Source organism: Zingiber officinale, chromosome 8A (genome assembly GCF_018446385.1).
Source record: "Zingiber officinale cultivar Zhangliang chromosome 8A, Zo_v1.1, whole genome shotgun sequence".
Classification (NCBI taxonomy): Eukaryota; Viridiplantae; Streptophyta; class Magnoliopsida; order Zingiberales; family Zingiberaceae; genus Zingiber; species Zingiber officinale.
Genome location: NC_056000.1, coordinates 40,966,407 through 41,038,495, shown reverse-complemented (window position 1 = coordinate 41,038,495; position 72,089 = coordinate 40,966,407). Strand labels below are relative to the sequence as shown.

At 37.3% G+C, this 72,089-nt stretch overlaps 3 protein-coding genes across 4 annotated transcripts; 2 read left to right on the top strand and 1 right to left on the bottom strand.

The window, feature by feature from the left end:
- The first annotated feature begins 8,821 nt into the window (after positions 1-8,821).
- On the top strand, positions 8,822-17,731 carry LOC122008601 (autophagy-related protein 18a-like). The gene is made up of 4 exons (XM_042564385.1): positions 8,822-9,943; positions 14,992-15,193; positions 17,025-17,151; positions 17,357-17,731. Exons 1-4 carry the CDS (start codon positions 8,936-8,938, stop codon positions 17,442-17,444), a joined length of 1,425 nt encoding a protein of 474 aa, XP_042420319.1. The 5' UTR covers positions 8,822-8,935; the 3' UTR covers positions 17,445-17,731.
- A 14,079-nt stretch (positions 17,732-31,810) lies between these two features.
- LOC122008599 (secretory carrier-associated membrane protein 2-like) lies at positions 31,811-37,897 on the top strand. 2 transcript variants are annotated; one of them, XM_042564384.1, is made up of 13 exons: positions 31,811-32,134; positions 32,881-32,943; positions 33,107-33,217; positions 33,508-33,570; positions 33,810-33,843; positions 33,958-34,080; positions 34,330-34,392; positions 34,486-34,579; positions 35,563-35,608; positions 35,706-35,773; positions 36,691-36,739; positions 37,310-37,375; positions 37,517-37,897. In XM_042564384.1, exons 1-13 carry the CDS (start codon positions 32,075-32,077, stop codon positions 37,601-37,603), a joined length of 927 nt encoding a protein of 308 aa, XP_042420318.1. In that variant the 5' UTR covers positions 31,811-32,074; the 3' UTR covers positions 37,604-37,897. The 2 variants fall into 2 exon arrangements, with proteins under 2 accessions (XP_042420318.1, XP_042420317.1); XM_042564383.1 differs by having other exon boundaries at positions 31,813-32,134; positions 32,878-32,943.
- A 6,815-nt stretch (positions 37,898-44,712) lies between these two features.
- Positions 44,713-71,686, bottom strand: LOC122011632 (PLASTID TRANSCRIPTIONALLY ACTIVE protein 6, chloroplastic-like; the record flags this gene model as incomplete). The annotated part of the gene is made up of 4 exons (XM_042568011.1): positions 44,713-44,772; positions 70,781-70,885; positions 71,013-71,081; positions 71,177-71,686. Coding segments are annotated over 4 exons (732 nt in total), but the record flags the coding sequence as incomplete, so codon positions are not given.
- Between the last annotated feature and the right edge of the window lie 403 nt (positions 71,687-72,089).

The following is a 72,089-nucleotide window of genomic DNA, read 5'->3' as shown; positions in this document are numbered from 1 at the left end:
ATTAAGGTAGACTGTCCTCTTAGAATTAAGAACAAGATAGGTGTATTTTATTCATTAGTTGATATATGTTTAGTGGCATTATCTACCGATACCTGATGTGTAGATACAGAAGCCACTGATCATGTCTGCAAATCATTGCAGGGGTTCCAGGAAACTCGATAACTATATGAAAGGTAAATCACCGTCCACATGGGCACTACTGTAAAAGTGGTAGCTGTTGCAGTGGGAGATGTTTATCCTTTGATAAGAATAAAATATGGATTTTAAGTAATTGTCTTTACGTACCAAGTTTAGAAAGAACTAGTTTTCAGTTTCTAAACTATTCAAAGAACTTGATATTCTGCCTCTTTTAATAACAAAGTTGTTATTAAGAAAAAGAGGGAAGTTATCTGTTCTGGTATGTTGGTTGGCAATTTATAAATCCAATAACTCCCACGATGCAACAAATGGAAATTAGTAACACATCTTCTAACTTTAAGAGAAAGGTACCTTCGGAAATGAACCAATTATATCTTTGGCATCTAAGGCTAGGTTATATTAACTTGAGTAGGATTCATTGGTAGCTGATGAACTTTTGAGTTCATTAATAGTGGAAATCTTTCCAACCTGCTAGTCTTACTTGGAAGAAAAAATAACCAAGAAGCTTTTAAGACTAAGGGGTATGGAGCCAAAGATATGTTGGAATTGGTTCATTCTGATTTGTGTGATCCTATGACTATCCAGACAAGAGGTAGTATCGAATATTTCGTCTATTTTATAGACAACTATTCAAGATACAAATACATTTACTTAATGTGCCGCAAGACTAAGTGCTTTGATTAGTTCAAAGAGTACAAGGTTGATGCGGAGAAATGTTAAAGTAAAAAGTCACTATAGAAGATCGTAGTGGCAAGTACCTCTTGGGAGATTTTAGGAGTCACTTATCAGAAGTTGGGATTCAATCTGCACCTGGTACACCCCAACAGAATGGTGTAGTAGAAAGAAGGTATAGGACTCTTATGGAATAATTAGATAGATGATGAGTTATTCAGAAAATTACCAAATTTGTTTTAAGGATATACTCTGAAAATGAAAGTGAACATAGTACCTTCCAAGTTAGAACTCTCTACTCATATAGAATTGCTGAATAGGTGTAAACCTATTTTAAAGCATATTCGGATTCGGGTAGTCCAGTACATATGTGAAAGAGAGACAATGATAAGTTGGATAGGAATTCACTTATTTGTAAATTATCCTAGATAAACAAAAGTAGGTTTATAGTCTTAAAAATCAGAAGGTCATTGTTAGCATCAATGACTGATTTTTAGAAAAGGACTATATAATGAACCACAAGCTCATAAGTAAATTTGTTCTTACGGAAATAATAAAAGACATGTCTAATCTAGTACCAACTGTACAAGATGAGATACCACAAGGAAACTGCAACACGTATCACAAATGATACACAATTACAGAAAGTGCCTCGTCGTAGTGGGAGGGTTGTTAGGCAACCTAAAAAGATTCATGTTTTGGGAGAGTTTTTGGACTCGATCCCTGGAGGACATGAACCTGATCCCCGGACATATGACGAAGCACTCCAAGATAAAGATGCAGCATCTTGGCAAAGAGTAATGAATAATAGAATAAAATCTGGAAACTTGTAGAACCACCAAATGGTGTAAAAGCCTTTGGGTGTAAAAAGGTCTATAATAGGAAAAGAGAGATAGACAGGAAGGTAGAAACTTTCAAAGCAAGGCTTGATGAAAAAGGAAATTTTTTCACTGGTAGCCATGCTTAAGTCTATCCGGATTCTTTTATCTATTTGGCAAGTGGATGTCAAGACAGCATTCTTTAATGGAAGTCTTGAAGAAAGCATCCATATAAAGCAACCAGAAGGGTTCATTGCAAAGGGCTAAGAGCATCTTGTGTGCAAGCTCAATCAGTCTATGGACTGAGGCAAAGCTTCAAGGTCTTGGAACATCCAGTTTATCAAAGGAATCTAGACCTATGGATTTATTTAGTAACCAGATAAGTCTTGTGTATACAAAAGGTGTGATGGAAATGTGGTGATATTTCTTGTACTATACGTAGATAACATTTTTGGTAGTTGGAAACAATATCAAAATGTTGTCAGAAGTAAGGGTATGGTTGTCCAAACAATTCGATATAAAGGACTTGGGAGAATGTATATATTCTTGAGATCAAAGTAATAAGGGATCACAAGAAAAGAATATTTTACTTATCCCAAACTTCATATATCGGAAAAATCCTTGCTCGTTTTAAGCATGCAGAACTCTAAGAAAGGTTTCTTACCTTTTAAACATGGAGTGTCTTTATCTAAAGAGATGTCTCCGATGACATCAAAGGAGATTGAGGACATGTAGGCAGTTCTTTATGCTTCGGCAGTTAGACAACCTAATGTATGCTATGCACGAGATCAGAAATCTGTTTTGCCAAGGGCATAGTTAGCAGATATCAAAGTAACCCTAGACAAGGACATTAGACTGCAGTAAAGCATATATTAAAGTACCTTAGAGGCACTAGAGATTATATGCTAGCTTACAAGGCAGTTAATTTGGTTCCTGTGGGTTGCACGGATTTTGACTTCCAATCGGATAGGGACAATAATAAGTCGACCTCGGGGTTTTGTGTTTACTTTAGGAGGTAAAGTCATAACTATGGAAGAGTGATAAGCATAGGTATTTTTCTGGACTCCACCATAGAAGCTTAGTATATGGCAAGCCTCTGAGGTAGCCATAAAAGCTGAATGACTCAATAACCTCAAGATAGACTTAGATATGATTTCTAGTTTGTCCAAAGATTATTACAATTTATTGTAATAATATTGGTGCAGTAGCAAACTTGAAAAAACCATAAGTCTATAAGGCAAGTAAACACAATAGAGCGCAAGTACCACCCAATACGAGAAATCGTATAAACGAGGAGAAGTTGTTGCTGCCTAGATTGCATCAGATGATCACCTATAGATCTTTTCACTAAGGTCCTAAAGGCAAGAGCTTTTGATGGGCATGTTGAAGGGTTGGGAATCAGATGTATGGTAGCAGATATGGCAGCTTAGTCTTTTAGTATAAGTGGGAGATTGTTAGGATGTATACTAAAAGTCTAGCTTTTTGTATAAACATTTATCTAGAAATAAGAATCACATTGGTCAAATGTCTACATTTAAGATAAATATAGTTGTTCAATTAATTTATATTATAGATAACATGGTGTGTGGTGTCACACACAGAAGATCATGTTATCAGTACCTTATAAATTATAAACAGTAGCTCACGACCAAAATGGAAAGGAACAAACCATTGGAAGGTTGTAGTGTAATTAGGAATTAGTTTATCTTAACTATATAATTACACTAGTACACTTAGAGTGTATTGAGTAGGACCATTAGAAGTAGTTTCTTTTATACTGACTTTATAAAGAAACAAAGACCTCAGTTATTATGCAAGTGTGTGCTCTTAATCCTAATATAATAACAAGCACATGTATTTGATATTTATTTCTTTAATTTATCAAAGGGTGAGATTTAGTTCGATGAATCAATAAGCCCGATAAGTTGGGAAATGATATCACTTATAGTGTGTGTTGTTGATTATAGAAGGAAGCTGTGTCCTAGAGATACTAGGTTGATAATGTCCCCAAGAGGAGCTCATAAGGATTGTCATGTTAAACCCTGCAGGTGGACTTAGTCCGACATGATGATAAGGTTGAGTGGTACTACTCTTGGACTAAGACATTAATTAAATGAGTTGTCAGTAACTCACTTAATTAGTGGACATTCGATATCTTAAACACAGGGAGACTAACACACTCATAATAAGAAGGAGCCCAAAAATGTAATTTGGGATTGGTGCGGTAGTTCAATAATAGTTCTCTAGTGGAATGAATTATTATTGATAAAATTAAGTTGTGTGTTCGGGGCGAACACGGGATGCTTAATTTTATCGGGAGACCAAAACCAATTCCTCCTCTCGGTTCCTATCGTAGCCTCTTATTTATAGAGTACTATACCCACCTATACCCACCTTCATACCCATAATAAGGGGGCCGGCCATGCTAGCTTGTGGTTCAAGCTAGGGCCGGCCAAGCCTTGATTCATGGGTGGCCGGCCCTAGCTTGAACCCAAGCTTAGGTGGCCGGCGGGCCCCATTAAATTAAAAAGAATTTTAATTTTTAATTTTTATTATGTGGAAGATATAATTTATTAAAGAGAATTAAAATTAAAATATCTCTCTTAAAAGGATCTACAAAAGATTAAACAAAGAGATTATATCTCTTTCCTTATTTGTAGATTGGAAAAATATTTTATTTTTTCTCTTTGAAAATTATTCACATGTTGAAAAATTAAAATTATAGAAATTTCTTTTTATCAACCATGAAGGGATTTTAAAGGAAAATTTTATTTTTTTTAATTTTCAAAGACAAATAAGGAAGTTTTAATTGTTGATTAAAAATTATCTTATTTGCTCTATATGAGGTGGTCGGCCACATACAATTAATTAGGAAATTTTATTTAATTTTTCTTAATTAATTGTTGTCAAGGAAAGTAAAGGAAATTTTATTATAAATAAATTTCCTTATTTGCCAAAGCCAAGGAATATAAAAGAAGGGGTTGGGGTGCCTTCATGGGTTACAACTTCTATTGTTTTCTCCCTCTTTTTTCCTTGGTGTTGTGGCCGGCCATCTTCCCTCCCTCTCTTCCTCTTTGTGGTGGCTGAAACCTATCTCTTGTTTGGAGCTCTTGTGGTGGCCGGATACTACTTGGAGAAGAAGAAGAAGGAGGAGAGAAAGCTTACATCCCTTGGAGCTTGGTTGGTGTTATTCTTCATCCTTGGTGAAGCTTTTGTTTTGGCCGAACCTAGCAAGGAGGAGAAGAATGTGCTTAGGTGGTTTCTCATCTTGGAAGATCGTTGCCCACACAACGTCCGAAGTTAGAAGAGGAATACGGTAGAAGATCAAGAGGTCTTTCTAAAAGGTATAACTAGTAATTTTTCTTTCCGCATCATACTAGTTATTTTTGGAAATAATACCAAATACAAGAGGCTTACGATTCTAGTATTTCGAATTTATTTTCGATGTAGTGTTCTTATGTTTTCTTCTTTTCCTTGTGATTTGATTGTTCCTTTCGGTTAACCTAAAGTTATTTTAGGAAATTAAATATTAGTTTTCCTTAAAAGGTTTTGTCTAGTCGGTGGTGGTTGTTCCCATATCCAAGAAGGCCATGTGCGTCGCCACGTCAGTACTGGGAACCAATTATGGAAATTAATATTTAATGGAATTAATAACTTAGGTGATTTGGATCAAACGTGTTAAGTTCCGCAGGAGATCCAAGTCTAAACCTAAAAGAACAAATAGATTAAGTTTTGGATCAAACGTGTTAAGTTCCGCAGGCGATCCAAAATTTAATTTAAAAGAACACATGGTAGCTAGGAAAAGGTTCAGACCTTTGTACAAAATTTTTGTACAATGGAACCTCTAGGTTTTCCGAGTAGCAACCAACACCATCGTTGTGTCGATCCAAATAAAGTGGTAAGGAAGACTTGGCATTACACCCCGTCTATATACTAGTGAAAGATGGTCGCATTGTCAAACTTGGCCAAATGGTCGTCAGGATCGGTTGCTCCATTGTACTCCCCGATCATCAGCGGGGTGTAATGCTTCGGTAGAGAATCATTCAGGATTCCCTCCAAAGATTGTTGATTGACCCGCTCGGGCGAGTCGTCTTCCCTCGGCGCTTTTCCCTTTCGTACATCCCGCACGGGAGCCTCATCCGAAGAAAATCCCCGGTCTCTATCCGCTCGGCCTCTTTCTTCTAAGGGAGCCCATAATAGCGATTAGTTGAAGGGGATTGACGCATTACGGGCGTCCCCATAGGAGTCGATCGGTCTCCTATTTGGCTCCCGAGCGGAAAGTTGATCCGCTCGATCTTCCCTTTCTCTTTCAGCCTGTCGACCTGTTGCAAAGGCAGCAGGCTCATGCGTTGGCCAATCGGCCAACACCTATTGTTGTTGCTCCAATGTCTTCGTTACTCGAGCTTGTATTAGTGCATCGAGATCCTCTTCCATCAGCGTCACTGTTGTGAGTCATCCAACGTCTTCCATTTTCTTATTCGGATATAGGCGACGCTCCCACAGACGGCGCCAAATTGATCATGTCCGAATGAAGGAAGCTAGAAAGCAGAGGATGGGGTGACTACTGATGGGATGAAGACCTCAATCCTACAAAACAAAACCAAACCAATGAAGGGGTCTTTAGCGTTGGCCCTCCGACGCTCAAGTTAGAATCAGGAAAAGAAAATGAGTATTTGAGAAATAGATCAATCTTGCCTTTCATCATACCTGGCGTACCTTTTTATACCTTTCTTTGTGATCATTCATCTTCCCTTATTTAATGATATTAATTGCCAGAGGAAGGCTTCTTTGTCTTAACTTCTGTGCATTAATGATAAATGGAGTGTTCTTCTTGGTCTTGGCTTCTTCATCTTTAATGATGGTAGACGGAGTATTCTTTTTTATTTTCTCATCTCCTCCTGTGTAGTGTCATTCTTGGTCTTGGCTTCTGTTTCAATTCGTTGATGATTTATTACGGCGGAAACGTGAAACACAATGCTAACTCGTTGGATTTTACTTGCTCTCCACCTCCTTAAGGTGATTAATCTAAGGATCCACTCTTCTCACTCACAGATGCATTATGAAATCTCCTTCTTGGAGATAGAGAAACCTTGTACAAACTCGAATACAAGAAATACAACAAGAAATGAAACCTAGGTTACTTAAAAAATTAAAAACGTACAATAATGAACCTTTATGTACTTCTCTTTTCTTGCTTGGAATAATCTCTTGATGCTTGGAAAATACAACAATATTTCTCTTCCAAACCCATAAAAACCGGCTCGAACGGTGATTTCGAGACGTGCCTTCAAACCTTTGCAAAAACCCTTTTCTAAAAAGGTAGATCCGCTACCTTAGCGGCCCTCCTAGTGCAGGCCCCACGGATATGGAGGGAGGTTCATGCAGGTACACAGGCCATAGGCTGCAAAAAAAAAAAAAAAACCTTTTCTAGGGTTCACTCGACGTTGCCAATCGATTCAGCTTTTGCCTAATCGATTGTCACGTCAGTCGACCATTGGAATACCTGCAGAACGATTCTTTTTCAAATCTCAGCTCGATTAGTGAGTCATACCAATCAATTAAGCACATTCTAATTGATTGACTAATTGATTTAGAAGTCTACTGGTCATTCGTTGATGATTTATTACGGCGGAAACTTGAAACACAATGCTAACTCGTTGGATTTTACTTGCTCTCTACCTCCTTAAGGTGACTAATCTAAGGATCCACTCTTCTCACTCACAGATGCATTATGAAATCTCCTTCTTGGAGATAGAGAAACCTTGTACAAACTCGAATACAAGAAATACAACAAGAAATGAAACATAGGTTACTTAAAAAATTAAAAACGTACAATAATGAACCTTTATGTACTTCTCTTTTCTTGCTTGGAATAATCTCTTGATGCTTGGAAAATACAACAATATTTCTCTTCCAAACCCATAAGAACCGGCTCGAACGGTGATTTCGAGACGTGCCTTCAAACCTTTGCAAAAACCCTTTTCTAAAAAGGTAGATCCGCTACCTTAGCGGCCCCCCTAGTGCCGGCCCCACGGATATGGAGGGATGTTCATGCAGGTACACAGGCCATAGGCTGCAAAAAAAAAAAAAAACCTTTTCTAGGGTTTACTCGACGTTGCCAATCGATTCAGCTTTTGCCTAATCGATTGTCACGTCAGTCGACCATTGGAATACCTGCAGAACGATTCTTTTTCAAATCTCAGCTTGATTAGTGAGTCATACCAATCAATTAAACACATTCTAATTGATTGACTAATTGATTTAGAAGTCTACTGGTCATTCGTGAAATCTCCCAATTGATTATGCCATAACCGTAATCGATTAAGCAACTTCTTAATTGATCAACTGATCGATCAAGAGTGCTTCTATTCATGAAGAAGGAACTTCCTAATCGATTACCCAATCGATTGGCTTCAAGTTAGATTGATTACCTAATCGATCTAGAGCCCCTCTGTTTCACAAGAATATCTCTCAATCGATTACTTAATCGATTGGTTTTGCACCAATCGATTGCCCTGCCCTAATCCCCTAAACTTGGATTTAGGGTTCCTTTGCCCAACCCGAAGTCCTCCATGATTTGTTGGGACTTTCTGTTGCCTAGCATACAATCAACCTTGATCTGTTATTACTTCTTTATTAAGTGTCCGATCAATACTTGGCCAACTTAGATTTTTCCTTACCTAGTTCTCAATTATAACTTCTCTCATTCCAAGTGTTTAGCTCCCAGCTAACTAACCTTACACTTAACCTTCCCAACTAGATTTGTCTAATCTTCAACTCCCAGCTAACTCATCTAGGATTTAACCTAGTTGCCAACTAGATTTATTTAGTCCCACTAGGATTTCTGTTTATCTAATCTTCAGTTATGATTTCTCATTTATTTAACTTTCAGTTCAGATTTTATGAGTGAAATGTTCGATCAACCTTTATTCACTTGACTTTCCATTCACATGTATATATTATTCAAATATCAAAATTCTAAGTTTAAACTAATCTGAACTTAATTAAGCTTATCAATTTTAATTCAAAAATTACACTAACATAACCGCCACAGCCCCCACACGACCCTACGTCGATGAAAAAAAGACTCATCAATAGCACGTATGGTAAATGCATAAATAACGAACCTGTCCACTATAAACAACCTACTGTACGCTTACTGTGCCCACTGCAAACAAACTACTCGTCCCCGCCAGCCCGACAATCTCGCGAAACAAGTGAACTAGGGAGGGAGGTCCAAAATAGCACGAGACCCCTTTTACCTTTCAATCCCGTAAAATCCTCCCTCTTCTAGTCTTCCCCTGTCCATGGCTGCATTCTCCAATCCGCCTCTCTCTTCTCCTTCGTCCCCCTCCCCGTCCCCCTCTTCTGTTTCCCATCCTCTGCTACGGTCGAGTTCCGACCGCGCTGCCGATTCTTCGTCTCTGCTTGCCTCGCCTCCTATCGTGGATCCTCACCCGTCGCCACCCCAATCGATCGATCCCGGAGAAGAGCATGTCGAAATCGCCAATTCCCTGCAGGAGTCTGAATCCTACGAGGGTTTGCCCTCCCCTGCTGCCTTGCGTTCGATCCTCGACTCCGCTGCCGCAGCCACTTCGCTTCCTTCGCCGCCTCCGGTCCTCGCTGTCCCGTCCTCCTCCCCGCCTAGGGTAGTTACATACGACGACGACGACGACGCAGTGCCGCTGTCGCTGCTACACCTATCTTTCAACCAGGACCACGGCTGCTTTACCGCCGGCACCAATAGGGGATTCCGAATCTACAACTGCGATCCGTTTCGTGAGATATTCCGCCGAGATTTTGATGGAGGGGGTATCGGCGTAGTTGAGATGCTGTTCCGATGCAACATTCTGGCTCTCGTTGGCGGCGGGCCGAATCCGTGCTTCCCGCCCAATAAGGTGATGATCTGGGATGATCACCAGAGCCAGTGCATTGGGGAGCTCTCCTTTCGGTCGGAGGTCCTCTCTGTCCGGCTACGGAGGGACAGGATCGTCGTCGTGCTCGACCAAAACATATTCGTCTACAATTTTACTGACCTTAAGTTGGTGCATCAGATTGAGACAGTGCCAAATCCCAAGGGTCTATGCGCCGTTTCACAGCATCAGGGATCGCTGGTGCTGGTCTGTCCTGGTGGTCAGAAGGGGCAGGTCAGGATTGAACAATATGGGGCGAGGCAGACTAAGTTCATTATGGCACACGATTCAAGGATTGCTTGTTTGGCACTGTCACAGGATGGGCGATTGATTGCAACTGCAAGTTCCAAGGGCACTCTTATTAGGATATTTAGCTCAGTGGATGGGGAGCTTCTTCAAGAAGTAAGACCTTTCATTTTATTAACTTCTTTTTTTTGTCCTATAGAATTCTATCAGTTTCTGTGTCTACATTTAGTAACAATCATTTACATCAATTTAGTAATTTTTTGAATGAAAACTGTTGACCCTTTATCTGAATGATTGTGATGAAACTAAAGATTTTGTATAATTTTTTTTTATGGCCAAGCACAATTGAAATATATGAAACTATTGTAATGACTATGTTTGTTGAATTCTAAAATTTATACTCAATTTGTTGGACCTGTTCCTTTAGTTCAAAAGAAAAAAGACCATAAATCCTTTAAAACCAAATACATTATTTTCGAGATTGCTCCAAGTGGGAATATAAGGAGATGTCTCGTTTCATATTTGAAGAATTATGACAACTAATTGCGTGTCTATTGGTGAATTTTTTGTATCAAACAAAAACCCATAACTGTGGCACTTCATGGGTTCTTAATTGTGACATATCACTTAAATCAGTAAAGATTAAAGTGTCATCACTTTATTTATATTTCACATTATTGGAATATATGAAACCATCTTAATACTGAATTCTATACATTGTTTGATTGCTCTGAGTAGGAGTTATCTTATTCTAAGAATTATGCCATCAAATTGTGTATATTGGTTAAGCTTTTTGTATCAAACAAAACGACTATAACTGAGGCACATGATTGATTCTCAATTTTGGCATATCACTTGTACATTAAATCAGTGAAAATTGAAGTGTCATCTCATCATTCATATTTTATTCTTGTTGATTCACATGGTTGAGGTTGAATCAAATTATCTACCTAGAATGGCCTTCGAAGTTTGCACATGTCAAGTCAGTTTGCTCCAATTAAATGATTCACAATGAGCTTCTATTCTTCATTGGTCTTCTTGAACATGATAAACTATGCCACTCATTGTACTCTTGGGCAACCAATATGAAATTGTTCATCCGATCTCATGTAGCATAGTTATACAAGAAAAAAAAAATTTCTATATGTAAAAAATTAATGCTGTAGCAACGTGTAATCCATTGAAGAAAAAAATATTGTTTTTTATGGTTAGGATTCTAAATATCTATAAACTAATATCTTGTGAATAAAGATTTTTTTTTTTACACTGACGGAGGTTATCAAAATCAAGATCCTAAATTTGATGATCTAAGCATAGGATTGTGATTTTTTTTACTTATAAAAATACAATTTTTTTAAATTCATATATTATACTTATGATATATCATATAATTTTATTGGGCAAAGATCAAAATAGTGCCTTTTTATAAAATATCAAGGGGGCACTCCTTTTTAGTTTATCATCAAAATGTGCCTTAAGATGCTATACCAGATCCGATGCACCTTTAATGCCTCTTAAAAAACTACATTGACCATTTAATCGCTGTGACATGTGGCCTAAACAAACTCATGTGGCATATATATATATGATTTTTTAAAAAACTATTATATGAATTATTAATTGACAAAAATATTTAAAAAGTAGGTTTTTTAAAAAATAAATTTAAAAACTATAGAAAGTAGCAATGCCAAAACTACATGGTCATGTTCTGTTCAAATTTTGAAATTCAATATGTAAATGTACTCTTGGAGGTCATGAAGTTCATTTATGTGGTCAAAGTGATTAAATGACTTAATCACCATGCAGGAGATTTGACCAAAACGTACATGTTTATTTCAATTTAAAATTTGAATCATAGATAGATATGCCTTTTAAGCGGCCATTAGAGTTCATCTATGCTTTCAAAGTAAACAAACGACTCAAAAATGATCATATAGCAGGGATAACCATCTGTGTAACACTTTTAACTAGTCAAAATGATTACACAGATGTACTTAGACACAGAGCTAGTAGGTTTGACTCGTTAAAAATCCTAGATGTCCAAAACTATTGCACAGATACAATAGTATTTCCCGGACAAAACTCTTAAACTTAAGAAGCAGTTTTGTTTATGTAACAAATTTGGTGAATAGTTTTAGTCAGAACTGTGATTTAGATGGTTAAAATTACTACTTGTTTATTTTTAAGTCATTTGGTACTTTAAAAGCATAGTTGAACTTTAATGCCCTGCTATAGTGCATTTATATATTCAGATTCACAATTTGATTAAGAAATGAATGTGTCACAGTTTGACCAAAAGTAGTATATGGTAATTTTAAAATTATTTGGTTAATTTCAAGTCATAAATGGACTATAATAACCTTTTAAATTGCATCTATATATTCAGATTTAAAATTTTATCAGGTTTAGATAAAAATTGCTACATATCATTTTTTAGTTGTTTAGTTACTTTGAAAGCATGGTGGGTTCTAATGGCCATTTAGAGTGCATCTATAGATTCAGGTTCAAATTTTAAATAGAAAATTATTGTTTGGAGGTTTTGGTCTGAAGTTTTGAACCAAATTACCACGTGAATCTGTATATTCAAATTTAAAATTTAAGCAGAAAATAGCATATAATAATTTTGGACTAAAAGTGCTATAGGGTCATTTTTATGTTGTTTGTTCACTCTGAAAGCATTGATGAATTCAGATGGTCTTCTATATAAATCACTTTGGCCAAAACTAATATATGACTTTTTTTGAGTTGTGTTGTCACAAATAGAAACATAAAAGAACTCTAATGATCCACTAGAGTGCATCTATATATCTAGTTTTAAAATTGAGCCTAAAATGACTGTAACAATTTCAACCAGAGTTATTACATCACTATTTTATATATATTTTTTTATTTTTTAAATTATATTTTTAATAATTGTAATTTATAATTCGTATGATGGTTTTTAAAAATTTATATTAATCTGTTCTCTATTATTCAGATAAACAATTTATACTTTTTTGTTTTTTAATTTACAACTTATACAACAAATTTGAGTTTGCTTAGATGGGTGTGACACTGTTCATCCAGTTGGATGACGATCTGGTTATTTTAAGTGGATATGTGAAGGTGCAATGCATTTAGAAAGGTGAATTTGGCAAAAACCACATCAGATGGGTCATCCTAGGGCACTCCTTTGACGATAAATTAAAAAGGGGCACTCCTTTGATGAATTTGTAAAAGGGAGCGTTACTTTGAATTTTTTGTTCTCCCAAGTTTATTTTCAAGTACTTTTGTGTACATTTCAAAATTAACATTATAGTAATTGATGCATAATTAGAATTGATCATATTGTAAATATATGAACCAGGCAATATAGTTGATATTGTTTCAATACTTTTTTATAGCAAAGACAAACAAAGATGAATGACAATGGCAAAAGGCAAACAAACTTTCAACAATTGAAAGTCATCTTAGATGGTACAATATTAATGATGATATATTTCTATATCAATATGTAAAATATCTGTTGGAATATAGGTGCATTTTGTTTATGTTGCGTTTATTTAGAAAAAAGTAGGCGGGAACAAAAAAAAGAAAAGAAATTATCATTTCCTCTTGTTTACTTGGAAGGAAGAAAATAAAGGAAATAGTTTAAACTACATCCATTTTATATCTGCCAAATTTTGGTTGTCGAAAGGAAACGAAGTTTATTCATCTAATAAGCATAAATAAGTGATATCATTTTTTTACTTTTAGTTTCCACTAATTCAAAAGATAAATGAGATAAGACTGGAAGTAGCCACACATTAAGGTTACTATGATGGAAATGCTATCTAAGAATAATTATGTTTCTGTAGGATCAAGTTGTAGGCTAATAAGATCTTGACCGGATCCTTTGCCTAGTTGGAATTTGAACTATAGGTCTATTTGAGTTGTTTGAGGATTGGAAGATCCTACAGTCAAAATTCAAGTATTGGCAGGCCATGAACCAATGGTTTATAAATGTGCTATTTAGGGGATGTTTTGTTCATGGAAATTTTTCACTTTTTCATTCTATTTAAGTGGAGAATTTGAAGAGTGAAAATGAATCTCTTTTCAAGAATTTAAAATTATGAAAACTTGTTTGGTACTAAAATTGAACTGGTATCTATGGCGAGAAAAACAATGAAAAACTTATTTGGTTGATTATTAATGATGTGATATAATACAATTTAAGAAATATAACATAAATAGGATATAATATAATGTAATATACAAAATTTCAAATGCTATTATATTTAATGATATGATGCAATGCTAATATATTTTATAGATCTTTAAATTAATAATATAAATGGTATACAACATTGCATACTTAATAAGAAGTATTTTATGATATTATCATACATTTATTGTATGATATATTATTATATTTTTATTAAAAGATCAAAAAGAAAAAAGATCAATGTCAACCTTAAGAATAAATACAGTTATAAATATTATATAATATAATTTTTAAATAATAAAAATAAATTATATTTAAATATATAGTATTATAGGTGGCATTATTTTTTAAAATAACATACAATAATTACAAACTATAAAGATATTAATGAATAATATTATCTAATATTACAAAAATTATAATGTAATACTATATTGTATTATCTTGACGTGTGTCAAAGCATAGTGTGTGAAAGTATGCTGTGTGTCATAATGATAGATACAACATAGTAAAACAGGATTAAAGATGATAGTTGCTATTGAGTTTTGGCAGTTTATCATTATAGTATATTTTGGTCATGCCACAAGTCAACACAACATTTTAATCCTTATTAACAACACTAAATATGAACTACTATGCTGATTTTGGAGAATGACACATGGGATGTCATTAGTCAGAGAGTTGGTGTATGACTGTTGTGATTGTTCTTCTTTAATTTTCTTTGTTTAATGGATTGATGGCAAGAATATGTTTGATTAAGGGCTGCTGCAATTTGGTTGTTGCTATGTTAGGAATCCTGGACAGTTTAAGTTTCTGCTACTAGAGATTGTTTGCAGGAGTGGATGAGTGGTATTTTCATAACAGATAAAACTCTTCTTCTAGTGGAATGCAAATTGTTGCAATTTGGATCACACAAGTTTCAAATTTTCATTCTACTTCTTTTTGGTAGCTTTCCTTGTTCCTTCATAATTTTTCTAGAACTTTGTTCTCCACTTGATGCCCTTTTTCCTTCTTCAATTAGGTAAGAAGAGGTGCTGATAGAGCAGAGATATATAGTTTGGCTTTCTGTTCTGATATGCACTGGCTAGCAGTCTCTAGCGACAAGGGAACTGTTCATGTTTTCAGTCTCAAGATTAATTTAGGATTGACAGTAAATGATAAACCTCGCCCCGCACCAGTTCCAAATGCTTCAATTTCAAATTCACATCTTTCTTTCATCAAAGGTTAGCTTCATTAACTTGCAGAGTCGCATGTAGTTGTTATTCCATAAATATTTAACCATTTATTGCCATATTATATCTAATGGTTGGTGGCTCCTATAATTTGGAAGTGATCTCCATTTTCAATAATGCAATAGGTGTTTTCTTTAGTTTTGGCGTGGTAGTTCTGATTCTGTAATTTCAAAAATATTTGCATGAAAAATGAAAGTGAAAATAATGTGATATTATCTACAAGCATAAATAATTGGGCTTTTGTATATCCTTTCTGCAGAGCAGGATTATTTAACTAAGAACAATTGTGTGAACTATAGTGTTTGATCAGTGAGTAAGATTATCTTTTATCTTGCTGTGTTATCAAAGATGGAGTCATGGACAAGGGATATTGTTAGAGATACTGGTAAATTTTGTAAAGAAAAATACTCAATAGAGTAGATAAACTTTAGATATACTGGTTACTATGATATATTCAGTATGGTGGAATGTGATCAAAAAGAAAATTAAAATTCTTGATCTGATCTACATTGATGTTTGGATAAACTAATTTGAACTGTATTCCAATGGAAATATATTTCCTTTCCATTTGGATCTTCTCCTCTAGGAACATCCAAAATAAGGTGTCCTAGTCCTACCTATGGATAAACAATTCCCTGATTTGGTGCATATGTCTTAAGTATAATATTTCATTCACAAAATCCATTTATAATCCAACAAAACCAAAATATTTATTCTACCTGACATTACATTCCATTTTTTTGGTTGTTGTGGATGCATTTTAATGTGTACCTAGGCCCCCTTGGTGTTTTTCTTTAGGAGAATATATAGTGTTCTTTTATGTTGAGGGTTAGTTGATAATTAATTATTATCCTTCATTGACACATTACTTCTAATATATTACTTATGAACTGAGATTGCAAAAGTTGCCATTAATCAGGCTCATTAGTTTAAAAATCATGTTTAATATGACAAACATGGGCATATGTTATCAAGGTATGAAATCTTGAGTCGTACTGGTATGTAATCATGCTTAAAAAGCCTTTGTGCTAATAAGTCCACTGGTTTACATCACATGTTTGCATTGTCTAACCAAATCAAATTATTAAATTCTCTCTATACATTCCTCAAAATTTGATTCATGCTTATTCTGCTTCCAACTAATTAAGAAATTTTGGAGGGACTATACACATGAAATTGAGTTCATTGCAAACAAATACCCCATTCTTTGTCGAGAAGAGATGAAAATTGTACTTAGTATCATTTGATTGAATAATTACCTCAATTCATTGTTTGAAGAAAGTCTCCCATTCAATTGTGTTTTTATTTTTATGGGAAATTGACATGAGATAGAAATCTAAGCTTTCCCTAGCATACAATATAAATATATATATACAATAGGAAAAAAAGTGGATACAAATATTTAGGGCAGAGATGATCAGGATCAGGTTAGTTTAGAATTATTGAAACAGGAAGGTGTAGTGAGACTAAATATTGAAGGCTAATGGTGCTTAGCTCAAATGGTCTACAAATCATTACAAATATTACAATTTAATGCTCATATGAAAAAATATTAAGTTAGAAATATATGTCCTGAAGCAATGCCGAAAAGAGTATAACACTTAGGAAACATTACACTTATTTAGTTATCTTTTGTTATTGAGAATGCTTAGTTGTATATGGATAGGTGCTCGATTGCCAAAGAAATAAGCACCTGTTCCATATAAATGATACGTAGATTTTGTGTATGGATAGGTGCATCCATGTTTAACAATTGTTCTATTGACTTCTAGCATAAATTAGAGAGATATTCCCATTATCCTAACCTGTTCCTTTATTGTAGGAGTATTGCCAAAATATTTCCACTCTGAATGGTCGGTGGCCCAGTTCCATTTGCAAGAAAATTCACAATATGTAACAGCATTTGGCCACCAAAAGAATACTGTTGTTATTCTTGGTATAGACGGGAGGTACACTTTTCTCCAAGCTTTACATTTATGTCTTTGCTGTGTACATATTATATATGCCTACACTCACTATAATTGTTTTATTTGAACATCCAATATGGTCTGAATTCAGACTATACTTCCACATTCTACATAGCTCAACTTGGACGAATTAGCGAGTTAAATAAATTTTTTACTAGTGACATGCTTCTTTGAATTGCTCTTGCAGTTTCTTTCGGTGCCAATTCGATCCTGTTACGGGTGGAGAGATGATGCAGTTGGAATGCTTCAACTTCCTAAATCCAGAATCTCTCTAGTAATATGATGTGCTTTACACTCCATGGTTGATTTACTGTGATTTCCATTCTCCAATTATATCTCTGGTTAAAATTTTGTATATAGACTACAATATGGGCATGTAAATTTTGCTCCTGCAGTAAAATGTGTGTACTAGGTATAAGGCTGATTCTAAATTTTGTTCCTTGAATACTCTGAGTATTTCTTCAATCGCACTTTGCACAAGTTTGCGTCGCAAAACTGATTTGTGTAGCAAAACTGATTGGAGGGAAAAATTAAGAAGGTTGAGTGTTGTACAAATGATGGCTTAATTGGCGCACATTCTCTGAGTCTATTAAATATGTCGTTATGGCTGAGGGTGTTTGCGTACCCAAATTGATTGCTAGATATCGCTAGCTTATTCAGAACAATTCTGAGAAGATGTTTGAGGTAATCTCATGCTCTTCGAACTTCCAACGGTTCCTAATTCCGACTCGGACATTCAGGAGGGCCTTGGTAAATGGAGTCTTTGGGCATCTTTGCTAGAATGCACAGGCAACTAAAGATCTTTCATCTTGATGAAATTCTTCTGAACTTCATCTGATCTACCATCTTGGTGATATTCTTCCAAGCTTCGTCAATAGACTTTTTTAAACTCTGAAGAATGAGCATTTGTTCTTGAATCGGGTGACAAAGCACAACAAAGCCACAATTAGGCTGGAAAGCACTTTCATGAGTTTATTATATCAACTAGGGCTACTTTTAGGCTTTGAATAAAGAACAACCGGATGCACAAAATTTCTGTCAATAAAGGATTTCAGGGAAGGATCGAACCAACAGTTTTATCTTGTATTTTTGTAAGAAGTTATTTTCACGATTAGAATCAATCCCTTAGTCTGAGGAACAAGTTCAAATGCTGGAATGGCGAGGCCTTCAACGGTGTCTTCCATTTCATAGGAAGAGAAGATTAATGGCAAGGCTAAAAGGTGTTCAGCAAGCACTAATGAGATAGGAAAATTCCCACCAGGTTGAACTCCATGATAGGCTAACGGAACAATCAGACAAGATCCAGAGGAAGAGTTTCCAAGAGGACTCTCCCGTCAATACGGGGTCTTGAGGAACGATCGAATTATATTGGATCTATTATATATAATTTTATCTTATATTTTACAAGAGATTATTTCCACGATTTAAATCCATAATCTCAAGGTCACCAATAATTTTACTGTTGCACTAAGATTCCCTTTCAAAGTATTTTTATAAAGGGTGTGATAAAAGGAAAAAATCAACGCATCAAGGAATGGGAATGAGAGCATGATCTAGAATTTCTAGTGACGGAACTCTTCAAGGCACTCTGTTACACTTAGGATGGACCAAAACGGGAGCAATGGATAGGGTTATAAATGAATCAAATATTTATGAACAAAATTAATATTCAATTCGGTAAGAATTTATTTATATTCATTAAATATATACAATTCAATAAACAAGTTTGAACAACTCATTAAACTAAATAAACAAGCTTTATTGATATTCATGAACAAAGATATTGAATTATTCGTGAATAATGTTCATGGACAAAGTTTATAAATCATGTTAATGAATAAATTTTTATCAATATGATAAATAATTTTTAAACAATATTAAAATGAACAAATAAATTTGTATTACCGAATTCAATAACCAAATAAATAAATTTTAAAATATAAAAATTTTAAACAATCAAATATACTTGAATTAAGAGCTCGATAATATATAAACTGTTGGAAATGTGAATGGAATAAAGAGGTGGAGACGAAGAGACTCTATTATGCATGAGTTTAGTCCCACATCATGCATTATAAACATATGCATGGGGAGAAACTCTCTCACGCGTGAGTGCGCCAGGGTAGGTGCAAATCCAGGGTCCGGATTGTATTGAACCAAGGTTGACTCGTGCGCGAGCACGACTTACGCATGTCGAATGCCGGACCGGTTGAGGTAAAATTTACCCAAAAGAATGAACCAACATATTGCCACTTGAATCTTGCTCAAGGGTAGAATGAACCAACATATTGCCACTTGAATCTTGCTCAAGGGTGCAATGGAAACATTAATGTGAAATTAATGTTGATTCCGTAACGTCTCGACATTAATGGCGGCTTTAAACTCATTAATGGTGATTTCGTAATATCTTAGTATTAATGGCGATATTAATCTCATTAATAATGATTCTGTAACGTCTCGACATTAAACCCATTAATGATGAAATTAAACTCAGCATTAAATGATCATAATTTGATCATTTATTGCAGGCAAGATGAGAGCTCCTATATAATGAGGTTGGATCTTGAGCAAAGCAAAGAGAAAGCGAAAGCGAAGCAAAAGCAAGAGAATTCCTCCACCTTCGTTCCCCAATTCTTTTCTCTCAGTTGTGCATCCGCTCGGCTAAACTACTTGTGATAGCACTCAGGTGCATTCTCAGTTCGCCACGAACAACCAGTGCTTGGCTGCATTCATTGTTTTGCCGTTGTATCCTGGGAAACAGACGATCCGAGAAAACCTCAAAGCACAGCCGGAGGTGGGACGAATCTGTTTCAAGGAAACTGCGTCGATCGCAGGCCTCGGTCCGCTGCTCTGTTTGTCCGCTCGGTTGGACTCTTTATCTGCTAGGTCGGCCACTCGCCCTTCTGATCTGCCCGACCGGTCTCTCGCTCTGCCTGTCTATCCTTCAGTCTGCTCGGATGCTTTGATTGCTCAGACTCTGAGGTCAGAAAACCAGCCCCTGTTGGCAGCCTGAGATTATCTGCTTAGGTCATTTTAACTGTGAGTTGAATTTAATTCGAGTATTTAGATTCAGCTAATTTCCTGTAAATCTCCGGCTACATATTGTTTGGTTTGCAACAATCTTGAAATAGATTCGATTCTGTTGAGATAGCCACGGAACGAAATGTTGAGGTGCAACAGACTCAACACATGCAGGCCCCCTCCGCCCCGATTGGAACTGTGCCAATCAGTCATGGGGAAAAGCCAGAGAAGTTCAGTGGACTGAACTTCAAGAGGTGGCAGCAGAAGATGTTCTTCTACCTGACCACACTCAATCTGGCTCAGTTCTTGACCGAGGGCCCTCCCAAGCGCATTGAGGATGCTGATGCGCAAACTATCAGTACAGTGGAGGCATGGACTCATTCTGAGTTCCTTTACCGAAACTATATCTTCAACTGCCTTGCCGACTCGCTGTACGCTGTGTATAGCATGAAGAGAATGGCTAAGGAGCTGTGGGAGTCCTTGGACAAGAAATACAAGACGGAGGATGCAGGGGCAAAGAAGTTCATCATGGGCCGATTCTTGGACTACAAGATGGTTGACTCCAAGACGGTGACCAGCCAAGTCCAGGAGCTTCAGGTGATCTTGCACGAGATCCACTCAGAAGGGATGGTTTTGAGTGAAACCTTCCAGGTGGCTGCTATCATTGAGAAACTGCCTCCCGGCTGGAAGGACTTCAAGAACTACCTGAAGTACAAGCGAAAGGAGATGAATGTGGAGGAACTCATTGTTCGACTTCGCATCGAAGAAGACAACAAGAGTTCAGAGAGGAAACTGTTCTCTCAGGTTACTGTGAAAGCCAACGTGGTCGAGCTCAGTCAAATCTCGAAGCGGAAGAACCCCAAGTCTTCCAAGATGGGACCCAGAGGAGGCATCAGTAAGAAGAAGTTCTCTTGGAAGTGCTTCAACTATGACAAAGTGGGTCACAAATCTTCGAACTGCAAAAAGCCAAAGAAGAAGCAAGAGGCCAACCTGAACGAGGGACCAGAAATGGACGACCTCTGCGCTGTGGTCTCTGAGTTGAACCTGATCAGTTCAAACCCGCGATAATAGTCGATCGATACTGGAGCCACCAGACATGTGTGTTGCAACAAGGAGCTGCTCCACAACTTCGAGGAAGTCACTGGAGACAAACTGTTCATGGGGAACTCAGCAACCTCGGACATCATGGGTCAGGGAAAGGTGGTACTGAAGATGACCTCGGGCAAGGACCTCACTCTGAACAATGTGATGTATGTTCCGAAGATTCGGAAGAATCTAGTGTTCGGATCACTGTTAAGCAAGCATGACTTTCGCATTGTTTTTGAGTCGGACAGAGTTGTATTGTCCAAAAATAGAATGTTTGTAGGAAGAGGCTATGTATCTGATGGGTTGTTTAAGCTCAATGTAATGGTCATTAGGCCCAAGATAAATAAAAATGAAAGCTCTTCCACTTATATGCTTGAGTCTTCGTGTTTATGGCATGGTAGACTAGGACATGTTAACTACGATGTGTTGCATAGATTAATAAACATGCAAAGCATACCTACATTCCACCTTGACCCAAAACACAAGTGTGAGATTTGTGTTGAAGCGAAAATGACAAGGTCATCCTTTCAACATATTGAAAGAAATAATGAACCACTTGACCTAATCCACACTGATGTGTGCGATCTAAAAGGTACACCAACACGTGGTGGTAATAAATACTTCATCACTTTTGTAGATGATAGCACAAAATATTGTTATGTGTATCTTCTCAAAAGTAAGAATGAAGCTATAGAGAAATTTGCTCTCTATAAGAATGAGGTTGAAAACCAACTTAATAGGAAAATTAAGGTGGTTCGGAGTGACCGAGGCGGTGAATATGTGTCACCATTCGCTGAGTTGTGTGCTAAACATGGGATCAGACACGAAACAATAGCTCCATATACTCCTCAGCAAAACGGAGTTGCTGAGCGAAAGAATCGAACTCTTAAGGAGATGATGAATGCTCTTCTATTAAGCTTTGGATTGCCAGAGTCCATGTGGGGGGAAGTTGTGTTAACAGCTAATTACCTTTAAAATAAGGTGCCCCGGAAGAAAATAGATAAGAGCCCTTATTAGTTGTGGAATGGAAGACAACCGTCCTACAAATATTTACGAATGTGGGGGTGTCTTGCCAAAGTGTTGGTACCTGATCCGAAAAGGATTAAGATAGGACCAAAGACTATTGATTGCATATTTATTGGATATGCACATAACAGCAGTGCTTATCGATTTTGTGTGTATGAGTCACACGTACCGGAGATACACAAGAACTCGATAATCGAATCGAGAGATGCCTCTTTCTTCGAGCATGTGTTTCCATATAAGACCCGTGAGGATGCTAGCTCCTCAAAACGGACAACCGAAACACAAGGCGAAGAAGAAGATGATGATGACGAGGAACCCGTGGAGGTTGAGCCTAGATGGAGCAAAAGAGCTCGGGTAGAAAAATCATATGGATCAGATTTTATCACTTTCATGTTGGAGAGTGAGCCCCGAAGTTACTCAGAAGTTGTAGGCTTTTCTGATGGACTTCACTGGAAAGAGGCAATTGCATCTGAGATAGAATCTATCTTGCAAAATCACACTTGGGAACTTGTGGATCTTCCTCCGAAAAGTAAACCACTAGGTTGCAAGTAGATCTTCAAGAAGAAAATAAAATCAGATGGCACAATCGATAAATACAATGACAGATTGGTAATTAAAGGATACCGACAACGAGAAGACTTTGACTACTTCAATACATACTCTCCGGTATCGAGAATAACTTCCATTAGAGTATTGTTGGCTATTGCCGCTCTATGAAATCTCAAAGTACATCAAATGGATGTAAAGACAGCCTTTCTAAACGGGGATTTAGAAGAGAAAATCTATATGGACCAACATGAGAGGTTTTCTGTGCCAGGACAGAAAAAAACAAGGTCTGTAGATTGGTGAAGTCATTATATGACTTGAAACAAGCACCAAAGTAGTGGCATGAGAAATTCGATAATGCCATGAAGGAATGCGGATTCAAGATCAATGAATGTGATAAATGTGTCTACATGAGAGCCACATAGAGTGACTATGTCATATTGTGCCTCTATGTAGATGACATACTTATCATTAGGAGCAATGATAAGATAATCAAATCCACTAAAGATATGTTGAATTTAAGATTTGACATGAAAGACATGGGTCTAGCTGATGTGATTCTAGGAATTAAAATTCTTAGAATGACAGAAGGACTTGTTCTTAGTCAGTCCCATTACGTGGACAAGATTCTTGAGAAATTCGCCAAGGGTGATACTGCGTTGGCACGAACGCCGATAGATACGAGTCAACATCTATCAAAAAATCGAGGTGAAAGTATCTCGCTTATAGAGTACTCTCGAGTGATTGGAAGTATGATGTACTTAATGAGTTGTACTCGACCAGACTTGGCCTACGCAGTAAGCAAACTGAGTAGATACACGAGTAATCCCGGTGTTGAGCACTGGAAAGGGATAACAAGAGTACTGAGGTACTTGAGGTATACTAGTGAATATGGACTGCACTACACGAGATATCCTGCTGTGATCGAAGGATACAGTGATGCAAGTTGGATATCTGATATAAAAGACTCTAAGTCTACGAGTGGATATGTCTTCACTCTAGCAGGTGCAGCCATTTCCTGGAAATCTTCTAAGTAAATCGTAATAACCAGATCCACGATGGAATCTGAGTTTGTAGCTCTTGACAAGTGCGGTGAAGAGGTTGAATGGCTACGACAATTCTTAAAAGATATTCCTCTATGGTCGAAACCTGTGTCGGCGATTTGCATACATTGCGATAGTCCATCAGCAATCGGTTGGGCACAGAGTCATCTGTATAATGGTAAGTCTAGACATGTACATCGTAGACATAATATCATTAGACAATTACTCTCAACTGGAATTATCACTGTTGACTATGTGAAGTCAAAGGATAATCAAGCGGATCCGCTAACCAAAGGGTTAAATCGAGAGTTAGTTGCAAGCTCATCAAGAGGAATGGGCTTGATGTCGTTGTCAGGGATCAGTGCAGAGGACACCCAACCTATGCTGACTGGAGATCCCAAGAACTAGGTTCAAAAGAACAACTAATCTGCATTGACTAGACACACTGTTGGGGGGGGAGCCCAATGAAACAGTGACTAGACCAGGATAAGCCGATGGACTTTTAATGATCAAAACGAGTAGATGGTAACTCTTGAGGGATCACCTATGTGAGAAAGAAGTGGGGCCGCTTCGAAGAGAATTGGAGGCACAATTCTTAGAGCTTCTCACAGAACCAGACGTGTTCATGGCCAAGAACGAACACACTCATGAGAACTGAGTTGTATCAGGGAGAGTCTTGGGTGAGATTTATCACTGCTTACACAGACGGTAGTATAGTCAAGAACATCGTGTCTACTATTAGCCAGTAAGCAACCAGATCTTCACACGGAAAGGTTCAAAGGGTAAAACCTACCTATCATATACTTGACTCAACTGTTGAATGCTATCGCATACCTTATTTTCCATTCATGTGGGGGATTGTTGGAAATGTGAATGGAATAAAGAGGTGGAGACGAAGAGACTCTATTGTGCATGAGTTTAGTCCCACATTAGAAGTCTCTTGGCTTTATTGTTGGTTTAAATTATGACACATGCATTATAAACATATGCATGGGGAGAGACTCTCTCACGCGTGAGTGCGCAGAGGTAGGTGCAAATCCAGAGCCCGGATTGTACTGAACCAAGGTTGACTCGTGCGCGAGCACAACTTGCGCATGTCGAATGTCGGACCGGTTGAGATAAAATTTACCCAAAAGAATGAACCAACATATTGCCACTTGAATCTTGCTCAAGGGTGTAATGGAAGCATTAATGTGAAATTAATGTTGATTCCGTAACGTCTCGACATTAATAGCGACTTTAAACTCATTAATGGTGATTTCGTAACGTCTCAGAATTAATGACGACATTAATCTCATTAATAATGATTCTGTAACGTCTCGACTTTAATGAAGATATTAAACCCATTAATGATGAAATTAAACACAGCATTAAATGATTATAATTTGATCATTTATTGCAGGCAAGATGAGAGCTCCTATATAAGGAGGCTAGATCTTGAGCAAAGCAAAGAGAAAGCGAAAGCAAAGCGAAAGCGAAGCAAAAGCAAGAGAATTCCTTCACCTTCGTTCCCCGATTATTTTCTCTCAGTCGTGCATCCGCTTGGCTAAACTACTTGTGATAGCACTCAGGTACATTCTCAGTTCGCCACGAACAACCATTGTTTGGCTGCGTTCGGTCGTTGTATCCTGGGAAACAAACGATCCGAGAAAACCTCAAAGCATAGCCGGAGGTGGGACGAATCTGTTTCAAGGAAACTGCGTCGATCGCAGGCCTTGGTCCGCTGCTCTGTTTGTCCGCTCGGTTGGACTCTTCATCTACTGGGTCGGTCACTCGCCCTTCTGATCTGCCCGACCGGTCTCCCACTTTGCCTGTCTATCCTTCAATCTGCTCGGACGCTTTGATTGCTCAGACTCTGAGGTCAGAAAACCAGCCTCTGCTAGCAGCCTGAGATTATCTGCTCAGGTCATCTTAACTGTGAGTTGAATTTAATTCGAGTATTTAGATTCAGCTAATTTCCGACTACAGATTATTTGGTTTGCAACATAAACAAACCACAAGCTTAAGGTAAGCTTAAAGTAAGTTTAAACCTATAAAAAAATCAAGTCAAGCTGGAACAACTATTTTAACAGCATGATTCATTTTAGATTCGACTTATCTTAACTCAGTTACCTTATCTTAAATACCATGAAATTTGATTTGTCTGGACTCGTTTACAACCCTAGCAACATGTAGCAAAGATGTTAGAAATAACCATTTATCGCATCCTTAGCAACATGTAGCAAAGATGTTAGAAATAACCATTTATCGCATCCTTGAACAAGAGCATAGGCGAAGAAGAGTTTCGGCTTGTTTGAAGGCCCAGCATATGGCCCATATGGCATTTTTATCAACATAATTGGGGAGTAAGTGGTTGGGGGTGACCGGCACTAAATTTGTGAAAGAGACTTTTGTAGGAAGGTACAACTGATCGTGCATAGAGTTTAATACAATATAATTATGCATTATTATTTTTATCTATGTCGTTGTGTTGGTTTCAAATGATGGAATGTAATAAAAATATTAATAATTCTAAGATTAAATACGGTGCTAAGTGAGTCCTCTCAAGATGATCTAATGATTAGTACATGAAATATTATCATTATAAAATCTAGAATTTAAATTTTGATATAATCGAGATAAATATTTTCTTTATGTACCAATCGTTTATGATTTATTTTCTCTATATTAATTTATAATAGATTAACTGGAGCGTTAGGGATGAATATAATTATCTTTTGCTATTAAGTATGACGCTACATTTATTACAAGTCCTTTACATTAAAAAGTTGATAATTTTAATAAAATCAAAATGGTTTGATAGAAAGACATTAAATAATCGGTCAACTAAAATACGTGGGTAAAATCCAAAGTTGGTCAACCAATGCAAGATTAGATGACTACTAGAAAATTGAGCAACTAATAAAGCAGCCTAGATTACTCGACCAAAATGATAAGATTGGTCGACCATTTGATCAATCAATGGAGATGATATTACAATATAGTTATTTGTAGAGAGTAAATTAAAAAATCTAATTTGTCACCGCATGGAAACTTAAATTTAATCGACCGAGATAGAAAAGTGATTGAACATATTGGTTGATAGACTAGAATGATAAAGTCTCTGAATTTCGTAATTTGGTCGACTAAATTATAAGTTGGTCGTCCAGGTTATACCGGTCAATAAACATATATAGAGGCTCAATATTACTCGACGACAACATCAACAAGTTTTAAATTCTTCTTCATTGCACTCTCTAAGCAGTCTTTTTTTAGCAGTGTGCTTCCCATAATTTTCGAGCCTAATACTTATTATTTTAATATTCTTCATATCAATGATCGTATTTTTATTTTTATTTATTGTTTTCAGTTTTTTTAGTTGGTATTATTCTATTTATGTCGACTAATTCTATAAATAACTGGTTTAGCCCTATAAAAACTCTCTATTGACAATTAGAATAAATCAAGAAGTGTTTATAGTGTTTATGTCAACTATGTGAGTGACTGGCTCACTTCTATAAAAATTTTTTAACTATCATTAAGATAAATTAGAAAATACTAACAACAAACGGCTTATAAATACAATATTCTTAAATAATTATTTATTAAGAAAAATTTATCTATTAATTTATTAAAACTAAGACTTGATACTTAAGAAATTATCACATATTTTTCATTATTTTATGTCTTTACTCATTATAAAATTCTGTTTAAGTCAAAATTTGCAATTGTACCTTGAAATATGGTAAAGGTTTCTGTAAATGTGTATATAAAGAAGAAAATATATTGATTTTCTTGAGGAGTAATTTGCTTAATAAATTATGAAGTAGATTTAGAGTATTTACAATAGTTATCCTATCTAAAAATTTTATCTTAAATTTTGAATAGAATAACTAAACAACTTTTGCATCAGCTATCATATTCATTCTCTAAATTTTACATATATAAATAGTATTTATCTAAATTTAGAGAATGGATTCCATTTCCTAAACATTATACAAGAGAGAGAAAATAAAGAAATTGATATATAGTGTAGTAAAAAGTGGATATCCAAATTTAATAAAGTAATTTTTTTTATCATAAATTATGTATTCTGGATAGGGAAGAAATGCTCTTAATTGTTAAGTATTTGTGTATACTGTATCTATTATTATATTCCAGAGGTGAGCCATATATGAGGGGGGCTAGCCTAGCCCAAATACCCAAAGTCCATTATAAATTTTCTAATTAGCCAATATGTCCTCTTCTCTATAGCCCAGGCTAGCTCCCTCCTTACGAAGGTCATTATAAATTTTCTAACTAGCCCAGTATCCCCTCTTCTCTGTATCCAAAACTTTAAATTTAATCCAAATTTCAAAAGCCTAAATATTTTTTAACTAACTCAAATGTCAAATCCATAATAGATGAGTTTGATGAAAAGTCTCATAAAGTAAAATATAGTATTAATGAACTTGATTTATTATATTTCTGGTCCCTTATATTTTTAATTTTTAAATTATTTATTAATATTTTATTAAAATATTATCATTATCATACAAAGAGCTTGTTATATGTTATATAATATGATATACTAATTTTTTTATAAATAAAATTTTTTCATATAAATATAATGATTTATTTTAAATTTAATTCATCCTAAAATAAAATCCTGATGTAGTGCCTGGTGCATTTCTCCATCATTTATTAGTAAAGCTCTTGGAAAATAAATTTATTTTGAATTAAAATAAATATTAATTAAAATATTTTATATTCAAATTATTATTAAAAATTGAGATTTTTTCCCAATTTTCAAAATTTTATTTTATTACAAAGGTCACATTATCGAACTCATTTTCAAAAAAATGTGCATATTTCAAGAACAATAAAAAGAAAATCTAGATGAAAATGATAGGAACAAAACATGTGAAAATGAGGAATTAGGTATTCAAAGTCAAATAATCAACTAAATATGGTGATTCTTCCTTTTAGTCTTTGACACGAAAGAAGCTTCCATTTTGTGAAACATTCATTAATTCTTTCAATAAAAATATAAGTAGTCAACCTTCTCGATCTTTAATTGAACACAATTAATTTTACGCCTCTCATTTCATGGTACATTATTTTTTATATATATTCTTCTTTTACATTTTTTTAAAAATTTTTTATCAATGCAATTATTTAGAAATAACCTACTCCTATCAATTTTGTTACATGAAAAAAAAATCAACCTAAAATAGGAGAAAAAAATGCAATGAGTGGAATGATACATTTTTATTTTATTTCATTCTTTTATATATATATATATATATATACATATTAAGTAAATGATATTCTCCCTCATTCGCTAATAGATGAATCTAAAACACGACTTATATATACTTAAAAATCGATATTAGAAGTTTGATTCTCTTAATTGTTCCTCTGAGTACTTTATTACTTTACTACATTTGTGGGGGCTTTTTTATTCGTATATTTGATTGTATTAATTGAATGATATATTGTGAATGACCTATTTTTTTTGTTTTGTTTTTATCTATTTAGATTAGCTTGTTTTACCATGCTTAATTACATCGCCAAACTCTTCAATCCAATTCATCTAATCTACTCGTCTCATGCTTCTAGCTTAAAAATTCATTTGATCATCATGATAAACCTTGCTTAGTGCACTTGAGCTTGCTAGCTCAACTCATCTAGTTAAGTTATACGACACTTGATCAATCTAGCTTGTTCAATTAGTTTGACCAATTCTAATAATCGAGCTCATCCAATTTGATTGATTGTACTCTTGAGATGGTCTAGTGACTAGCATATGAGGTGTTGTCATCATAAGATATAGGGTTCAAATCTCGGCAAAGCCGAGATTAATACCTCCCTTATGTGAAAGTCACTATTCCAAAGACTAGTAGCCGTCCGTGATTTAACTCCTCTATATTAGCCTTGAAACGGATTGACAGGGACGCTAGGAGCGAACGTATTTACCTTTTACCATCTGATTTCATTAAATTGGTTTCCATTATATTCTAGTCTTAGTCATTAATTAATTCCACCCCTATCAGCCTTTCTTGATCTCTTAATTTGCTAGTTCACAATATAGTGATCGACAAAGAAGTTTAGCAATGATAAAATCTAATTACTTTTGTCGGCCTTAGATTTCAACAAAATTTAAGATTTGAAGCTTCTAAAATTCAACATTCATAAAACAAATTCAACCATTTTTTAAAATAATTTAATGGCGGAAAATTATGGTGTTTATCTTGTTAATAACTCCTTTACAAGAAATAATGCATAAATAATATTCATTTTATTGAATTTTAATGTCACTCCTACTTCATAAAACCTGCACTAAAGTTGATTGCCCTTAGCAACAAACCTAAGAAGCAATTAAAACTCTACTGATAGAGGTGCAAATGAATTGAACTTATTTGTGAGCAACCGGCTCAGAAAATATTTGTTTGTACTTGAAATTATCGAATTTGAGCTGAATTCAAATATGTTTGGTAATATTTTCGAGTTATATTTGACTCTATGAGTTTTTTGTTTGATTGTTTACGAACGGCTCGTGAGCCGAACTCGAACATAACTCTAATTTTTTTATATAATTTTAATTTAAATATATTTAAATTAAGATACAAATAATTCAAATCAAATTCGAATCAAAGTTCGAACAATTCAAATCGAACTCAAACTTAATTTTCTTGTAAGACCAAAATTATTTATATTTTCAAACTTAGAATCTAATTCAAATATCATATTTTTTTCAAACTCAAACTCAAATATTAATATTCTCATATTATTTGGTTCAATTTAATTCGTTGACAAGCAAATACTATCCAATTTTACCCGAATTAATTGGTAAAATGGATTCCATATTTCAAGCATCTTATGATATTAGAGCATCCATAATGAGATTCTATGTGGCTCAAGAGAGCTCCCTCACTTCTGACAAGAAGTGGCTCCCTAAATAGGGAGCTGCTCCTCGCCTTTTTGTTAATTTTTTTTTAAGTTTAGTTTTTTTAAAAAAACTAAAAATAATAAAATATCACAAGATAATAATTAGTAAGAAAATGTGGGACTCTAAAGAAATAAGTTGATAAAAGATTTTTTTTATATAATAGAGAGTTGGGTGAGTTTTTTTTATTTTTTCAAATAATGTTAATATAATATAAGCACTTGGAGAACTCCACAACTCTGGATGCCCCTCATCTCTAGGGATGTAAACGAATCGTTGTAAACGAATCGAATCAAGCTGAATAGTATTAGGCTCGAGTTCGATTCGTTTAAGTTATATTCGGACTCGAGCTCGAATCAAACTTTTATTACAAGATTCGAGCTTGGCTCGATTTGAAATTATCAAACTCGCGAATAGTTCGAGCTCGACTCGTTATTAGTTCAATTATCATAGTTAACGAGCCTAATTAGTTAAGCGAGTTCGGGCTCATTTTAGAGCTCATTTTTTTTTACTCGTTTTAAAACTCGTTTTTTTGACTCGTTTTAAAACTCGTTTTAAGGTTCGTTTTAGAACTCATTTTTTTACTCGTTTTAGAATTCATTAAGACTTTAGCTCGTGAGCCTACAAACGAACATGTTCACGAGCTCACAAGCCGAATATCCTTAAGCTCGAGCTCGGCTCGATAAAACTGTCAAGCTCGAAATCGAGCTCAAGCTCGGCTCGATAAGATAAACAAACGAACTCGAACGAATTTTTTTATCAAACCGAACTCCAAATAACTCACAAATCATTTGATTTATTTACATCCCTACTCATCTCCCATTACAACATTACTAATATCGTTAAGTCATTTGACAAAATGATAATTTTTTTTAACCTATTCTCGAAGTTATTTTAACAATCTTAAAAATATAAGGAGTATTATAGAAAAGGACAACAAATACATGGGGCGAAAGATTTGAATAGAAAAGAAGAGCACGTTGAAAGAGACGGATTAATTGCGAAGGAGCGAAAGAAAAAAGGCAGTTTTTTTTTCCCTTTTCCAATTTGAGCACGTCTTCTCTTTTGTTTATCTACTGCCGGTGCCCGAGTCCACACGGAGATTGTGATTTCACAAGAGCTGCTTCTTCCTCGTCTAGAGTAAGAGAGAAGCCGCCGGCCTTCTTCTTTCCCTCCTCCCTCCTCCTTCCTCCTCTATTCTTTTGCTGCAATTTTGCTCGTCGTCGTCAATCTCTTGCTTTACCTTCGACTTTCCTGGAGCTCGGCGGTCGACCTCATGGCCGGGCGTTACGAGAGAAACCCCTTCGATGAGGAAGAGGAGGTCAATCCCTTTGCGGTGAGTCGAATTTGCCTTTCCCATATACATTATTTTGCTTCGAGTTTCTTGCTCTTGCTGTGTGTCTGATTATTCTTGATGAATTGATTCATCGAAGATCTACCCTTGATATCCTCCCTTATCGGTTCCTCGTTGTTGGATTATGCTTTTTTTTCCCCGAACCCTGGGATTGCTTGTGGACGAAGTCAGGTCTCGTGCAATGTTAGGAACGCCTTTACTTTATCGGGATTATATAATATGTATAGAAATGAGGATTTTGATTGATTTGAGATGTTTTGTCCCTGATCGTCTAACTCAATTCGTGTTCAATACTGAATAGGAGACGCGCTGTAGTTGCATTATTCCTTGATTTATCAAATATTTATGTAATTGCATCATCTTCCAACTTGAACAAGAATTCTCTACGCATGGTATCAACCGAGTAGAAAGATAATATCAAGATGATTGAAAATAAGTAATAGAGAATAATTCACAACGAATATTCACAGCTTTGGTGGATAACTCTGTTAACAAATATCGTTCTCCTTGAGCTCCACTCTCAAACTGGAGTTATGTTGTAATGACTTGTCATCTTTCTTGAGCTATAGCTACTAAAGCTTTTCTTTTAATTACTGTTGGTTAATTTTTATGGTGCAAGTGTTCAACTTACTTTCTTTATCACTTAATCGTGGTATATTTTGTTTGCGGATTTGATTTTCTATTGTTTATAAAAAAAATGCACATGTTGTGTCCTTATTTTTCAGCAGGATGCTGGAATTAGGGGGAAGTCAAGGGATTCAAATTATGGTGGAGGTCAATCCTACATGATGGTGAGTTAATTTACTTTTCTTTTGTGTGATAACGTTCTTGGTTGCATGTTTGATTGAGAGGTATGCCATGTTATTCTTCTGAAGGTTCTTTATCCAAGATAATTTTAATAATTATTTTCTTTGGTGTTGTTTGGGTTCACGAATATCCACACTAATTGTGCAGAATCCCACTGCTCCTCCAGTAAGTTCCAGGCTTTCACCACTTCCTCCAGAACCTGTTGATTTCTACAATGACTTTGGAACTACAGTTGACATTCCTCTTGATACATCAAGTGTATGTTTGAATTTCTCTCCATGAAATTTAACATATAAATCAGTGAATCAAGTCCATTTAACCAGGACAAGTTGTTAGTATTTCTAATGGTTCTATAGCTATCATGTGCTCCTCAATTTGATATCTAAAAGTGTCATGGGAAGTCATTTTGACATTGGTGCATAGAGTTGCATATACTTTGGTTCTAAAGATTACATCTTGATGTCATAGTATGTGTTGGCCTGATGTATATGTACAAGTTCTGTTTGTGTATGCTTTAATTATATTCTCATTACTGTCTTCTTGTGTAGGACCTGAAGAATAAAGAGAAGGCACTTCGAGCCAAGGAGGCAGAACTAAATAAGAGGGAAAAGGTATGTTAATCATCTAAATTCTGACATGTGAACTTGTGCAAACGGTCTAAAAAATCCAACTGATCATTTATCTTTTTGCATCTTATTGACAATTCTGGCTTTTTTCAATGGACTATTAGTCCATAATTGTTCACGGATAGCTAGAAAGAGGATCCGTAGTCTTGAAATTTCCATTTTCATTCCAGAACTATCTTCTTGCTGCATCTTTATACTCATGATAACTACTTTCTGTCTGGTAGGAACTTAAACGTAGAGAAGAGGCAGCTGCCCGAGGTAAAATTTTTTTAGTTATTATCTATGGACTCTGATTTTACTACATTGTCATTTATCAGATAATGAGAAATCTCATTATAGATGATTAATTCTAGTCCTTTTCTTCTTTTGCAGCCGGTATTGTGATAGAGGAGAAAAATTGGCCATCCTTTTTTCCAATTATCCATCATGATATTGCTAGTGAGATTCCCATCCATGTACAGCGATTGCAGTATGTTGCATTTGCTTCATTACTAGGTATGTATTGACTTGTTCCACTTCAAGCTATTGTATGACTGAGCTATGTTCTGGAGCATTCTGCTTCCAAACTTTGGCATTTATGGATTTAACTATGAAAATAAAGTAATATCATATCCTTCTCTTTGCTTGCTTTTCTTTTTTGTTTTTGTTTTAAACTTTCCCAATAGAAACCAAAACCAACTTTTCATGTGCCTGTGAACTTGAACAGGTGTTTAAATAGTGAAATTTTGCATTTAAAATTTTCAGGGATAGTTGCATGCCTCTTTTGGAATTTTGTAGCAGTTACTGCAGCTTGGATTGCAGGGGAAGGTGCTAATGTTATTTGGCAATGCCCTATGTTTCTCAATGTTAAATTTATTTATTATATCATGATGATGCTGATTTTTCTTGCTTTGTATATAGGCGTAAAGCTCTGGTTCCTCGCCGTCATCTACTTTATTTCGGGTGTTCCTGGAGCTTATTTCTTATGGTATAGGCCACTTTATCGTGCCATGAGGTACTATTTGTCTGGTATCTTTCTTTTTAAATCTTGTAAATTGAACTTCATTTAATTGAAACTTCAATCATACTTCTGCATATCAAATAAATAAAAATGTCGAATGTCATACTCATGTATCACTGACTGCTGGCAGAATTGTAGAATGTAAACTATACATGAACCTGGCTCAAGCTGTTTTATGCCTCTGCCCATTCAATTCAGGCATGACACACTGGTGGTTGCAAATGTGAATTGGAAATGTGCAAATTCAAACTCAAATTTATAACATGGTCTTAAATTACACACCCAATAGCAATGTAAGGCAATCACAACTGTCATTCCAAGGCTTGCAGGCTGATGTAAGCATAAAAACCACATTCCTAACTGTAATTATATGTTAAATTTTAGTAATACTTTGTAGAATATATATTATTTTAGGTAAAATATATTTTAGCAATAATAGATGGGACTATCACAGTTAAGATGATCAAAAATATCTTTGAATTTAATTAGCACAAAGTCATAATCTTTCACAAAAAATATTGAATTTGTAAATCAAGACAAATTTGTTATTTTTTCTAGTTTCAGTAATGTGACATCAACATCATCAAGGTCTCCTTTAACTAAATGTCAACAAAAATTTAAAATAGTGTAATATTCTTTTTCTTGTTTTTTATGAATTATTAAATAAATTATATGATAAATTACTAATAATTGCTTGTTGATTATTTAAAGTAATCAATTTATCATTTGTTTTAAATACTATTATAATAGATTTAAAATATAGTTATTTAAAGAACTGTTGTAAATAACAGTTGCATTTGCATGCAGCCAAACAACATAGTTATCTGTAATATTTCTATCTAAACCTAATTTTTGTCTATAGGATTACCATGTAAGCATTCAAATCCCCCTTATTTTGTATATATTTGCAACATAGGAATACCAGCTTATGCCTTGTTATTGACTTATGAGCTCAGACTTTGAAATGTATGTTGTAGGACTGAAAGTGCGTTAAGGTTCGGATGGTTTTTCTTGTTTTACCTGGTAGGATTTTTCTATTTTTAACTCTGTCCACAAAGATTTCAATGATGTTTTATCACAAATATCTTTTGAGGCATCTCATGTATTAAATCTTCTGCAGCTTCATATAGCTTTTGTGGTCTACGCAGCAGTGGCTCCTCCAATTATCTTTAAAGGAAAATCTTTGGCGTAAGTTCTATTTTCGTGCCTTCAACATTCTCTTGTATGCATTTTTGTCATCCGTACTTAGTTTGCAACCTCATAGAGCTTTTTTATATTATTACTTTAGAGGCTAGAACTCATCCCTTCTAATTATGTTGGTCATTCTAATGTTATAAGCTTTATGTTAGTTTGTATGCATCAAACTACAGATAGCATAAACAAATATCACCTCAGTTGCATTGGCCATTAGGGCCGACATAATACAACAACATTAGGCTCAGGTAGAGCCCATATGGTCCCATTCTACCTCTTATCCGTAAAAATGGGTATTTACAACAGCTTGACCCCTTGAAAGTGACCATAAATAAAATCAATCACATTTTGATCCTACACTTCATTCTCAGAAGCTATTGCTGGATAATTAATGAAGCATACTTTCTATTGTCCATAATTTACCCAGCTCGTTTTAATATTGAGCCCACTTCAAAGCAATTTTATTTGAATCTTGTATACTTTGTTGCCAACCTTTAGCTGAAAGCTCAATTATTTCAACATTAGATCGGATAGGATAAAATGGTTTGGTGATGGTCCGTAATAATCTAAAGTCTAGATTTTATCACTTGTCTGGTTCTTCTTACAGAACCATTCTTAAAAAAAATTATTGGTATGAAAGAAAGTGTTCTCAAATCACTTAATAATGCTAATTTTCTATTTTGAGGCTTCATGAAAGAATTGAGTTGGTTGGATTATTCCTTATATTTTGGCGCTGAATGCTATATATGAATCATTATCTTACAACAAGTTGACAAATGGTATAGAAGTGAATTAGGAAGAGATGGCAGGAACAAATGGAAATCTTATGTAGAAAAAAAGTTGTATCAGTTATTCTGGTACCGCTTATCATTTGCTAAAGCTGACATTTCTCTTTTATCAATTTGTTGCAGAGGAATCCTCGCCGCAGTGGATATTATTGGCGATCATGTGATAGCTGGGGTCAGTTCTTCACTATTCTCTATATAAATGCATTTTTTTTACCTAAACCTCCTCTATTAAGGCTAGTGTTTTAGAGTCAATAGTTATGGTAAACTTTGATACTATTTGTTAGACTACTTTGAACAAAATTGTCCTATGCCACAACTAGTTTTTGCAGTCCTGTTAGACCATAGAATGAACTAGATCCTAATGACGATTATTTATTAGTAGCCAAGGAGCTGGACATAGATTAGCAGACAACCTTTTCTTGTGGCAAGTGTTTTCTTGTTAAAAAGTACAACAGTTACAAGATGCTGCATCTTTCATATTGAAAAAGGATATAAACCTGGTTGTGAAACTAATCAGTGGTTCACATCTTTCGGACTTGTGTATTGAGTTCGTCCTTCTTTATTTTATTTTATTTTATTCTGGCTATCCTTTTTGTGGTTATATGGGATAAACAAAAAGCAGAAGCTACAAGAAAATTTCATCACGATGAGAACCAATTCACTGTATTTCAAATAAGACCTTTTCTTCTTCTTTCATAGTTTTACTTTTATCTAACTAAATGTTCTCTCCTTTTTCTTGTAGATCTTCTATTTTATTGGATTTGGAATGTTCTGCCTAGAATCAGTAGTTAGCATTTGGGTCCTTCAGGTTAGCTTTCTCACCCTGCACGGTTTGATGAATTTGCAAATACCAGAATAAATAAACACCTACGAAATGATTCTCTCTCAGGAAAAGACGTCTATTTTCATCTTAACTTTCTGATGCATTTTTCTGGGGTAATTCTTGCAGCAAGTGTACATGTATTTTCGAGGGAGTGGAAAGGCTGCAGAGATGAAACGGGAGGCTGCACGCAGTGCTATGAGAGCTGCAATATGAATAGAGGACTTTAGGTCATTGTTTCACAGGGTAGCATGAGTTTTATGAGAATGGCATTGATCGGAAAGATAGCACCACTGCGCTTCATATAGATGTTTTGATGTTTCCTCCTCGAAGGGCATGTATGATTTTTTACGAATGAGGCATCTTGGCTGCAGTTTATTGTTTATAGGAGATTGTATGCCTTGTATAGTCATCAAAATCTTTTGCTTTTTGGTTGTATTTGTGAGCTATACACTCTTACTCATGTATGCATTTCTGTTATAGCAAATATATAGATTTGTATTTCACTTATGTTATCAAATCTCTAACTGAACCCTAAAAATATACAAAAATTAATTAGAATGGAAAAAAAAAAAGATTCGACGTCATTTAACTTCGAACCCAACATATGATATTGAGTTGGGTTGGAGCTTTATCTAAACTTGAACATCCCTATTTTTATTAAAGTATCAGTTTGTCTCGTCTAGAACAAGGATATGTGCACTATATGTATGTGTGTTGTCGTGTGGAACAATGCAGAAACAATGTGAAAACCTATGAAAGTTCTATAAGGGCCGTTGGTTTCTTAAACCTCCCAAAGAGGGACTTATTCTACCTTCCCCAAAATACCTTATTGAGCCTATTAGTACAATTAGTCAATCATGATTTTGATGCGAGTAAAGAGTTTAAATTAGAGTTTCTTATGTATCTGATATGTTCATGCAAGGTTTGGTGGTTATATGCATAGAGACAACTTGGCTGGGCAAGGTCAACAATAAACTCGATAGCTAAAAGTCTGAAGGAAATTGTAGAAGAATGGTGTGAGACATCCGATGGACTAAAGAGCAAGGACTACTATTGGAATGCAACGGACTCGGAGAACACTAAATATGTGGGTGCAGAAAATCATCAGGTAGGAGAGACTTTCACAAGTTAACCACGGTTTAATAAAGTTGATTCATGTAACAGTGTTATTATTAATAAGTCTGGGTTAATTTTCAGCCGGTATAAAATGTCCCATTAATTATCTCAGTCACTTCTGGTATGAGCTGTTGTTACTGGACGAAGGTTCCCGGGGTCATTGTACCATGGTTGGATATTCAAGTTATCACCCAAGTATTCGCGGTTCGAATCCCAATTACGGCATATTTGTAGGAATTTTTCCTCCAAATGGTGGGTGTAACCAAAGGATGCTGGGTTTTTGGGTTGGCCGCCACGTGCGCTTCCCGATTTACCCTGGTGACCGGTGAAAAACTTCCGTGGGACCGGGCCGATCACCTCCATAGATAGTCAATGAAACTAACTGAGATTATCATTTTTTTTTTTATTACTGGGTGAAATCCTCTTGATTTACCTCCCTTCCTGTTTGGTTGGGTGTAATGTAATCTAGCTTGTAATGTAATCAAATTTGTAATGTAATGTAATCTTGATTACATTACTACGTTTGGTAATGTAATGTATGTAATCTTTGATTACAAGGATGATTACATTCTTTTGTTTGGTGTCCATTATTTTTTATAAGGAATGTAATTCGTATTATAAAATTATAAAAATATCCTGCGACCTCTACTGGTGGTCGCGCCGTCGTTGGCCTCCTCCGCCGCCACCGGTAACCATCGGCAACCGGCAACGACAGCTAGCGGCAGCGGCGGTGACGACCCACGGGGATGGCCGGCGGCGACGACCGATGGCGGTGGCGGTGGGAGGACAGCGGCCGACTGTGGCAGCCAATGGCGATGGGCGGCCGGCGGTGGTCGTGGGCGACCGACAGTGGCGGTGGCCTACAGTGGTCGTCGACGACGACGGAGGCCGGAGGTGGCTGGCGGCGGTGGACAACGGCCGCCGGTGGCCGGCGGCGACGACGGCCGAAGGTGGCTGGCGGTGGTGGACAACGACGGTCACGGTGGACTAGGGGTATATTCGACATTTAAATTTTAATTAAACGGTAACCTTGTAATGTAATTGGATTAGATAGTATTTATTTTGTAATTCAAATTATAAAACTTCACTATCTTTTGTAATTCAGACTATATTATATTACAAATTTAAAATTAAACCAAATAAAATAATTATTATAATGTAATCCTGATTATATTACAAGATAGATTATACCTTACTAAACGTAGTCTTAAGTGCCAACTAAAGCCAAGAAGAGAGTGTAATAAGTCAACCCTAGAACTTTAGTGGATCACTGAGGTGAAGGAGTTTTGTCTTGCGAATTTTAGACGAACCATTGTGATGGAAAGAGATTTCTGCAAGTTGACCCTGAGTCTGTAGGCCAACTACTGAGACTAAAGGGGCATGCTTGATCCCTTGACCCACCCCTTAGGCGAACAATTAAGATCAGGGAGAGGTTGCAATAAGTTGACCACCAGAACCTTTAGGAGAACCACTGAAGTTCAGGAAAAACTTTCACAATTCAACCTTCGAGTCTTTAGGCTAATCACCGAGACTAATGGAGATAATTCAATTCCACAACCTTTTGGCGAACCACTAAAATCAGGGAGAGACTTTCACAAGTCAACAGAGTATTTAGGTGAACCATTAAAATTAAAGAGAGCTTGATCCCATGATCATTAGGCAAACCACTAAAGGCAAGGAGAGGTTGTAATAAGTCAACCCTAAAACCTATGGGCAAACCACTAAGGTTAAAAGCAAGCTCAATCTTATGACTTTTAGGTGAACTATTGAGGTTGGGAAAGACTTTGGCAAGCTGATGTTGGTCGCGGTGTGACCGACAAAAAAGGATAAATTACCTTGAATTTACGATTATATCTTTTTTGTTCTTTCAATTTGAGTTAGACAAACACTTAATACATAAAAAGAAAATATGTATAAATAAATAAGAAATTATTGAAATTTACTTGATTCGTAACCGGAAATGTTACTAATCCAAGGCAACATAAACACTAGCAAAGTCTCCTTCTTCAAGCAAAGTCGGAGGCAGAGAAGCTCCGTACAACCTTTGAAAGCACGAATTGTAAATGCGAAAAACAAAGTAGAAAATGAAATACATAAAATGTTGTTCAAGACTCATAAGATCAGTGCTCTATTTATAGCCTACTGGTTGAATTTATCTGTTGGTTCACGTGACAGCTCCGGGTGCTAGAGTAGGTCTGGGTGCCCCAGCAGTGCACTCTATTTGCTTCACAACGGCTCTTCAACGACTTTAGGATAAAATTTTATCCTCACCCGGACGCTTGGACCGGTCTGAGCGCCTGAAGTGTTGCTGACGTGGACTCCGAACGTCATCCGCAACAACGTCTTGACGAGGCATCTATCCTAGGCCCAAGCTAGTCTGGGCGCCCGGACTCGATCCGGGCGCTTGGAGTCTGGGGCGCCTGGAAGTCCAGGCTAGATCTAACAACGGTTCAAAATCAACGGTTTGGATCTGTCGGTTCGATCGTTCTTGACAGGTCTACCCTTAACCTTAACTGCCTAAGACAATTACAATTCACGGTTCGGTTCACAGTTCGCTATGAATCGCCATGGTTCAAGAGTATTATATTAAAAATTTTAAATTTTAAAATTTATTAAAAAAAGGGTTTGTACTTATTTAAGTTATCTACGTATCCCCTTAGGGTATAGGGGAATCAAAGCTCACATAGTTCTTTTACATTTTTACCCTTTTACATTAGGAAGTGACGTTGTTATTCACTTCCATTTTCCGTTCCTGTTGTATTGGTTCCTTTGGTATCAAATGCTTCGACTTCATCATCAAAAAGTTACATTCTTTGAATTTTTTTCTCGGCTCTGGTCCAATCATCAAGTAATGTTTGAGCTTCCAATGAGTTAAGAGACAAAGTCGATCGTCCTTCATATAATATGTTGTCGCCGACACTGAATGTCTGCTCCACAACAATAATTGACATTGGATAAGTTAAAATTTCTTTGGCGATCATGGAGAGAAAGGGAAAGCTTTGAGCCTTTTGTGATCACCACTTTAGGATATTGAAATTTTCACTATCTGCTTCACTAAAATCAAAAGAAGTCGTAAAATAATTCTCAAGTTCCTGTGTGGAACTTGAGGATCTTCATGGACGTTTCATCTATTTTTTTAATAAAGGTTGTGCTTTTATAAGTTTTAAATTATTAGTAATAGTTTGTTATGTCTTAGAAATATTATAGGTTATACATCATATTTTACATAATATTGATTATAAAGATCATATAAATAAATTCTAACATTATATATAATATTAACTGGATTAGGAGAAGAAAAATCTTTAATTGGAATTAAAGCTTCATAATACAAATGATCTTGTCCGAAATCTGCGAAGACGTGTGTTGCCTCTGGTGAACGACGATCCTTGATGAAGATAGCCTCCTGGAGACCTAAAAGAACCTCTCCACGATCTTATGCACAGTGAGAAAAATAAACAAAGCGTTAGTGACCTAAGACCGGGGTGAGAATTCCTGACTAGGCCCTCCTATGCTCAAGTCAGTTTCTCTTTCAAAGGTGGAAGGAAGAAGAAGAAGAACAGTAACTGAAGTATTTGAAAGCATAGTTTAGATGCTAGAACTTGCGCACCTTGCCAATGGAGATGATCCTCCTTTTTATACTACCTCATGTGACCTTCGTAATCGTGAAGTAGTCCTCAGTTCGTTAAGATTTGTTAGAAGATGAAGTCATCTTCTATACTTCGTGCAATAATCCTTTAAGGAATCTTTTTTTTATCTCAGATGTACCTCTTTTGTCGTTTATGACTTATATTTATGATGGGGACACGTCATTATAATTGAAGAAGTTTCTAGAAGATATTTCTTGCCAAATTTGTCAGGTTGTCATACTTCCAGCCAGTCCTTTAACCCGGTCGCATATATAATAAGAATACCATCTGTTAAGTGTATTTCGGCATGTCATTTGTACTGGCCATATATGTTGTTAAGAATACCCTCTGTTGAACATGTCTCGATCGATCATTCAAGCTGGTCGTATATATATTAGGAATACCTTTTATTGAGCATGTCTCGGTCGGTCGTTCAAGTCGATTATATATATATATATAGTCTCGGCCGGTCGTTCAAGCCGGTCATATATATATTAGGAATACCTTTTGTTGAGCATGTTCCGTCCAAGAATATACTATAAGGCTGAGTGACTTTACGCTCGGTAGGGCTTTGCCCGATTGAGCACATATAAGCACCTTAACACTCGCCCGACCTTCACTAGGCCGGGTGTATATAAGCACATTGGTGCTCGCTTGGCCGTCACTAAGTCGATAATATACTGAAAGATGTATAAGGCTAAGCATCTTTGAGCTCGGCCGGGCTTTGCTCGGCCGAGCGGATACAAGCACATGGGTGCTTGCTCGGCCTTTGATTGGCCGGTAATATACTAAGAGTTTTCATAAGGCTAAATGCTTTTATGCTCGATCATGCTTTGCCTGACCGAGAGCACGCAGGCACTCATTGGTGCTCGCTCGGCTGGTAATATACTACGAGCTTCTATTAGGCTAAATGTTTTTACGCTCGGTCGAACTTTGCCTAACCGAGCACGTGCAAAAACTCATTGGTGCTCGCTTGGCCTTCGCTCGACCAGTGATATGTTGAAACTATGCATAAAGCTAAGTGCCTTTATGCTCGGGCGGGTTTTGCTCGGCCGAGCGTATATGAGCACGTAGTACTTGCTCGGCTTTCGATTGGCTGGTAATATGTTGAAACTATGCATAAGGCTAAGTGCCTTTACGCTCGGGCGGGCTTTGCCCGACCGAGCGTATATGAGCACATGGGTGCTCGCTCAGCTTTCGATCGGCTGGTAATATATTGAAACTATGCATAAAGCTAAGTGTCTTTACGCTCGGGCGAGCTTTGCCCGGCCTAGCGTATATGAGCACATGAGTGCTCGCTCGGCCTTCGATCGACTGGTAATATGTTGAAACTATGCATAAGGCTAAGTGTCTTTACACTCGGGCGGACTTTGCCCGGCTAAGCGTATATGAGCACATGGGTGCTCGCTCGGTTTTCGGTCGGCCGATAACATGCTGAGAATCATATATAAGGCTAAATGCCTTTACGCTTGATCGGGCTTTACTCGACCGAGCATATATGAGCATGTGGGTGCTCGCTCACCCTTCGATTGGTCAGTAACATGCTGAGAACCATATATGAAGCTAAGTGTTCTTACACTCGATCGGGCTTTGCTCGACCAAGCGTATATGAGCACATTGGCTCTCGCTCGGCCTTCGGTCAGCCGGTAATATACTAAGAGTTTCTATAAGACTAAATGTCTTTACGCTCGGTAGGGCTTTGCCTGATTGAGCACGTGCAGGCACCTTTTGATGTGATCAACCAAGCCAGGTTAGGTCCTGTTAGTATTTGATCTCTGTGTCTAAGTGTGCAGGAGCTTAGGAGCACAGGAAGTTGACCAAAAGATGAAGCTAGTGAGAAGGATGACACGGGAAGAGAGTCGATGGGCTCGATGCATCCGAGGGACGAGGTGTTGCGGAAGAGTACACCGGCGGACGAGAATAACGCGCGCGGTGGTCCAAGGGACGAGAAATCGGGGAGGAAGTATGCTTGAAGAGAAGGTCATAAAATGGGTTCGGGTGAGCCCTATTCAGTTGGCCGAAATCACCCAAGCAATCGAAGCAACAAGAGAGCCAAAAGGGAGGTACGGAGCTGTAGGAGGCACCCTCAAAGGAGTTAAAGGTGCCTCCGCGCCTTTTCAATGGAAAGGTGCCTTTAACCCACCATGGAAGGCGTCTTTAATGTAACGACCACCCTTCTTACTACAACTACACTCTAAGGATGACCGTTACTTAACTACTAACTCTATTTAACCGGTATGATTAAAAATCACATGGAAACCCTACCGAAAAATTTCGACAGAATCTCCCCTGTACCGGTGACCAAATCAACAATACAAATAATATATACTCAGCCACAGGCGGCTGGAACATATAATCACTCAACCACGCAGTATAATAACTCAATAAGAAGAATGAAACTACTCTAGCAGTAGTAAACAGATAATACTCCAACAATAAAACATAACAAAGTGCGGAATAAACTCAATTACAATCTCAACTTCATCATAGCATTAAGGAGAAAAGAAAAGGAAACTCTAATCAGGTAAGTTTTAACAACTCCTTAGCAAACTCATGATCTCTCCATAGTCCAGCCATCACACACCTTCATCACCACCACCTTGTCGCCTTCCTTTCATACCTTAGCTTTTCCTTTATCTGCAGTAGGAGGAAATGCAGTCTATAAGCATAAAGCTTAGTGAGCGCTATCTACTCACAAAAACTCAATATGCATGTATACAAATAAAAACATGCTAAAACTGAATGCTAACATGTAAAGCTACTCATGCTCATAAATAGCAAAGAAATAAACTAACTGAAATACTAAACATGTATAGCTAATCATGCTCATAAATAGCAAAGAAATCTAACTAACTGAAATACTAAACATGTATAGCTAATCATGGAACTATCATGTGTATCAATAAGAAACTGAATTGATACCTAAGCTAAACTAATTAATGCTAAACGGAGTCTAACTTGTATTCACATAACTAATTTGTGAAGTTTTGAAAACTATTTACATAATAGATTAAAATAATAATCATGCTGCTGATGGGCCCGGCAACTGTACTTGCTGTGCGCGCATCCCTAACTAAACCCGGGATTGCAAGGTTATCTAAACCTAGGGACGACTGTGGGAGCCCAACCCAATGGATATCTAATCCAGTACAGTGCCACTGTTGAAAATAAAATACTGATTTCATAGCTAATTTTCTTACCTTGCTTTAACTAGGTTATCTGAACCTAGAACTAGGTTATCTAAACCTAGAGGCGACTGTGGGAGCCCACCCATTGGACCGTAATCCCATATAAGCTGAAGCAAGACTAAATAAGTTATTTTAAATGCTTCTACTGCATTAACTGAGCTATTAAAATGCCTACTGTAGCATTATATTGAGCTAAGCATTTTATCAAGCACTTGGTGTGCACTAGAACACACCCTACGTACTGAAAATCTGTATACAAAGCTTAACATAAATCTGCATGCAAAGCTTAACAAAAATCTGCACATTAAGCCTATCAAAATCTGCATACTTTACTTATAAAAATCTGCATGCTATAAAAATAGAACTGCTCATGTTATTCCAATAGCAAACAGGAAACTAGAACAACTTAAGCATGCTGTGAAAGAAAACCCATTCAACTACTAGGCATGCAATAGAATCTAGAAAATAAAGGAATCGTTGCTGCATGGAATTAACAGAATATCATGCTTCATCAGGAAATACTAAACAGCAATGAAAACTAAAACTGCTCATGCTTGAAAACAGCAAAAGAAAAGAACCCGAAATCAATAATAAATGGGAACTAAAAGATCTACTCATGTATATCTATATAAACTAAATTCACAATGCTGTTAACATCTAATCAACTTATTCATTTCCAAAAGATACAGAATTAACAGCTTGCTTTAGATACCCAAGGAATTAAGTACAATCAATCCTGTACACTGCTCTAAATAAATCCATTAATCTATCATTAAGGGAACCAACAGATTAAACTAATTCATAATACTCGATGTGCATATATACGTATATACATCAAAACTGAAACTTAAATGCTTAATAAACACATGCTGGTCCAGTAAGCTATAAAGGAAATCAAATTGGCATGTCTAATTAAGCTACAAATGAATAAGTCTACTAAGGATCATAAAATCTCTTGCTATAAAGTAAAAATCTCTTGCTGTTCGTACTTGTAAAATGCTCAAGAAATAGATATTGAATTGCTAAAAAAAAAGAATTAACTATGCATACTTTAAGCTTAAGCTGTTCATGTTCGTTGAGTATAGGGATCCAAAACTAAACATGCTAAACATACTAATAATCAAAATATGATTACCCTTTTTGCAGATCTAAACTCCAAGAACAGGCTGAGAAAACTAAATAGCATGCTAAATTGAAAGGGTTGTTCATGTGTAAGAAATAGTAAAGGAACTAAATCTGCAATGTACAATATATAGCCTAAACATGTTTGGTAGTAGCAAGGAAAAGTCACAACCTGAAATGCTAAACTAATGCAGCCCTTTTTCATGCTTACTGGAAATAGCAATGAACAAAACTAAAATCTGCATTTGCTTATAAACAAAACGATTCTGTTTGTTAAAGCAAGGAAGTCCAAAACTAGAAACTTGAACTCAAAGGAACATCTAACTAAATGTTATTCATACCAACATAATAAAAATCTATTCATGCTTGTTAAACTAGCAAACTTCTAAAACTATCTACTCAAAATAAAGGTTTGTTCAGTGCCTATTAATATGCAAGGAAACTAAATCCACAAGGCTAATTATAAGGTTGTTCATGCTTACTAAATGCTAGGTTGTTCATCTTCTTTGAATAAGGAAGGTTCTACACATGCATGTCGTTAATAAGAAACTATTCAACACATAATTGCAATTGAACCTCCTTAATTAAACTTAATGGAATTCGGTTTTCATAGAGCAACCAAAATCTCGATAGCAAGCTACTACAGTAAGGAAGAAGAATCAAACTCTCGAAACTACTCTTAAGCCTCTACAAGTTTTAACAGGATACCTAGGTTTCCTGTTGTAATGTTACAAACAAAACTCATGTAACTTATTCAAAACTATATCTTCATGGAATCACTAAAACAAACTTTGAGCATGTTTAACCGAACTGTAAAGGAGATCTCACGGCAGAACCCAAAAACAACAAGAGAAAACTCTAAACCAATGCCACAAGGAGAATTGTTCATGCTCGGCAAAGAAATGAAGAAGGCAAAATCACGGAACTACTCCTACTGCAGGTGAGAAGCAACTCACCATGATTCTTGAATTCAAACCGAAGGAGAAAACCTCTAGGGTTCGCGGAGAAACTTCAAATTTCAACCCTTCCTCGTGCCCACGAGCTCTGTTCAACGAGGAGACCTCGAATCTGTGAAGAACCGACAGAGAGAAGTGCTCGCCGGCCGCCAGAGACGAAGCCCTAGCTTCGTTTTCGCCCGAGAAGGAATCGGCGCCGCGCACGCGTGAAGCAGAAAGGAAGGCTTCGAGAGAGGAAATTTTAGGTTTTAGGAAAAAGATTTAAATCTTATACTTATGGTTATTTTCGTTTCCAACTATAGCTTAAATAGAATTGTTCTCCTTCTTTAATAACAAAGTTCGCTGGCGCAGTTGGTTGGCTGTGTTCCGCTTAAAACTTTGCTGCGGTCGGAGGTCTTCGGGTCGGAGGTCTTCGGGTCGAGCCTCGGCTCGGCCCCTTTTTTCTGCACCCTTTTATTTCTAATATCTATAATCACTACTTAAATTTATTTCGTTCTCTATTTGTTCACAAAACAGCCACAGAATAGCTGGTTAACCGGTTTTAACCGAAGCCAGAGATCACGGCTTCGATTCCTCAGCCGCACACTTCTTATTTCCAATTTATTTTACTGTTCCTAACTACTAGTTAAATATATATCGCTCTATATATGATTAACAAAACTCTCATAGACCGGTTGGTTAAGCGAACCTCTGCTTCACCCGAGGTTCACGGTTCAAATCTCGGCTTGGATCTTTTTTTGTCGAAACTTCTTTCGTTCAGTAAAAATACCAAACGAACTCCAAAAATTACGTAAAAATACTCTAAAAATTTCTAAAAATCTCTAGAATTTTTCTATAGCATTTCTAAATATTTTTGGGGCTCAAAATGAGGAAATTTGGGTCGTTACATTTAACCACTTGAAGGCGCCTTCGACTAGGCAAATATTGTTGTTTCCAAAGGATAAAACTTTATCCTTTGGAGCCTTGCTAGAGGCGCCTTTCAGCCCCGGATAAGATTTTTCAGGGGCTATAAAAAGACCCATGGACCTAGGAAATAAACATCAACTCTAGTATTCATTTCCTACCAACTGTTTGAGCAATTAACGAGTGTAAGAGGCTTCTCCGTCTTCACCGAAGGAGATCTTTTAAAGCTTTTTCATTGTCCTTGGATTAACAACCACTTAGGTTGTAACCAAGTAAATCTTGTGTCTCCTCTTTTTAGTTGTTAATTTAATTTATTATTATTTTTCTTTTAATTAGAGTTGAAAGAACGGGAAGGGCGTTGTTTTTGTTGATAAGCAATTCACCCCCTCTTGCCGGCCACCTGCTGTCCAATAAATTCCCTCGACGGAAGAGTGACCTTCTCAAAATGTTTAGTGAAAATAGAAGATTTTAGAGGAGGAAGTTCCTGAACTTTAGAAGTAATTGCATTGATATTTCCTTGTGTTTCGGGTGTCGGAATCGGAAGGTGCTCGGTCTCATCGTAGGTGGATTGAATGTTAGGGTCATCGTGTGGATTTACTATTTCCTTTCCCCTCTGAGATCGAGATGATGAACCTCCACGACCTCCTTCCATTGTAGTTAAAAATTAGAATCGAAAGCCCATAGAAATGGAGACTTAGAATCGAAAACGTGTAGAGAATACGAAATTGAAAATGAAACTAGAGAAGATGTGTGAAAATGATGAAATGAACTCTCTATTTATAGAGTTTAGATAGTAACGGATACTAAATCATAGTCATTTTTTAAAAATGATTAAATGATCTTAACTATTGAAAAAATACCCAACCCCCCCCCCCCTCAATGGCTATGAACTATCGGTCAACCAGCGATAACCAATGGTTCTAACAAACATTTAAAAAAACAAAGCAAAAAAATCGACAGGCTGAACCGGCGATTCTCTGGTTTTAGGGGCCTAGAACTGGAACCGGCCCAGCATCCTACCGAGCTAGTTCTGATTCGGCCCAGCGACCCAGGTCAACGGGCAACTGGCCCATTGACCCAGTTACGGGTCTGAGCCGTACCCGACCCGGGGTCACGTATAGTCCAAGCGCTTGGACAAGTCAACTTCGTGTTAACTTGTCCGGCTTCTGCTCTAATCGCTTGGGTGATTTTTCGGTCATCCAGAGTTGAGTTCACCCAAACTCAACTCCGGCCTTCTCTTCGAGCAGTCTTCTGCTCTGATTTCTCATCCCTTGGAAGCGTCGCATACATCCTTCTTATCTGTCGGTGTACTCTTCCACAGCTTCTCATCCCTCGGATGCACCGATCCCCTCGACTCGCTTCCCATGTCATTCTTCTCTCTCACCGTGTCTCCCTACACACTTAGACACAAGACATTAAATATGCAGAGCCCAATTTGACCTGGTTGATCACATCAAAACCAACCCGAAGTACTTACAATCCCCCTTTTTGATGTGCATCAAGCTGAATTAAGATTAAGGTTAAACAAAAATATAAAAAATAATTACAATTAAGTACGAGTGAAATATTGCAATTAAGGAAAAACAAGTAATTTGCAATTAAAGAAAAACAAACACATTTCCCTCTTAACCCCTAACTTCCTCTCCCCCTCTGATCACATCAAAAAATAGGGATATATATAAAAAAAATTGAAATTTTTTCTAAGGGTGATTGAAATAGTGGCTAAGTTTGAAAAAAAAAATTCAAGAATTTTTTTTGAATATTCGAATTTCTAAAAATTAAAAACGAGATTAGAAAAAAAATAATTTTAAAATTATTTTTATTCTTCTAAAATATCTGAAAATTTTTTTCACTGACAAAGATAATTATCCATATTAGTATTAATTTTTCACGAGAAAACAATTGATCTTGTCTAAAGGTGATGAGACGGTATGCTGGCTCTATTAAGTGATGGTTCGATGAATAAGAAGATCCTCAACGATCCTGCGCATAATGAGACGAACTAACAAAGCATTAGTGATCTAAGTCCGGGGTGGGAATCCCTAGCTAGGCCCTCTGACGCTCAAGTCATTCTCCTCTCATGGAAAAGTGGAAGAAGAACAGTAATGGAAAATGTAGGAAAAAATAGGGGTTCATATGCAAGTGCTTGTGTTTGCGCAACTTGTCAGCGGAGAAGATTCTCCTTTTTATACCACTTCACATAACCTCCGTAATCATGAAGTGGTCCTCGGTTTGTTAGAGTCTGTTAGAAGATGAGAGAAGTACAACATAGACTTAGTGCAATACTCCTTCGAGGAATCTTTTTCCTACCCCAGATATACCTTCTTTGTCGTTTATGATTTGCCCCTGATGACATATGCAAAGGAGTGTATCACTGTACCTGATTAATGAAGAAACTTCGAGAGAATATTTTTCGATAAGTCTGGCAGGCTGTCATAAGATTGTCGACTACTTGTTTGCTACATATATTTTGATCAATCATTAAACTAATCGTATATTGAGAATACTCTCTGTTGAACATATCCCGGCCGGCGACCGATCCTTAAACCAGTCATATATTAGGAATATCTTATGTTAAATATATCCCGGTCAATCATTAAGTCGATCGTATATTGAGAATACCTTCTGTTAGACATATCTCGACTGATCCTTAAGCCGGTCATATATTAGAAATACATTCTGTTAAATATATCTCGGTCGATTATTAAGTCGATCGTATATTGAGAATATCTTCTGTTGAATATATCTCGGTCTGTCATTAAATCGGTCATATACTAAAAGCCTTGTAAAGCTGAGTTCCTTTAAGTTCGATCGGACTTTGCTCAGTTGACTGCATTGAGTACCTTTAAGCTCGATCAGGCTTTCCCTGATCGAGCACATACAGACACTCTTACGCTCGTTCGGTCTTTGCTAAACCAAACATATACTAGAAACTTTATAAAGCTAAGTACCTTCAAGCTCGATCAGGCTTTGCCCGGTCGAGCGCCTAAAGCACCCTTATGCTCATTCGGTCTTCGCTCGGTCGAACGTATATTAGAAACTTTATAAGGTTGAGTGCCTTTAGGCTCGATCGAGCTTTGTCTGGTCGAGCGCCTACAAACACCCTTATGTTCATTCAGTCTTCACTCGACCGAACGTATGCTAGAAACTTTATAAGACTGGATGCCCTTTGTCCGAGGCAGATTTATGTCAATCCGAGCGCATGCACGGAATCCCTCGATCAATCCACCTTTACGTAATCCTTTATATAATATAGTCTTGATAAGATCAAGTATCTTTGGGCCCGACTGGTCTTTCCTGTCTGGGCATATGCAAAGAGCCTTATGTTTGACTAGGTTTGGGTGTCACCCGATCCTCTTGACTTTATCTTCCTCGTTAACTAAAGGGTTCACTCACCATAACCTGTATCACTAGCCTCTCCTTCAAGTCTAGTCGAAGGAGGTATAGCCGACTGACTAGACCCAAATTCTAGTCTTGTTCGCATACTTGTTATATTTATGAATATTTTTTTGAGGTTCACAAATGAATACCTAATACTTACTTATCTAGTCTATTATTCTACATTTTCCTTCTTTCTCAATCATGCCTGGAGAATTGAGCAATTTTTTCAAAATCCTCTCATTGATAATTGGTCCTCCAATGAAAAGAAAATGCTAAGGACGCATGAAGATATGGCGTATTAGCGTAAGAATAATTTGGCATGTCGTGTCCATTATAAATGTTCGTTCATGGATGAGTGCCACACAGCATTATCTTTTGTTTCTTGAAATGATCACTTACATACTCCTTCGCAAGCGACTTGCTATTTATTTTTCTTGGTAAAGCAACAATCCTCCATGCATAAATTGTTTCGATCTAACGGTAATTATTATTAGTTGCATCATCCTAAAAACCCTAAACACTCCTTAGTTTCAACACTTCATCTTCTTCAACTCACTCCACGACGATTCTTCTTCTTTACCTTCTCAAACACACTATGCTCCTTTATTTTTCCAGACCTCCCTTCGTCACGCCATTTCCTTAAGATCTTAGTAAGTCGCTCGTCCCTTAGTTATTTTTGTGCTCTTTCATGGTTGAAGAGTCGTTTACACCTTGATATGTTCATACCCATTCTTCCTTCGATAATGCTGATAGAACCGCCATTCGCCTACAATAGGAAATCCCTAAGATTATCGTATCAAAATTTCAAGCCCCGATGCTCATCCTTATTTCCTCCTGATAATTATGTCACTTTCTTTAAGGACCAACTGGTGGCCAGTCTACGCTTTCTTGTACCTCCCTTCATATCAGAAGTAAATCAATACTTCAACATCCCTCTACAGCAATTCTCCCCAAATGTCTTTCGTTATCTATGTGGGATGTATATGTTATTTCATCTTTTTTATATTCCTCTTACACCCCACAATCTTTTCATGTTCTTCTATCTCAAAAAATCGAAACTGGAAGTATTTCTCTTCCAATCTCGTCTGAAAATGATTTTCATTGAAGAGATGCCTACGTCTAACAAAGATTAGAAATCACATTTCTTTTTTATAAAATGTCCCAAAGCTGTTCCGTGGTCTACCCCATGACAGTCTTCTTTTTCCCCTCTTCCTGATATAAAGAAACTGTACCGACACCCGACCTTCCATGATTATTCCAATAGACTAATTGGTCACTGTTTCTTTATTCACAAATGAATACAAATTGATCTTTTGTACTTATTCGGTTTAAGCTCTGTTCAAAAGAAACTACACTGCTCCTTCAGTAAGTTATGATGCCTTCATCATTACCCTTTTACTAACTAAAACATCTTCTGTTTCATGCAGTGGACGTTGTGTTTGAAGCTTTGGTTGATAAAAGAATTGGTCTAGAGGAGGAAACACTTCTAGCCAAAGCGCAAGAACTTTAGGCTGAGCGAGTTTTGCCATCTACTGTCTCCTCAAGTGAAGTTTTATCTGTCAGACAATCACACCTGGATCAATTGCTACCCTTGGGGAAGTGCCTACAGATTCACCTCTCTTACCGGAAGATGCCCTTGCGGAACTAAAGGCTGCTCCTAAGGGAAATTTCAAGGGGCACAAATACCATAGTCGAAGAGACAAAGGTCTGGTCAGTGAATATTTTGTTAAATTTGGGAGAGCGAAGGTATTTCTCCCTGAAAGATTCCAATTGATCGAGTTCCTCCTCCTTAAACTTTTGAAATTTTGCCTTATACACCTCCAACTCAGCCTTCAACGTGATCAGGTCGGTGTCTTTCTCATCAATTACTCATTTGTGTTCCCGGAGCTAGAACTCGCTCATAGCCTGCTCAATAGTTCGGCTAACCTGCTCAGCTATCAACGTAGCTTCTGCTTCTTCAAGCTTCTTGGTCAGAACCCGAGCCTCCTTGTTTTTGATATCTAGGTTTTCAATGACTCAGAGTTTCCTGGCGTTAGCAGAATTAATATTCAAGTCAAAGTGATGAGTTTGCTTGGTTAGCCGATCGAGCTGGAGAGTCTAGTCGTGATTCTTATTCTTCTCCACCGTGAGCGCTCGATCAAACCCCAGCAGCTGCTCAAAGCTCATGTCTAAGTCTTTCTTTATTTGAGTCACCTTCACAATTAATTGCTCGACCCGAATCCATGAACTGTCTGCCTGCCAAACCGGGGCTTGCAGCTACTAGTTCTCATGCTCTAGGAATGCCAACTTCTGGCACATAGCCAGACTCCTCCCAGAATTGCAATCGGGATAACCTAGTTAGTGTCGATTGAGAAAAGTAAAGAAAAGACTAAATTAAACTTACTCCAGTTGATTTCTGAGTGAAGCTATCAGTGAGCGCCCCGAGGGGATGGTAGCAACTCGGGTCCTAGCATCTGCCTAGGTCTGCACTAGGGGACCTTAAATTTTGATGTGGTGCTCTGGAGAACGTAGCTTGGCGTCGTCTGGATGGCGCCACTCATCGATGGATAAGCAGATAATGACCCTGATGCTCCAGTGACCGCTTGAATCTGAAGGTTTTGAGGCGACCGAGCCCTTAGACTTGGACATGGGGGAGGAATGGATGATGAAAGTAGTGGCTTCCATGCTGACCAGTAGGGGCAGCAGATAGGAGATCGGTGGAGCAAAAATCATCCCAACTGACAGCTTGGACAGAGAGGTAGTCCGATCAGAAAAAGGGGGAGTCGGTAAGATAACCTCCCCCTTAGGAAGAGCGGAGGAAGAAGTCTCACCGTGGGCTGATGGAGCTTGAAGAGTTGTTTTAGGAGCGGGGGTCTATAAAGCCGAAGTTGTTAAGAGAGAGGAAAACTCTGCTCGGTGTCGCTTACGATGCTGAATCAGCGATTGGCCAGAGGTAGCCAACTCGGACAGGACCGCAACTGGCTCCTTCGAGGGGTGCTCGGGTAGCAACTCACAAGTATGAGTGACTGCCTCGCTAGCCGCCGTCTGGCTTCCCCCTGCTTCACCGATCGACTCTTTAGAGTGCTCGACCAGCAATAGACCACGACTCTCCAGCTTGGCCACTCCCTTGGAATTAATGTCCACATCGGAGAGCCTGCACTTGCCGCTCAGCAATGCTCGGTTCATGATTTGATCTGCAATAAAGAGAGAGATAAATTAATTAGATTCAAAGATGACAGAAAGAAAAATTGTGTACCTAGAGGGATGGGCAACCATGTGCAGATCAATCTTAGCTCTAACGCATACAAAACTTCCTCCAAAAGTAGTTTGTGTATATGATACTTCTGACTAGCCAGGCTTGTGGCTACTCAGAGGTAAGCTGATTGTCTTGATATCTCCCGAGCTGAGGAGGTTTGGACAACTCTATCTGCTAGCCGATCGAACAGGCGGGCCGACCGAGAAGACAAACAAAGAAGTAATGCTCCTTCCAATGCTTATTCCAGGAAGGCCTTTTGTCAAAATATACTGTGCGCACTTAGGCTTAGAAGAGGAAGGTGGCCAGCTCAGAAAGCTTTGGGTAATAGAGGTAGTAAAAAATACGAGGCACAAGGGGAATCCTATACAAACGAAATAAAACAATGACCCTGCACAACAGTCTAAAGGAATTGGGTACTAATTGATGCAAGGAAGTGTGGAAATACCGACAAACTTTAGAGAAGAAGGGGTGAATGGGAAAGTGCAGACCGACATAAAATTGATCCTTTGAGAAAGGGAGAAAGTTATCTGGAGGTGTATGAGGGTGGGAATGGACAGAAGGAATGGCGATAGGGTAATCGTCGGGAAAATGGTAGGCAAGTTTCATTTGGTCGGCCTCATCGCCGTTAAAATCAGACTCGATTAAGGTATACTATAGTCCGGGGACACCCGGGGGGGGGGGGGGGGGGGGGGGCTAGGTTCTATGATAGAATAAAAGAGGGAGATATTTTGCTTTGCTCGTTGTTTGTTTCTTTGAATTTGCATCCTAAAGTATGGAATGCAGAAATACGTTCCCTCAAAACCTCTAAGAACTGTCCAAGAATAGATGCTTTGAAACCTCCACAAAATCCTCTTTCATAGGATTGTTATAGTGACTAAATCATCCTAACAATCAACTCTTTACTCTCAATAGTCAATCATGTGCTCAAATTTGAATATTGCTCTTGTTCTACCAGTAGAATTGTTAGTCGACTACATAAACCATAATAGTCGGCTGATGCGTCATTGATCAAGTTTTCAGATGAACTGTAAAATCTTTTGTTCAATCTACAACGTCATCAGTCGAGTCCCTCACTCGACTTATGCAGAAGTCACTTACTAACACCCAACATTTGATTGCTCACACCATAAATCCCCTTAAATTCCAAACTAGTGATTTCAAACTCATTAGTCGATTGTCATTACCATAGCAGTTAACTGATACTTTTTCATTCATGTCAAGGCTAAACTCTCATCCTTGCCCAGAACCTACTAAGACTTCATCTGTCCAAAATCCAATTAGCCTTGACCTTCTACGACTTCACCTGCCTAGTATTCGGTCAACCTGAACCTGTCAAGACTTCACCATTGTCAAACATTCAGTCCTCTTTGATATGTTTGGATTTTTCTGCTCATGTTTAACATCTGATCTTCCATGACATGTCAGGATTTCACTTCTTGTTTGGCTCATCATGACATATCAGAACTTACTTCCACATACCTAACATCCGGTCCTCCATAATTATTAGGACTTTTATCCACATGCTTAGCATCTGATCCTCTATGTCTTGTTAGAACTGTTGGATCGATAGAGGGGGTGAATATCGATTAAAAAAATTTGAGAGTAAGTACGCAGCGGAAAGAATAAATAAAAGAAATGACACAAGTAAATTTACTTGGTTCGGAGCCTATGTCGACTCCTACTCCAAGGCCTGCACGCAAGGATACTTTCGATGGGAAATTCACTAGCAATTCGAAAATGTTTACAACTAAAAGTACACGAACGCTAAAAAAAATAAAACTGATAAGAAAAAGAAGAATGAAATAGCAGAGTGTTGTCAGCAGCGTCGCAGGAGCACCAGAGATTGAATCGTTCATTGTTATTTTTTGACTCCAGCCTTTACCCTCCTTATATAGGAGGTTCGGGGCGCCTGGATTCTTTCGGGCGTCCTGAATATGACGTAGCCGAGCCAACCAGGGTGCTCCACGTGGTGAAGCGACGTTTTGGATAAATATTGCATTCCGGGCGCCCGGACCTCTGAGCGCCTGGACCACTCTTCTCCAGCAAGTCCTTCTCCTGCACGAAAGAGTTAGTCTGAGGTAAAATGCAAATAATATTATTCTGCAAAACAAAGTGTTAGCACAGTTTAAAATGAACAAGCAGAGTATTAGCTAGATTTCGTCTCTTCGAGACCGGAATCTAGTCACGATCTCAACTTAGATATCCGAAATGGGTCTAAGTCGGATCGACGCCTAATGTTCCCTTCCCGGGAGCGCGTCCTCACAGTCACTCTACTTCAGTGACTTACCTTCAATTACCTGCCAGACGTTCGGTTAGCCCTTCGACCCATCTGGGCTTCGTGATAGCTATCCAATCAGCCTGTCAACCTAGCTGGACTTCGTGTCAAATGTCCGGTGAGCCCGTCGACCCGTTTGGATTTCATGCCAGCTATCCGATCGGCCCGTTGACCTAGCTGGGTTTTGTGTCAGACATCAGGTCAACCCGTCGACCTGTCTGAGCTTCTCCTGCACACTCGATCAGAGTGTTAGATAATGATGAAACTAACTTAACCTATTTTGTCATTCATCAAAACTTGAGTTAGACCGTTAGTGCTAACCGCACCAACAAGAACTTCCATTTACATGTCTATCATTCAGTCCTTTATGACTTGTTAGTATTGGTGCGGTTAGCACTAACAGTCTAACTCAAGTTTTGATGAATAACAAAATAGGTTAAGTTAGTTTCGTTGTTATCTAACACTCTGACCAACTGTGCAGGAGAAGCCTAGACAGGTGATTGTAAGGAACATGTGACATGTTTCAAGTGCAAGAAGACCAGACATTACAAGAACGAATGGCCATAGAGGAAATCCAAGAATCTAGAGGGGCGATTAAGGTTAGTGATTTTAAATTTTATGAAAATCCCATTTTAGCTATACATACTAGTAATAATTTAAATATTTTCGATTATGATAGCAATTTGGATATGCATTATAAATCTTCCATTGTTGGTTCTAACAATTCACCTAATTCAAATTTAATTATCAAAAATAAATTAATGAATAAAAAATCAATTAATTTGAAATTAATTAAAAATAAATTGATTAATTTAAATAATAATCTAAAACTTAATCAAGACCTTGATCAAGTCAATAAAGACTAAGATCAAGTTGACACAAACCTTGATCGGATTGATCAAAATCTTAATCTGACTAATCAAAAATTAATTTTAAAGATAAATCAATTAATTCAGGATTAATTAATAATTTGTTTAATAAAGATAACCATGAATTAATCAATCCAAATCTAATTAATAATCCAACTATAAATAATTCAAATATAAATAATAAGAATTTAATCTATAAGAATTTTTAAAAATCAAATAAACCATTTTCAAAATTCACAAAAATAGAAAAACAGTTTTTAAATCTAAAAATCAGAAATTGAATTTTAAAATTAAAGAAAACAAATCTTTTAATTTTGAAAAACATAATGTTAATTTTAAAATTTAAAATTCGGATAAAAATTAATTTTCAAATCTAAACTCAAAGTTTAAAAATTCGAAAAATCAACTTTTAAATTAAAAAAAAATGATAAAGTTCAAAGTTAAGAAATTTAAATAATAAAAATCAGCTTTCAACTTCAAAAATTCAAGTTTTGAAATGTAAAAATTCAAAAAAAAGTTTTTAAAATTTAAAATTCAGAAAACAAAAGTTCTATAAAATCGGAAAAACAAAATGTTGTTTTGAAACATAAAATTAGGAATCACAAAAAGAATATTAATATATTATCTAAATCTTAAAGTATAGACTATTTACAAGTCTAAGTTAAATTCAAATCAACAACTTAAAACTCATAAAAAAAGTTACAATCACGCACCATTTAATTATGCAACAATCAATAAACTTTCACTTGATAAAATTAGAAATCTTAATAATTAAAATGTGTCAAAGTGGGTTGACACATTCAAGATTAATACAAAATGTATCAAATCGAGAATTTGATATATAATTAGAAACTAATATATTAAGTGTTTGATTGTTTTGACTTGATTGATGGCATGTTCAAATTGACATGCTCATGCATATCTTAATTAATTGCAATATGTCATGTCTCACATGCCATATATTTTATCCATGATTTTAATTGCTTATCTTAGAATAGATAGATAGGGAAAATATAGGACAAAAGATATATGCTTGATTGATACTTGCACAACATAGTACCAAGGTATGGCGAAATGATAGTATGTTAAGAAAACTTGGTCCAGATAGTCAGGTGGAGTAAGGAGTGTCATACTTGATCTGCTTAACTAAGTAGAACTAACTGAAACTACCTACCACATTCTATACTAGTTAAACCATTAGTTAAGTGTTCAATTTCTCGAACCAGCTTTGTCTAAGGAAGTAATCATTACTTTGATACCCAAAAAAGGTCAGTGTGTCTCGCCACGACCTGGAAGCCTAAAATGTGCACTTAATTGATCGACGATTAAACCTAAATCTAACACAAAGTCAAAGAATCCTTAGAACTCAAACTAAATCAATAAAAATAAAATTAGAATACTCATCTCACAAAACATATAAGGCTACTGTGTTTGTGTATCCTGAGACACATAGAATGGGTGAGATATTAAGACAACTTAAATTGAAAATATTTTTAAAAAGGTTTTCGAAAATTTATAGGAATATTTTATTAAAAATATTTTCAAAATAGTGATTCATATAATGATGTTGAATGATATTTCATGTTTGATTGAATGTAAACATATATATTTTTTTCAAAATTGTATACATCTTTGAAATGATTGTTGTTGATTGACACTTAACTTCTAGATCCTTAGGTCAACCATAACACACCCAAACCTACAAGATATATAGGATTCCTTGTTGCTAACAAGAATGTCCTAAGGGGTGTCAAGTTAAGGGGAGACTCTCTTGAAAGATCAATATTTAAAAAGAATCTTGTTTCTTAAAAAAAAAAATATTGACACCTTTTTTTAACAAAAAAAGGCTTATTTTCAAAATCTCTTCTTACAAAATTTTCAAAGATATTTTCATACTTCAAAATTATTTCTTCTTTGAAAATATGCTTCAAATTTTTTTAAAGCATTTTTTAAAAGATGTTTTCAAATTATGTTCTCTCAATCTTTTTTCAAAATGTTTTTCAAATCACCCTTCTATTTCAAAATTTTCTAAGCATAATCATATTTTAAAATTCCTTTCTTGTTGGGAAATTTCTGATTTCAAGAAGGGTAAGGGTTAAGTTTTTTACTAAGGAAATATCCTATTGTTGATACAACACCAAAGGATATACTTAGGAGTTTAACTATTTTTTATATGTGCCAAAGGGGGAGAAAAATAGTGTTAATCTATAATTCTTAATTTGGCATAAACCCTATATGTTAGGCTAACTAATTTAGCCTAGCTTAAACTTATTGTCAAACAAAAAAAAAAAAAGATTGTTGGTGCAATCGACCTCTAGAGTTTTGAATGTTTATTCAAACAAAATGTTTAAGGGAATTTGGTCAAAGGTGACCAAATAATTTGACCATAGTTGATCAAGTTAAGTGAAGAGTCCAAGCAAAGTCAAGGTTGACTTAAAACTTGGAAATGAGTGAGAAGTCCAAGTAGGACTAGATACTTGGCAAGTTGGTAAAAATACCTAGTGGGACTAGGCAAAGGAAAGTCTTGGTTGGGAACCAGGCAGTAACTGTCCTAGCGAGGCTAACTAGTGGAAATCCTAGTTGGGAACCAGATAATGGAAGTCATGGCGAGTGTAGGTAGTGGAAGTCATTGTTGGAAACCAAGCAGTGAAAGTCATAGTTGGGAACTAGATAAAACAAGTTCAAGTGGAGTTAGCTGGGAGATGATTGCTTGACAAAGAAAGAAGTCTTGAAGGAATGAACTCCAAGCAATTAAACCTATTAGGTTTAGGTAAACTAAATACTAGGTTTTGCTTGTTATTTACTTATTTGTTTTGCATGAAACAACAGTTGGATGAACTAGTCTAGGTCATTGGACTCAGGATCTGGTTGATCGGAAGGCAGTCCAATTGACCGAAAAGTCAGGTCTTAAACAAGTTTGGGCTGAGCTCGGGACAAGGTGTCTGATTGACTGAGAGGTCAAAAATTTATCTAAAAAAGGATTGAGTTTCAACCACGTTAGCAACGTCTAGGCGACCGGAGGGCCTCCAGTCGACCGGAGAAGTGTCGATCAAGTTGTATAAAAGGGGGGGTCGAGGCAGCATCTTCTAGCAACTCTTGAAAACATCCATCTTCATGCTAGTGCTCAGAAAGTACTCTAAAGTTATGCTTGTGTGTTTCGGGAAGCGCCAAGAGGAGTATCGAGGCACTCAGGCTTTCCAGCTGGCTCACGACAAGTTTATTTTTCTTTTATGCTTGTTATTATATCATTTATCTGTTTTTCATATTTGTGATTGTCCTTACAACATGTAAGAGGTTTCTCTGCCTCCAAAAGAGTACTAAAAGGAGAAAGATACTAGTAGATGGCCGCTTCGTGCATAGCCTTGGATATACTAACCCTGGGGGTTGGGAACCAAGTAACTTTGGTGTTCTTTGTATTTCTTTCTTTTGTTCTTTGAGTTTCTTTTTTTCGTTGTGCTACCAATGACTCTGATAGAAAAAGAACGAAGAAATTTCAATTGTGCTATTCACCTCCTCTAACATCGAACAAGATCCTACGTTACTAGTGTAATATATTTAATCATTTGATATTGCAAGTGCAATAGAGCCATTAATTTGAGTTGAGCCTATTGGATTGGCTCGACCCGCCAAACAATTTAAACAGGTTAGGTCAAAATTTTATCAACTCATTTAAAAGCGGGCCTAAACGGGCTAGTCCGCACAAGTTGCAAGTCCAAGAGGGTTGGGGCAGGCTCAGGTTGGCTCGCAAGTTGAGAAGGAAAAAAAAATTGAAAAACTTGAAATAAAAATAAGCCTTTAAGTCAAAGTTTATTTATGAAATGATTAAATTCAATAATTTGTAGGGTTTTTCTATAAATTTTTTTAATTTTTTGATGGGCTAGCCCTCCTAATCCGCAACCCACCTTGGGTTGGGTTTGGGATTTCCCATCCCGCCGGGATGGTGGGCTAGCCCCTGCCCTGCCAAATGACTGATTTTAGATAGGACGACCTATCTAACAGATCTAAGTGCAATTGTTAAAATCCAAAGTGGATCAAGTTCAAACATATGACAAAGGAAAAGTTTAGCAAGTGTTGGTAGATAAAAAAAGTCCTAGGTCGAGGATGACATACTTGGAAAATAAGAAAGTCCTAGTAAGTTAAGAATGACCAAATACCTAACAAATAAGAATATTGTTGAGGACAGCTGAATACCTAATAGATGAGAAATCCCAGTAGATCAAGAACTACCGAAAACATGATAGATGAGAAGTCTTGGTAGGTCAAGACGGCCACATACACAGTAAACGAGAAGTCTTGGAGGTAAAATCTCTTAGCATATAAGTTGTGAGAGACTATAAGTGACCTATATTTTAGAGGTTGGTAGTGCTCTTTGTTGGTTGCTACTCGGAAAACCTAATGGTTCCACTGTACAAAAATTTTGTACAAAGGTCTGAACCTTTTCCTAGCTACCATGTGTTCTTTTAAATTAAACTTGGATCGCCTGCGGAACTTAACACGTTTGATCCAAAGTTTAATCTATTTGTTCTTTTAGGTTTAGACTTGGATCTCCTGCGGAACTTAACACGTTCGATCCAAATTACCTAGGTTATTAATTCCATTAAATATTAATTTCCAAAATTGGCTTCCAAGACTGCATGGCGAGGCACATGGCCTTCTTGGATATGGGAACAACCACCACTGCCTAGACAAAGCTAAGGAAAGCTAATATTTACTTTCCTTAAATAACTTTAGGTCAATCGAAAAGAACAATCAAATCACAAGGAAAAGAAAAACAAAAGAGCACAACATCGAAAATAAATTCGAAATACTAGAATCGCATGTCTCTTGTATTTGGTATTTTTACAAAGAAATAAAATTAGTATGATGCGGAAATTAAATACTAGTATACCTTTTCTTTTGCAAGCAAAAACCTCTAGGTCTTCTACCGTATTCCTCTTCTAACCTCAGACGTTGTGTGGGCAACGATCTTCCGAGATGAGAAACCACCAAAGCACCTTCTGTTGGAGCAATCCCAATGGTCCGCGGGACCATGTGTTTTGGTGTTTGGGCAAAGGGTTTAAGTTAGGTTTACCCTTGTTATTTGATATGTGTACTTGAGTTGTGCAGGACTGCAGGTGACACATATGACTCAGGTTGACGGCTTCGGGTCCGGTGAAGGATGGAGCATCCGAAGGACCGTGGACAAGGCAGCGAGGACAAGGGCCGAGGGAAGCGACTTCGAGGCATACGCGAAGGATGGCATTGGAGATGAGCCGCGGGCTTGGATGCATCCGAGGGACGAGAGCCAAAGGAAGTAGCCTTGAAGGCAAGAGGTCAAGACTGCAAAGAAGAGTCAAATGAGTCGTGAGGGTACGAGTGCATGAGAGATTGTACTCAGAGTAAAATCCTAGTTTTAGGGTTTTACTGTAGTGGCACTGTAGCAGTTACTGTAGCGTACTGTAGCAGTCGACTGATGTATGGACCAGTCGACTGATGCGTGCAAGGACCAGTCGACTGGTAACGGGCAAATCAGGTTCTGATTTGTTCCAAGCTCTATAAGAAGGAGCTTGGTATGGCCGGCCAAGGTGACGAAACTAGACTTGGTTAAAGCCTAATTAGTAGTCACCAAAGTGCTCAAGGTTCCCTTGTGTCCAAGTGTTGTTGGTGAGTGTTGTGGTGAGGTTTCTCCACCCACAAGGAGGTTGAGCTAGCCGGAGTTTGCCGGGGACTAATCCACCGACGGATTGAGGGATCGTCCACCTTACGGGCACGCCGTGGAGTAGGAGCAAGTTATCTCCGAACCACGTAAACGAACGTGTTAGCGGTTTGCATTTCCATTCTTGTATTTAGCGTTTAGCTTTCTATTTGTGTTTGTTTGTATTCCGCTGCGCTAACATCATAGGAAGCAAGGATTTGGGAGTGTCGTCTATCCAACCCCCCTTCAAGCCGGCCACCGATCCTTCAACACCTTCTTCTCCTTTCTTCAAGTTTCGGCCAAGCACAATGCTTCCAAAAGATGAAGATCTTTTTCCACCAACCAAGCTCCAAGGGATGTAAGCTTTCTCTCCTTCTTCTCCAAGCTAAAATCCGGCCACCACTTGATCTCCAAGGAGGAAGAGAGGTTCAGCCACAAGGATGGAGAGAAGAGAAAGGGAAGAGACCGGCCACACCAAGGAAGAAAAGAGAGAGAAAATAATAGAGGTTGTTCACCTTGAAGGCACCCAAAACCCCCTCTTTTATAATCCTTAGCTTTGGCAAATAAGGAAATTTAATTACAATAAAATTTCCTTAACTTTTCTTAACATGAATTAATTAAGAAAAATTAAATAAAATTTCCTAATCAACCATGTTATGGTCTGCCACCTCATGGAGAGCAAACAAGGCAATTTTCAATCAACAATTAAAATTCCTTATTTGTCTTCGGAAATTTTAAAAAATAAAATTTCCCTTTAAAATCCCTTCATGGTAGATAAAAAGAAATTTCTATAATTTTAATTTTTCAACATGTGAATAATTTACAAAGAAGAAAAATAAAATATCCTTCCAATCTACAAATAAGGAAAGAGATTTAATCTCTTTTTTTAATCTTTTGTAGAACCTTATAAAAGAGATATTTTAATTTTTAATCTCTCCAATAAATTATATCTTTCACATAAGAAAATTTTAAAATTAAAATTCTTTTTTAATTTAATAGGGTCGGCCACCTAAGCTTGGGTTCAAGCTAGGGTCGGCCACCCATGAACCAATGGTTTGGCCGACCCTAGCTTGATCCACAAGCTAGCTTGGTCGGCCCCTACACCATGGGTATGAAGGTGGGTATAGGTGGGTATAGTACTCTATAAATAAGAGGCTACGATAGGGACTGAGAGGAGGAATTGGTTTTGGTCTCCCGATAAAATTAAGCATCCCGTGTTCGCCCCGAACACACAACTTAATTTTATCAATAATAATTCATTCCACTAGAGAACTATTATTGAACTACCGCACCAATCCCAAATTACATTTTTGGACTCCTTTTTATTATGAGTGTGTTAGTCTCCCTATGTTTAAGATGTCAAATGTCCACTAATTAAGTGAGTTACTGACAACTCATTTAATTAATATCTTAGTCCAAGAATAGTACCACTCAACTTTATCGTCATGTCGGACTAAGTCCACCTGCAGGGTTTAACATGACAATCTTTATGCGCTCTTCTTAGGTATATTATCAACCTAGATCACTAGGACACAGTTTTCTTCTATAATCAACAACACACACTATAAGTGATATCATTTCCCAATTTATCGGGCTTATTGATTCATCAAACTAAATCTCACCCATTGATAAATTAAAGAAATAAATATCAAATATATGTGCTTGTTATTATATTAGGATTAAGAGCACACACTTCCATAATAACTGAGGTCTTTGTTCCTTTATAAAGTCAGTATAAAAGAAACGACCTCTGATGGTCCTACTCAATACACTCTAAGTGTACTAGTGTAATTATTTAGTTAAGATAAACTAATACCTAATTACACTACGACCTTCCAATGGTTTGTTCCTTTCCATTTTGGTCGTGAACTACTGTTTATAATTTATAAGGTACTGATAACATTATCTTCTGTATGTGACACCACATACTATGTTACCTACAATATAAATTAATTGAACAACTACAAACAAATGTAGATAATTTGACCAAATGTGATTCTTTATTCAAAATAAATGTTTACAAAAGCTTAGGCTTTTAGTATACACTCTAACACTCTTAGTAGAGGCTCAACCAAGAAATGGTTATTTTGGGGGCCAAAGTCAATGATTCAGTCAATTAGTGATCATATATACTCAACCAATATGGTTAGTCGAGATTGGTAGCAAATAAAAAGCTTTGTTCAAGTTGAGTTGACTTTCAGTCAATTGATGCCTAAGTAGTCGACTAGGCACTTGACCAAAAATGTATTTCTCATGAACAGAAAGGTTTTGTTCCAAGATGAGTCAACCAAACCTTAGATGAGTTGATTAAGAAATAGGTGTTTCAAGGTCAAAGTCGATAATTCAATCGACTGATATGGTTAGTCAACCAAGAAGTCAGTTGATGACAGACTGCCCACAAACAGAAAGATTTTGTTTTGAGTTGAGTAGAGTAGATGACAATTCAGTATTCGAATACTTGACTTATCAACTAGGCAGTCGAGATGTATTTCTTGAGAACAAAAAAGAATTGTTTCGAGATGAGTAAATTGAAAGATATTTTATTCCAAGAAAACAAAAGAATGTTTTTGTTTGAAACAAAATTGACTCAACATTTGATAGAAACTAAGTTAGTCGACTGAATTAATTTTTAAATTTGAAATATTATATAGCATTGATTAGGAACTTATAAAAAAAGTCAACTCATCTTGTGTGGAGCCGATAGAGAATAAATTGAGTTGACTAATGAGTTTGAAAGAATTGACTACATTAAAATGGCTCGAGAGTCAAACCTATGAGTTGATCCAAAATAGTCGATTGATAGGTGTCAAAGTCAACTGGCATGGACAACAATCAACTGAAAAGGTATTAAGCCAATTGAGAAGGTGTAAAGTCGACTGATGACAACAGCTAAAGCGACCATGCACAGATCTAGCTCCAATCAATTGATGGCTTAAAAGAGTCGATGAGCATTAACGCAAAGCGGAGTTTATCCACTAGGTTATATAGGAGAGACAAAGGGAACTCTATATAAAACCCTTTTGACAACAATTCTACTACGACAACTTTTTATTATGTTATTTTTATTTACAAGCTCAAGGTCTTTAACTCTGAGCTCCATAGTTTACAAATTCTTTTATTGCATATAATTTTCATATTTATTGAAAATGGTTTCTCTATCTTTAGAAGTTTTCTAAGAGGGAGAAAGTTTCCATAGGTCGTGGAGTAAGAACCCGAAACCAGGGTCCCAAATCATATGTTTTTCTAGTTCTTTTCTTTCTTAGTTATTGCATTACCTCCATCTCTAGAGCCATACTTTGTCACAGTAGGAACTATGCTTCATGATCTACCCGTTGAAGGGAAAGATAAAAGAGCGAGACGAGACATAAGATTTCCAAAAATTTGGAATTGGACTCAATATGAGGATTTACATAATCAACAAGAGAAAAGAAATCTATACAAGTAATGATGCTTCCAAATCATAGATAAGCATCATATCAATAAGAACCATCCACGAGAGAATGTCTGTTTCTTTCTAAAATTTCCTTATCTGGAAGAGATTTTAGCGACCTATCTTTCCAAATGATTTAGACAACTAACTCTTATGAGCATTCGATTAATGGTATGATATGGTCCCCAGTATAAGATCGAGTCACAGGTCGAGATCCGGATCCGTACTTGGTCATGCAACACGTAAAGGGGGAAGGGAGGAGGAAAAAGACTCGTCCTAGACAGAGTCCAAATCACTCAAGGGGGAAGGCTCGTCCTAGACAGAGTCCCAATTACTCAAATTTTCTTCCCCTTTATTAATAGTGACACTCCTTATATAAGGAGTCAAATATGACAAGATTAGAAAAGACCAACCATAAAGGAAAACAAGGAATCAAAAATAGAAAAGCTAATTAAGCCATTATTTGTTTTCTACTATAGCAGTAGTTAAATTATGTCATTATTTATTTTCTACTAATTAGGCTAATACGGTGCATAAAGGTACGACCTGGTCAAGGGGACATGACAGTCAGAAGTTAAGGGGATATGGTAGTCAGAAGTCAAGGGGGTGTGACAGTCAGAAGTCAAAGGGATGTGGCAGGCAGAAGTCGAGGGGACGTGGCAGTCAGAAGTCAAGGAGACGTGATATTAAGTCATGGGGATGTGACCCATCTAGCAAGGGGTCTAAAGTTCCAGGTCGAGAGTTAAGGTAGGTTACACGGGTAAAAAGGCCCAGGTCAGAAGCTTACTCTGAATGCTCGGTCAGGAGGTCCAGGTCAGGGGCTCAAAAAGGTTGTTCGAGTAAGAGATCCAGGTCTGGAGTACGAATGGGCGCACTGGTTGAGGTGCTCTAGTCGAAAGGCTGGGAGAATAACATCAGGAATAAGGAAGAAGGGGAAGGAACCATTCCGGTCGGGATTTATAGAGCAAGACTTTCCGGGTCCGACTATGCAGGCTATGCAAGTCAGGCTTTATAGACAGATACTTAGAGATCAGGATTTACAGACCGAGACTTACAGGTCAGGATATGTTGGTCAGGATAGATTGGTTAACCAGAGCTTCTCCCATCATGTCGGTAGGCCACTACACGACAATTAAGTCGGAGAATCGCAACCACCTGTCAGAGAATAACCACTAGGTGTCAGGGTATATTCCAATGGTCTGTGACTCATTACCAAAAGAACTTTCCTGCAACCGATGATAGAATGTCACATGTCATTCACCGCCAGACAAAGCCTAACACTCGACACTCCAGGACGCTTGTCAGGTTCCATAACTACACCAAGTCATATAAAAAGGGAGGACCTCTCTCTTATGCGGTTACGCGCACTTACCCATTTATGTACTCATCTTCTACTTTTCCGGTTCCTTAATTGCTTCTATGGGGAAAAAGGACCTGCCTTGAGCGTCGGAGGACCTGCTCCGAGGACTTTTTCCCTAGTTCTTGGTCTCTAATGACCTGAGTGTGTGTCGGAGTGTGCGCAGGAAACCCTCGCCTCGTCGTCCTAGTCATCATCTTCCGTCATCCTCCCACGGTGGCCCTTGCAGGAAGTGCAGCGCCAGCAACACGTCTCAACGACCCCCGTCAACGTCGTCAACAGCACAACCGACCTCCATCTGACTCAGCTTCCGGACGGGATCATAGGCAATAGCTAATTTATTTCTAATAGCTAATTAGGTAGTAATTAATTTGCTTCCAACTATAGTGATGTTCAACAAAGGCGTCCACCTCGACGTCCACATCATCACTCCCCTCCTTGATACTGAGTTTGTCCTCAAGCTTGAAAGCGGGGTATAACGCCACTAATGGCATGAAGGGAAATTTCTAAATTCACTTCCCCCTCTTCCTCACCTTCCTTTTCATCATCAGACACTTCAATCCAAAACAGGCGTTTACACTTGTGACCCATGGAGTAGGATTCATCACAGTTAAAACAAAGACCCTTGGCTCTCCGTTCTGCCATCTCGGCGCAAGTCAGATGCTTGAAAAATGAAACAGGTGGAATCTCCTTGCTGATGTCCGGGGTCCTGGTCTTCGCCAAAGGAGGGCCTTCACTGCTGGTGTTGAGCTTGGTTGTGGTCCCGCCCCAATTCGTGTGCAGCAGCCCCCCACCTTGATGGAAGCACTGCTTCCGTTCTAGTGCCATGGACATATTCATTGCAATGCCTAGGTTTTCAGGCTTCTGCAGTTTGATGTCGATACAGAGATCTTCGACTAGCCCTGTAATGAATAAGTCAACTTGTTGTTGTGGTCAGAGGTCCGAGGTCCGAGCGAGGTGAGATTGAAATTGGCGCTGGTAGTCTTCTACAAAGCATGTCTACTTCAGATTTGCTAGCTCTCCCAAAGGGTTGTTGCTTAGGGGCGGGCCAAAGCAGATATGACAGTGGTCTTTGAACTACTTCCAAGTCATCTCTGACTCTTCTTGCTCTACCTGATAAAACCAAAGTTGGGCTTCCCCTACCAAGTGGAAGGCAGCAAGGCCAACCTTATCAGCCTCTGTGGTCCTTTTGTTGGTAAAAATTTTTTCACACCTGTTAACCCAGCTCAGCGGATCCCCTTCTCCAGAATAGGTGGAGAACTCCATCTTTGAGTATCGCAGAGTCATGGTGCCGCTGGTTGGCAATTCAGGTCTGACCTCTGAGCCTCTAGAAGGGTCATACTCTGCACTGGTAGGGCTATCTACAATGTGCAAAGATTGTCACCTAGCATCTTGAACAGTATGGGAAATCTCGATAATCTGCTCCTCTAATCCTTGCTAGCGGGAAGTGATATGCTCCATGAAAACTTGTTGTTGTGACATCAATCTTTCCATGAAGACCTCGAGTTTGGATGAGATAGGATCCGTGTCACCCATGACCGGCTCTGATACCAAGTTGATATGGTCCCGAGTATAGGATCGAGTCACAGGTCAAGATCCGGATCTGTACTTGGTCATGCAACACGTAAGGGGGGGAGGGAGGAGGAAAAAAAGTCATCCTAGACAGAGTCCAAATCACTCAAGGGGAAAGGCTCGTCCTAGACAGAGGTCCAATTACTCAATTTTTCTCTCCTCCTTTATTAATAATGACACTCCTTATATAAAGAGACAAACATGACAAGATTAGGAAAGACCAACAATAAAGAAAAACAAGGAATCAAAAATTGAAAAGCTAATTAGGCCATTATTTGTTTTCTACTATAACAGTAGTTAAATTAGGTCATTATTTATTTTCTACTAATTAAGCAATAGCTAATTTAATTCTAATAGCTAATTAGGTAGTAATTAATTTACTTCCAACTATAGCGATGTTCAACAAAGGCATCCACCTTGGCGTCCACATCATGGTACCACAAGAAGATGAATTTCAATCAAAAGGCTAAGCTCAAGATTGAAGGCAAAAAAATGTAGAATTGGATTGTTGTTGGGCAAACATTACTCGTTTATGTTCATCTCCTATAAGTTTTAACCAACGAGATTGTATAAAAAGGACTTTATCACTCCCCTGACCATTTCAAGTTTCAACAATTCCAAATCACATGAGACATTTGTACTGATAGAGAAGCACTGAATAAAGAAATTCATCAGATACATACCTTCATAATTTTCCTCTCAGTTTTGTACAGTGGATCTCTAGGTGCGTCTATGGGTGGCTCCGTGACATTGTAGCTTCCAAAGTTTGATTTTGCACACCGAATGTACTAACAAACCCAAGAAATAAGTTATTATCTAGGTAAGCAGTAAGCTCCAGTTTACACATGCTATCTGTAATGAATCATAGTTATGTTTCACACAGCGTTACAAAATTTACAACTTTTTTATGCATACCTTCTGAGGCATGGGAGCCAAAACCTTCGGAATTGAGTAGACATCCGTGTCAGGAGGAGTAACATACATCTGCTTGTTGAAAAGCCACAAAGAAAATCACGTCAGAAAGGGGAGGAACAGGGCATCATGACCTACCAGAGACATAAAGATAGAAGAGACGATGCCTCTCGGAAGTCGTAGACGTTGTCATCGAGGTTGGGCGGCTTCCGGATAAAGAAGTCGTAGTGAAAGAGACGGATCTTGTGGAACTCCTCCTCGTTAATATGGTAGTCAACGACGGTCTCGGACTCCCACCCTTGCGTGGACACGAAGCTCTCGACGACGACCATCTCGATGTCGTCTGGCGAGTCAGCGGAGGAGGAAACGAGCGCGACGCCGAGTATCTTGTCGTACTCGATGTCATAGTCCTTCTTGTTATCCAGCTCCTCGACATTCTCTTTATCCATGTCGTAGTCGGTGGCGCCGGCCTCCGCGTCATCGTCGTCAGCCGCAGAGAGGGCAGGGGGATTCTTCGATGCTTGGGTAACAAAAATGAGGAGAAAGAGAGGGAAAGCGAAAGAGGGGGGGCGTGGATGGGAGGCGGAGAGCAAAAGGTGAGAGGAAGGAAGAGAGGGAAGAGGAGGGCGGTTCGGAAGCAGATGCAGAGAGAAGGGACCTGGTGATAGCAATCCTCGTCACCGACGCCATTTGGCGTCCTTTTTTTCGCTTCGTCGGAAGATGACCAGAGAGGAGAGAGAGGGTTTAGTAGGTGTTTGAATGATATCTATTTTCGGAATCCTAAGTCTTAGGCTTATCCATCTGAACTAAAACAGAATTCTCCTCCGAAGAGGATACTGCTTGGCCCCACTTTCGGTTCAACCGGTAAATCAGTAAACACGAGTGGTTCTCGTAAATGATTCACTCGTCCCTAATATCTCTATTAGTCTATTTTTATCTTCAAAATTATGATACAATAATAGAATATATATTTAAATTATCACTTAGGTATTCATGATTCAAACCATAATTATCATGAATTTATAAGAATTTTTTCTTCAAATGGGACACGTAACTAAAGGATGATGTGCTCCTGGGTTA

Coding starts and splice junctions, on each gene's coding strand:
- LOC122008601 (XM_042564385.1), top strand. CDS start 8,936: ATGGCTGCATTCTCCAATCCGCCTCTCTCTTCTCCTTCGTCCCCCTCC. Junction 9,944..14,991: donor ATGGGGAGCTTCTTCAAGAA/GTAAGACCTTTC, acceptor TTCTTCAATTAG/GTAAGAAGAGGTGCTGATAG. Junction 17,152..17,356: donor ATTCTTGGTATAGACGGGAG/GTACACTTTTCT, acceptor TTGCTCTTGCAG/TTTCTTTCGGTGCCAATTCG.
- LOC122008599 (XM_042564383.1), top strand. CDS start 32,075: ATGGCCGGGCGTTACGAGAGAAACCCCTTCGATGAGGAAGAGGAGGTC. Junction 32,944..33,106: donor GAGGTCAATCCTACATGATG/GTGAGTTAATTT, acceptor CTAATTGTGCAG/AATCCCACTGCTCCTCCAGT. Junction 35,774..36,690: donor TTTAAAGGAAAATCTTTGGC/GTAAGTTCTATT, acceptor AATTTGTTGCAG/AGGAATCCTCGCCGCAGTGG.